At 44.1% G+C, this 72,089-nt stretch overlaps 1 protein-coding gene across 2 annotated transcripts; it reads left to right on the top strand.

Moving 5' to 3' along the window:
- The first annotated feature begins 45,158 nt into the window (after nt 1-45,158).
- On the top strand, nt 45,159-52,380 carry LOC123072016 (dynamin-related protein 3B). Of its 2 annotated transcripts, none has more exons than XM_044495583.1 (20): nt 45,159-45,736; nt 46,470-46,752; nt 46,844-46,872; nt 46,979-47,080; nt 47,513-47,581; nt 47,650-47,709; nt 47,810-47,923; nt 48,096-48,144; nt 48,220-48,329; nt 48,422-48,514; nt 48,621-48,713; nt 48,845-48,982; nt 49,253-49,363; nt 50,023-50,130; nt 50,230-50,272; nt 50,411-50,559; nt 50,649-50,795; nt 51,411-51,463; nt 51,582-51,681; nt 51,780-52,380. In XM_044495583.1, exons 1-20 carry the CDS (start codon nt 45,341-45,343, stop codon nt 51,972-51,974), a joined length of 2,442 nt encoding a protein of 813 aa, XP_044351518.1. In that variant the 5' UTR covers nt 45,159-45,340; the 3' UTR covers nt 51,975-52,380. The 2 variants fall into 2 exon arrangements, with proteins under 2 accessions (XP_044351518.1, XP_044351517.1); XM_044495582.1 differs by having other exon boundaries at nt 50,227-50,272.
- The last annotated feature ends 19,709 nt before the right edge of the window (nt 52,381-72,089 follow it).

The raw sequence follows: 72,089 nt of genomic DNA, 5'->3' as shown, positions 1-72,089 counted from the left end.
CCTCGTTCAGTGCGGCATGCTTTACAGCTTAGAACCGGGGCTCCAAAAGCGTTTTGAGCAACACGGAGCATATGAGATGTTCGAGGAGCTGAAACTAGTTTTCCAAGCTCATGCCCGGGTCGAGAGATATGAAGTCTCCGACAAGTTCTATAGTTGTAAGATGGAGGAAAATAGTTCTGTCAGTGAGCATATACTCAAAATGTCTGGGTTGCACAACCGCCTGTCCCAGCTGGACATTAACCTCCCGGATGAGGCGGTCATTGACAGAATCCTTCAGTCGCTCCCACCAAGCTACAAGAGCTTTGTGATGAACTACAATATGCAGGGGATGGTGAAAACCATTCCTGAAGTATTTTCAATGCTGAAGTCAGCAGAGGTTGAAATCAAGAAAGAACATCAAGTGTTGATGGTCAATAAGACCACTAAGTTCAAGAAGGGCAAGGGTAAGAAGAACTTCAAGAAGGACGGCAAAGATGTTGCCGCGCCCGGTAAGCCAGTTGCCGGGAAGAAGTCAAAGAATGGACCCAAGCCTGAAACTGAGTGCTTTTATTGCAAGGGGAAGGGTCACTGGAAGCGGAACTGCCCCAAATACTTAGCGGACAAGAAGGCCGGCAACACTAAAGGTATATTTGATATACATGTAATTGATGTGTACCTTACCAGTACTCGTAGTAACTCCTGGGTATTTGATACCGGTGCCGTTGCTCACATTTGTAACTCACAGCAGGAGCTGCGGAATAAGCGGAGACTGGCGAAGGACGAGGTGACGATGCGCGTCGGGAATGGTTCCAAGGTCGATGTGATCGCCGTCGGCACGCTACCTCTACATTTACCTACGGGATTAGTTTTAAACCTCAATAATTGTTATTTAGTGCCAAGTTTGAGCATGAACATTGTATCTGGATCTCGTTTAATACGAGATGGCTACTCATTTAAATCCGAGAATAATGGTTGTTCTATTTATATGAGAGATATGTTTTATGGTCATGCCCCGATGGTCAATGGTTTATTCTTAATGAATCTCGAACGTAATGTTACACATATTCATAGCGTGAATACCAAAAGATGTAAAGTTGATAACGATAGTCCCACATACTTGTGGCACTGCCGCCTTGGTCACATTGGTGTCAAGCGCATGAAGAAGCTCCATGCTGATGGACTTTTAGAGTCTCTCGATTATGAATCATTTGACACATGCGAACCATGCCTCATGGGCAAAATGACCAAGACCCCGTTCTCCGGAACAATGGAGCGAGCAACCAACTTGTTGGAAATCATACATACCGATGTGTGCGGTCCAATGAGCGTTGAGGCTCGCGGAGGGTATCGTTATGTTCTCACTCTCACTGATGACTTGAGTAGATATGGGTATGTCTACTTGATGAAACACAAGTCTGAGACCTTTGAAAAGTTCAAGGAATTTCAGAATGAAGTAGAGAATCAACGTGACCGAAAGATAAAATTCTTACGATCGGATCGTGGAGGAGAATATTTAAGTCACGAATTTGGTACACACTTAAGAAAATGTGGAATCGTTTCACAACTCACGCCGCCTGGAACACCTCAGCGTAACGGTGTGTCCGAACGTCGTAATCGCACTCTATTGGATATGGTGCGATCTATGATGTCTCTTACCGATTTACCGCTATCATTTTGGGGATACGCTCTAGAGACAGCTACATTCACTTTAAATAGGGCACCGTCTAAATCCGTTGAGACGACACCGTATGAATTATGGTTTGGGAAGAAACCTAAGCTGTCGTTTCTAAAAGTTTGGGGATGCGATGCTTATGTCAAGAAACTTCAACCTGAAAAGCTCGAACCCAAGTCGGAAAAATGCGTCTTCATAGGATACCCTAAAGAAACCATTGGGTATACCTTCTACTTAAGATCCGAGGGCAAGATCTTTGTTGCCAAGAACGGATCCTTTCTGGAAAAAGAGTTTCTCTCGAAAGAAGTAAGTGGGAGGAAAGTAGAACTCGATGAAGTACTACCTCTTGAACGGGATAGTAGTGCAGCTCAGGAAAATGTTCCTGTGATGCCTACACCAACTGAAGAGGAAAATAATGATGATGATCAAGGTACTTCGGATCAAGTTGCTACTGAACTTCGTAGGTCCACAAGGACACGTTCCGCACCAGAGTGGTACGGCAACCCTGTCCTGGAAATCATGTTGTTGGACAACGGTGAACCTTCGAACTATGAAGAAGCAATGGCGGGCCCAGATTCCAACAAATGGCTTGAAGCCATGAAATCCGAGATAGAATCCATGTATGAAAACAAAGTATGGACTTTGACAGACTTGCCCGATGAACGGCGAGCGATAGAAAACAAATGGATCTTTAAGAAGAAGACGGACGCGGATGGTAATATTACCGTCTATAAAGCTCGACTTGTCGCTAAGGGTTATCGGCAAGTTCAAGGGATTGACTACGATGAGACTTTCTCTCCCGTAGCGAAGCTTAAGTCCGTCCGAATCATGTTAGCAATTGCCGCATACTATGATTATGAGATATGGCAGATGGACGTCAAAACGGCATTCCTTAACGGGCATCTTAAGGAAGAACTGTATATGATGCAGCCGGAGGGTTTTGTCGATCCTAAGAATGCTAACAAAGTGTGCAAGCTCCAGCGATCCATTTATGGGCTGGTGCAAGCATCTCGGAGTTGGAACATTCGCTTTGATGAGATGATCAAAGCGTTTGGGTTTATGCAGACTTATGGAGAAGCCTGCGTTTACAAGAAAGTGAGTGGGAGCTCTGTAGCATTTCTCATATTATATGTAGATGACATACTTTTGATGGGAAATGATATAGAATTCTTGGATAGCATTAAGGCCTACTTGAATAAGTGTTTTTCAATGAAGGACCTTGGAGAAGCTGCTTACATATTAGGCATCAAGATCTATAGGGATAGATCGAGACGCCTCATAGGTCTTTCACAAAGCACATACCTTGATAAGATTTTGAAGAAGTTCAAAATGGATCAGTCCAAGAAAGGGTTCTTGCCTGTACTGCAAGGTGTGAGATTGAGCTCGGCTCAATGCCCGACCACGGCAAAAGATAAGGAAGAGATGAGCGTCATCCCCTATGCCTCAGCCATAGGATCTATTATGTATGCCATGCTGTGTACCAGACCTGATGTAAACCTTGCCGTAAGTTTGGTAGGAAGGTACCAAAGTAATCCCGGCAAGGAACACTGGACAGCGGTCAAGAATATCCTGAAGTACCTGAAAAGGACAAAGGACATGTTTCTCGTTTATGGAGGTGACGAAGAGCTCGTCGTAAAGGGTTACGTCGACGCTAGCTTCGACACAGATCTGGATGACTCTAAGTCACAAACCGGATACGTGTATATGTTGAATGGTGGAGCAGTAAGCTGGTGCAGCTGCAAGCAGAGCGTCGTGGCGGGATCTACATGTGAAGCGGAGTACATGGCAGCCTCGGAGGCAGCGCATGAAGCAATTTGGGTGAAGGAGTTCATCACCGACCTAGGAGTCATACCCAATGCGTCGGGGCCGATCAAACTCTTCTGTGACAACACTGGAGCTATTGCCCTTGCCAAGGAGCCCAGGTTTCACAAGAAGACCAGGCACATCAAGCGTCGCTTCAACTCCATCCGTGAAAATGTTCAAGATGGAGACATAGATATTTGCAAAGTACATACGGATCTGAATGTCGCAGATCCGTTGACTAAACCTCTCTCGCGAGCAAAACATGATCAACACCAGAACTCTATGGGTGTTCGATTCATCACAATGTAACTAGATTATTGACTCTAGTGCAAGTGGGAGACTGTTGGAAATATGCCCTAGAGGCAATAATAAAAGGATTATTATTATATTTCCTTGTTCATGATAATTGTCTTTTATTCATGCTATAATTGTATTATCCGGAAATCGTAATACACGTGTGAATACATAGACCACAATACGTCCCTAGTAAGCCTCTAGTTGACTAGCTCGTTGGTCAACAGATAGTCATGGTTTCCTGACTATGGACATTGGATGTCATTGACAACGGGATCACATCATTAGGAGAATGATGTGATGGACAAGACCCAATCCTAAGCATAGCACAAGATCGTGTAGTTCGTTTTGCTAGAGCTTTTCCAATGTCAAGTATCTCTTCCTTAGACCATGAGATCGTGTAACTCCCGGATACCGTAGAAGTGCTTTGGGTGTACCAAACGTCACAACGTAACTGGGTGACTATAAAGGTGCACTACAGGTATCTCCGAAAGTGTCTGTTGTGTTGACACGGATCGAGACTGGGATTTGTCACTCCGGATTACGGAGAGGTATCACTGGGCCCACTCGGTAGTGCATCATCATAATGAGCTCAAAGTGACCAAGTGTCTGGTCACGGGATCATGCATTACGGTACGAGTAAAGTGACTTGCCGGTAACGAGACTGAACGAGGTATTGGGATACCGACGATCGAGTCTCGGGCAAGTAACATACCGTCTGACAAAGGGAATTGCATACGGGGTTGATTGAATCCTCGACATCGTGGTTCATCCGATGACATCATCGAGGAGCATGTGGGAGCCAACATGGGTATCCAGATCCCGCTGTTGGTTATTGACCGGAGAGCCGTCTCGGTCATGTCTGCGTGTCTCCCGAACCCGTAGGGTCTACACACTTAAGGTTCGGTGATGCTAGGGTTATTAGGAAGACTTGTATGTGATTACCGAATGTTGTTCGGAGTCCCGGATGAGATCCCGGACGTCACGAGGAGTTCCGGAATGGTCCGGAGGTAAAGATTTATATATGGGAAGCTGTCATGCGGACACCGGAAAGTTTCGGGGGCATATCGGTATTGTACCGGGGCCACCGGAGGGGTTCCGGGGGTCCACCGGGAGGGGCCACCCCTCTTGGTGGGCCACATGGGCCGCGTGGGGCAGGGAACCAGCCCCTAGAGGGCTGGGCGCCCCCCCCCCCCTTGGGCCCATGCGCCTAGGGTTGGGGGGGAACCCTAAAGGGGGCGCACCCCCTTTGCTTGGGGGGCAAGCCCCCTCCCTGGCCGCCCCCCCCCCATCTAGATCTCATCTAGAGGGGGCCGGCCCCCTTCCCCCTTCCCCTATAAATAGAGGGGCGAGGGGAGGGCTGAACACCTGATCCAAGGCGCAGCCCCTCCCCTCCCCAACACCTCTCCTCCTCCGTTGTGCGCTTGGCGAAGCCCTGTCGGAGTACTGCCTCTCCACCATCATCACGCTGTTGTGCTGCTGGTGGAGCCTTCTTCCTCAACCTCTCATTTCCCCTTGCTGGATCAAGAAGGAGGAGACGTCGTCCATACCATACGTGTGTCGAACGTGGAGGTGTTGTCCGTTCAGCACTTGGTCATCGGTGATCTGAATCACGGCGACTACGACTCCATCGTCACCGTTCCCTCAAACGCTTCCGCACGCAATCTACAAGTGGTATGTAGATGCAATCTCTCTCCCATGACTCGTTACTTAGATGAACTTATAGATGGATCTTGGTGAAACCGTAGGAAAATTTTTAATTTTCTGCAACGTTCCCCTACATGAAGAACTTGAAAGATGATCGAACTACTATTTTGCCCTCAACTACGAGGGGAGGTAAGGAACTGCCATCTAGCCTTGCACTAGATTCTCCTTCTGTTATGAGTAAGCTAGCGACACCTAAACCTACTACTGCTATGAATTCTGATATGTCGCATGTTATCGATGATGCCACTTCCGCTATGCATGATACTTATGATGAAACTACTTCTATGCTTCATACTACTGTGCCCCTAGGTGAATTTCTTGATGAGCAAATTGTTAGGTCTAGAGAAAGAGAAATTATTGAACCTGAATACGATGATGTTAGTGATGATGAAAATATGCCTGCTATTCCTGAGGGTTATCTTTTTGATGCGGAATCTTCTGCAGCTATTCTTGCTTGCCAGGATAGATATGAACTTAAGAGGTTGCTAGTTAAATGGAGTAAAGAATCTTTTAGAGATAGGATGAGACCCGACCCTGCTTTTGCTACTTCACCTATTTGTGTTCCTGATAAGGATTATTATGATTTTTCTGTTGATCCAGATATAATTACTTTGGTTGAATCTGATCCTTTTTATGGCTATGAATCTGAAACTGTTGTGGCACATCTTACTAAGTTAAATGATATAGCTGCCCTGTTTACTAATAATGAGAGATCGCGCTACCTTTATTTACTCAAAATATTTCCGTTCTCATTAAAGGGTGATGCTAAGATATGGTTTAATTCTCTTGATCCTGGTTGTGTGCAAAGTCCCCAGGATATGATTTATTACTTCTCTGCTAAATATTTCCCTGCTCATAAGAAACAAGCTGCTTTGAGGGAAATATACAACTTCGTGCAAATTGAAGAAGAGAGTCTCCCACAAGCTTGGGGGAGGCTTCTCAAGTTACTTAATGCTTTGCCTGATCATCCTCTTAAGAAACCTGAAATATTTGATATCTTTTATAATGGACTAACTGATGCTTCCAGAGATTACCTGGATAGTTGTGTTGGTTCTCTTTTCAGGGAAAGAACACCGGATGAAGCTGAAATTCTATTGAATAATATGTTGGCAAATGAAAATAATTGGGCACCTCCCGAGCCACCTCCTGAGCAAATTCCTGAGCCAATTACTGAGCCTATTCCTAAACCAACTCCGAAGAAGAGAGGTGTTCTATTTCTCAGTCCCGAAGATATGCAAGAAGCAAAGAAATCTATGAAAGAAAAAGGTATTAAAGTTGAAGATGTTAAGAATTTACCTCCTATTGAAGAAATACATGGTCTTAATTTACCACCTGTTGAAGAAGTATATGATCTCAATTACTTATTTACTGAAGAACCTCCCGATATCCCGACACGGGTAGTAAAGGTAAATTCTCTCTATAGATATGATAAAGCTGAAGTCCCTCCTACTAAAATTGCTACTCGGTGCTTGGATGAGTTTGATGACTATATGTTTAAGCAAGATGACTTTAATGCTTATTTTGGTAGACAATTAAAACAGAATACCTTTATGATTAAATGCTTGCGTGATTATATGGCTGATATTAGAGGTGAACTTAAACTTGTTAGCAAACATGCTTCTATGGTTACCACTCAAGTAGAACAAGTACTTAAAGCTCAGAAAGAAGTGCTTGATGAAATGAATAGTAAGAAAAATGATTATGTTGTTAGAGTGGCTACTAGAACTGGTAGAATGACTCAGGAACCTTTGTATCCTGAAGGCCACCCTAAGAGAATCGAGCAAGATTCTCAGAGAAATAATATTGATATACCTTCTAAGAGGAAGAAAAAGAAAAATGATAGGACTTTGCAAACTTCTAGTGAACCTATTGCTGAACCACCTGAGAATCCAAATGATACCTCTATTTCTGATACTGAAACACAATAAGGTGATGAACATGAACCTAGTGATAATGTTAATGATAATGTTCATGTTGATGCTCAACCTAGTAATGATAATGATGTAGAAGTTGAACCTGCTGTTGATCTTGATAACCCACAATCAAGGAATCAACGTTATGATAAAAGAGACTTTGTTGCTAGGAAACATGGTAAAGAAAGGGAACCATGGGTTCAGAAACCCATGCCTTTTCCTCCGAAACCATCCAAGAAAAAGGATGATGAGGATTTCGAGCGCTTTGCTAAAATGATTAGACCCATCTTTTTGCGTATGCGATTAACTGATGTGCTCAAAATAAATCCTTATGCTAAGTATATGAAGGATATCATTACTAATAAAAGAAAAATACCTGAAGCTGAAATTTCCACCATGCTTGCTAATTATACTTTTAAGGGTGGAATACCGAAGAAACTTGGAGATCCAGGAGTACCTACTATACCATGCTCCATTAAAAGAAATTATGTTAAAACTGCTTTATGTGATCTTGGAGCCGGTGTCAGTGTTATGCCTCTCTCTTTATATCGTAGACTTGATTTGAATAAGTTGACACCTACTGAAATATCTTTGCAAATGGCTGATAAATCAACTGCTATACCTGTCGGTATTTGTGAGGATGTGCCTGTTGTGGTTGCAAACATTACTATTTTAACGGACTTTGTTATTCTTGATATTCCCGAGGATGATAGTATGTCTATTATTCTTGCAAGACCTTTCCTTAATACTGCAGGGGCTGTTATTGATTGCACCAAAGGCAATGTCACTTTTCATGTTAATGGCAATGAGCACACGGTGCATTTTCCGAGGAAACAACCTCAAGTTTATAGTATCAACTCTATTGGAAAAATTCCATCGATTATATTTGGAGGTTTTGAATTTCCTCTCCCTACTGTCAAGAAAAAGTATGATATTCTTATTGTTGGGGATTTTCATATCCCCGTTGAGGTAACTTAGTGTTATTTGAAATTTCTCCGGTTCCGTGATTATTCGGAATGAGTTTGTTAACAAGACTTGATCAACCTTGTTAGTGGGTTCATTTTGATGATCATGAGATGGATGAAACTAGAAGCACAACCTTCTATACCCTCTTTATATTTTTTGTTATTTAGTAGAAATAAAGTAAAATAGTATTTTTCTGTCTGTCTCCCGACTTATCCGTGCAATATAAAAATATCCTGAAAATAAAAGTCCTCGGAATGCCATGCCAATTTAATATGATTTTTTCAGGAATATTTGAGGATTTACTGTGCAAAAATTACCACGGGGGGAGCTGCCACCTGGCCACGAGGGTGGAGGGCGCGCCCTACCCCCCTAGGCGCGCCCCCCTGCCTCGTGGGCCCACGGTGGCCCTCCTCCACTTATTCCCGCACCCATCTTCTTCCTCTGCCTCACACAAACACGAAAAACCAACTCAAGCACGAGTTCCAGCCCCCGTTGTTGTGATTTTCGATCTCCTTGCTCAAAGCACCTCTCGCAAAACTGCTTGGGGAGATTGTTCCTTGGTATGTGACTCCTCCATTGGTCCAATTAGTTTTTATTCTAGTGCTTTATTCATTGCAAATTTATGCTGCATAGGTGACCATGTTCTTGAGCTTGCATGTCAAATTTATATGGTTTCAAGTAGTTCTAATGCTTGATATAGGCCCTAGGCACTTGTGGGAGTTGTTGCTATCAATTTTATTGAAGTTGGTTCACTTTTATTTGAAGTTACTAAAAATTTCAGATTGTTTCAGAAAATAATGAAGAAATTTTTGAGGGGCTCGTCGAGCCGAAGCTCTAAGGAAAAACAAAAGGAAGAAGAGCAGAAGCCCAAATTTAATTTTCCTCGCACCGTGGAGGTCCGGCCGTGTGAACGGCCTTCCGATGACTTCTTGAGGAGAGCCGGGATTTATGAGGATTTCTATTTATTGATTGAAAATGCTGGCCTCACCAACTTCCTCCACGGCCAACGTCATCAGTATCTCTTACTCACAAATACTTTTGGCGCAATACTTCTACTTTTTCCCTAAGAAATCACCTCCGACAGTAGAGTTTCATTTATATGACGTTGTTAAAGAGATGACATTAGCTGAATTCTGCGAGGTTTGCAGAATACCCTTTGAGGGCACCTTAGATGAACCCCACCGTAATGAAGTAGAAGCTTTTATTAACACTATCACCGTGGGAGAAACCAGGAAGGTTTCTGATGCAAGGATCACTAGCATACATTTTCCTGTTTTATGCTACTTTGCCTTATTTGCTAGTCGTTGCTTGATTGAACGCGGGAACTGTGGGAACCTTAGTATTCCTGATATTGTTATTTTGTTCCATGGTTTATACCGCAATAACTCTGTTAGTATGGGTGGAATTGTTGCTAGACGGTTAAGTCTGAACCGTACTAAGGGCCCCATCTTTGGAGGCATTTATGCTTCATGCCTAGCTAAACATTTTGAAATACCTATTAGGCATGAAGAGAAAGAAGAAACAGCGCTGCCCCGTGCTTATTTAGATTATAGGAGTATGATAGCGCATGACTTTCTTGTTAAGAGTCGCGAAGGGGAGCTCAAATATAAACTATACTTTGATAAACATCACCCTGAGACTATTACTTTGCCTGATCCCTCTTTGTTTAACTTGTGTGCAGGACCTCACATCATTCCGTGGTCGGCTGTTCAAGCCTATCGAAATCCTGCACCAGCCCTGGAACCGGAGCCACACGATGAGCCTCCACGACTATCTGTTTATTCTTGGGATCCAGAGGAGGTTGCCAGCCAGTGGCAGCCGGAGCCTTCTTCGTCGCAGTATGACCCCAGCTTCACCTACGGGTATCCGCCAGGCTATCCCTGGCAATAGACCAACTTAGGCCAAAAGCCTAAGCTTGGGGGAGTACGTATTTCCCACCGACATTACATTTCTATTCACACACACTCATTGCTATCTGTCGGTGCTCATACTCTTTCACTGTAATATCCATGTTAGTTTAACTTTTTTTTTCCTGCTTTCTTCTTGTGTGTTTAATAAACTTTAAGAAAAAACAAAAAAAATAGTAGTAGTTTACTTCTTTGCTTGTAGTAGAAATTAAAAAGAAAAAAAAGAAAAAAATCCCGTTCTTCTTTTACTTGTTGGGAGCTTTCCCGTGTAAATAGTTTTTATTTCTTTTCTTTTCTTTGGGGGTCGAGAAGACCATATTGAAAATGCTTAGTGGCTCCTATATGCATGATTGTTTATTTAACTTAGAGCCCATATTACTTGTCTTCTCTTTTGAGTTGAATGCTTGCAGATTCCAACTTAGTCCAATGCACATGCACTCTTATTATTATACACACCGTTCGGTCATGCAAGTGAAAGGCAATAATGACGATATATGATGGACTTATTGGGATAAGAAAAGCTGGTATGAACTCGACCTCTCTTGTTTTTGTAAATATGATGATTCAGCATTCCTGAGTTAGCTATTGTGAAGTAAACATATTTGCAATGACATTTAGAGATTATAGTTGCTTGTGCCATGCTTGATTAGCTATGAGTTATAATGGTTTACCTTGCGTGCCAACATGCTACTAGAATGATTATGATGTGGTATGATGGGATGGTATCCTCCTTTAAATGAATTGAGTGACTAGACTTGGCACATGTTCACGCATGTAGTTGAATCAAATCAACATAGCCTTCATGATATTTATGTTCATGGTGGATCATATCCTACTCATGCTTGTATTTGGTGTAAATTAATTGTAATGCATGTTTACGACTGTTGTCGCTCTCTCAGTTGGTCGCTTCCCAGTCTTTTGCTAGCATTCACCTGTACTAAGCGGGAATACTGCTTGTGCATCCAAACTCCTTAAACCCCAAAGTTATTCCATATGAGTCCACTATACCTACCTATATGCGGTATTTACCTGCCGTTCCAAGTAAATTTGTATGTGCCAAACTCTAAACCTTCAAATAAACATTTTGTTTTGCATGCTCGATTAGCTCATATGTCAACTAGAGCTGCCCTTATCTTCCGTGTTAGGCGGGTTATTCTCAAGAGGAGTGGACTCCGCTCCTCATTCACGATAAAATGGCTGGTAACCGGGATGCCCAGTCCCGTGCATTATGCAAACTAAATCAAAATAATTGCAAACAAAACTCCCCCTGGGACCCGTTGAATGTTGGAGGCACTCATTGTTTCGAGCAAGCCATGGATTGATGCTTGTGGAGGAGGGGGAGTATAAACTTTACCATTCTGTTTGGGAACCGCCTATAATTTGTTTAGCATGGAAGATATCGTCGTCTTTTAGTTGTTATGTTGACAATGAAAGTATGCCGCCCAAAATATAATTTATCTCTATTTCAAAACCGAGCTCTCGCACCTCTACAAATCCCTGCTTCCCTCTGCGAAGGGCCTATCTATTTACTTTTATGTTGAGTCATCACCCTTCTTATTAAAAAGCACCCGCTGGAGAGCACACTGTCGTTTGCATTCATTATAATTGGTTTATATTGGGTATGACTTGACTGGATCTCTTTTACCATGAATTACAATGTTTAGTCAGTCCTTGATCTTTAAAGGTGCTCTGCATTTATGTTTTGCAGTCTCAGAAAGGGCTAGCAAGATAACATTTTGTTATATCATGTTATGATTATTTTGAGAAAGTGTTGTCATCCGAGTTTTATTATTATGGCTCGCTAGCTGATTATGCTATTGATATGAGTAATTATGAGACCTACGTGTTATTGTGAGTATGGTTAGTTCATAATAATTGCTGAAACTTGAATGCTGGCTTTTCATGTTTACAACAACAAGAGCAAACAGAGTTTGTAAAAGTTTTTCTTTTTTCTCTTTCAGTTTGTCAACTGAATTGCTTGAGGACAAGCAAGGGTTTAAGCTTGGGGGAGTTGATACGTCTCTGTCGTATCTACTTTTCCAAACACTTTTGCCCTTGTTTTGGACTCTAACTTGTATGATTTGAATGGACCTAACCCGGACTGACGCTGTTTTCAACAGAATTGCCATGGTGTTGTTTTATGTGCAGAAAATAAAAGTTCTCGGAATGACCTGAAACTCCACAGAACACCTTAGAAAAAACAATAAAAAATCCTCGCCAAAGATGAAGACGAGGGGTCCCACACCCTGTCCACGAGGGTGGGGGGCGCGCCCCCCCTGGACGCACCCCACTACCTCGTGGGCCCCCTAGTGGCCCTCCGACGCCAACTCCAACTCCATATGTTGGCTTTCGGGGAGAAAAAATCACAGAGAAGAAATCATCGCGTTTTACGATGCGGAGCCGCCGCCAAGCCCTAATCTCTCTCGGGAGGGCTGATCTGGAGTCCGTTCGGGGCTCCGGAGAGGGGGATTCGTCGCCGTCGCCATCATCAACCATCCTCCATCACCAATTTCATGATGCTCACCGCCATGCGTGAGTAATTCCATCGTAGGCTTGCTGGACGGTGATGGGTTGGATGAGATTTACCATGTAATCGAGTTAGTTTTGTTAGGGTTTGATCCCTAGTATCCATTATGTTCTGAGATTGATGTTGCTATGACTTTGCTATGCTTAATGCTTGTCACTGGGGCCCGAGTGCCATGATTTCAGATCTGAACCTATTATGTTTTCATGAATATATGTGTGTTCTTGATCCTATCTCACAAGTCTATATTCACCTACTATGTGTTATGATCCGGCAACCCCGAAGTGACAATAATCGGGAACACTCCCGGTGATGACCATAGTTTGAGGAGTTCATGTATTCACTATGTGCTAATGCTTTGTTTCCGGTTCTCTATTAAAAGGAGGCCTTAATATCCCTTAGTTTCCAATAGGACCCCGCTGCCACGGGAGGGTAGGACAAAAGATGTCATGCAAGTTCTTTTCCATAAGCACGTATGACTATATACGGAATACATGCCTACATTACATTGATGAATTGGAGCTAGTTCTATGTCACCCTATGTAATGACTGTTACATGACGAACCGCATCCGGCATAATTATCCATCGCTAATCCGGTGCCTACGAGTTTTCCATATACTGGTTCTCTCTTATTTACTTTTCCGTTGCTACTGTTACAATCAATACAAAATACCAAAAATATTACTTTTGTTGTCTTTACATTTGTTACCGTTACCACTACCATCATATTACTTTGCTACTAAACACTTTGCTGCATATACTAAGTTTCCAGGTGTGGTGAATTGACAACTCAGCTGCTAATACTTGACAATATTCTTTGACTCCCCTTATGTCGAATCAACAATTTTGGGTTGAATACTCTACCCTCGAAAACTGTTGCGATCCCCTATACTTGTGGGTTATCAGTGAACCGTTATGTGATGAAGTTGAAGCATGATTTATTTATTGATCGTCTTCCTTATGAGTGGAGCATGCGCGTAGTACTTTGTTTTGATGACTTGTAGATTTTTGCAATAAGTATGTGAGTTCTTTATGACTAATGTTGAGCCATGGATTATACGCATTCTCAACCTTCCACCATTGCTAGCCTCTCTTGTACCGCGCAACTTTCGCGGGTACCATAGAACCCACCATTACCTTCCTCAAAACATCCACCATACCTACCTATTATGGCATTTCCATAGCCATTCTGAGATAATATTGCCATGCAACTTTCCACCGTTCCGTTTATTATGACACGTTTCGTCATTGTCACATTGCTTTGCATGATCATGTAGTTGACATCATATTTGCGGCAAAGCCACCGTTCACAATTTTTTCATACATGTCACTCTTGAATCATTGCACATCCCGGTACACCGCCGGAGGCATTCACATAGAGTCATATTTTGTTCTAAAGCATTGAATTGTAATTTTCGAGTTGTAAGTAAATAAAAGGGTGATGATCTTCATTGTTAGAGCATTGTCCCATGTGAGGAAATAAAAAAAAGAGGCCATAAAAAAAGAGAAAGGCCCCAAAAAAATGTGAGATAAAAAGAGAGAAGGGGCGATGTTACTATCCTTTTTCCACACTTGTTCTTCAAAGTAGCACCATGATCTTCATCATAGAGAGTCTCTTATTTTGTCACTTTCATATACTAGTGGGAATTTTTATTTATAGAACTAGGCTTGTATATTCCAACGATGAGCTTCCTGAAATGCCGTAGGTCTTCATGAGCAAGCAAGTTGGATGCACACTGATACGTCCATTTTGCATCATGCTTTTATATCGATATTTATTGCATTATGGACTGTTATTACATGTTATGTCATAATACTTATGGCTATTCTCTCTTACTTTACAAGGTTTACATGAAGAGGGAGAATGCCGGCAGCTGGGATTCTGGGCTGGAAAATGAGCAAATATTAGAGACCTATTCTGCACAACTCCAAAAGTCCTGAAACTCCACGAAAGTCATTTTTGGATTTAATAAAAAATACCGAGCGGAAGAAATACCAGAGGGGGGCCACCCACCGTCCATGAGGGTGGGGGCGCGCCCTACCCCCCAGGGCGCGCCCCCTGCCTTGTGGGCCCCCTGGCAGCCCTCCGGTGACCATCTTCTGCTATATGAAGTCCTTTACCCTGGAAAAAATCATAATCAAGCTTTCGGTACGAAACTCCGCCGCCACAAGGCGGAACCTTGGCGGAACCAATCTAGGGCTTCGGCGGAGCTGTTCTGCCAGGGAAACTTCCCTCCGAGAGGGGGAAATCATCACCATTGATCCTCTCATCAGGAGAGGGTCAATCTCCATCAACATCTTCATCGGCACCATCTCCTCTCAAACCCTAGTTCATCTCTTGTATCCAATCTTTGTACCAAAACCACGGATTGGTACCTGTGGGTTGCTATTAGTGTTGATTACTCCTTGTAGTTGATGCTAGTTGGTTTATTCGTTGGAAGATCACTTGTTCAGATCCTTAATGCATATTAATATATACCCCTCTGATTATGAACATGAATATGCTTTGTGAGTAGTTACGTTTGCTCTTGAGGACATGGGAGAAGTCTTGCTATTAGTAGTCATGTGAATTTGGTATTCGTTCGATATTTTGATGAGATGTATGTTGTCTCTCCTCTAGTGGTGTTATGTGAACGTCGACTACATGACACTTCACCATTGTTTGGGCCTAGAGGAAGGCATTGGGAAGTAATAAGTAGATGATGGGTTGCTAGAGTGACAGAAGCTTAAACCCTAGTTTATGTGTTGCTTCGTAAGGGCTGATTTGGATCCATATGTTTCATGCTATGGTTAGGTTTACCTTAATACTTCCTTTGTAGTTGCGGATGCTTGCAATAGAGGTTAATCATAAGTGGGATGCTTGTCAAGAAAGGGCAGTACCCAAGCACCGGTCCACCCACATATCAAATTATCAAAGTAACGAACGCGAATCATATGAGCCTGATGAAAACTTGCTTGACGATAATTCCAATGTGTCCTCGGGAGCTCTTTTCTCTATATAAGAACTTGTCTAGGCTTGTCATTTGCTACGAAAAGGATTGGGCCATCTTCCTGCACCTTATTTACTTTCATTGCTTGTTACCCGTTACAAATTACCTTATCACAAAACTATCTGTTACCGATAATTTCAGTGCTTGCAGAGAATACCTTACTGAAAACCGCTTGTCATTTCCTTCTGCTCCTCATTGGGTTCGACACCCTTACTTATTTAAAGGACTACGATAGATCCCCTATACTTGTGGGTCGTCAAGACTCTTTTCTGGCGCCGTTGACGGGGAGTGAAGCGCCTTTGGTAAGTGGAACTTGGTAAGGAAAATTTATATAGTATGCTGAAATTTACTGTCACTTGTTACTATGGAACATAATCCTTTGAGGGGCTTGTTCGGGGTATCTTCACCCCGACCAGAAGAGCAAACAGTTGCTCCTCAACCTACTGAATCTACTGAAAATGTTTACTTTGAAATTCCTTCGGGTATGATAGGGAAACTGCTAGCTAATCCATTTACAGGAGATGGAACATTGCATCCCGATTTACACCTAATCTATGTGGATGAAGTTTGTGAATTATTTAAGCTTGCAGGTATGCCCGATGATGTTATCAATAAGAAGGTCTTCCCTTTATCTTTGAAGGGAGAGGCATTGACATGGTATAGGCTATGTGATGATATGGGATCATGGAACTACAAACGATTGAAATTGGAATTTCACCAGAAGTTTTATCCTATGCATCTTGTTCATCGTGATCATAATTATATATATAATTTTTGTCCTCATGAAGGAGAAAGCATCGCTCAAGCTTGGGGGAGGCTTAATGTAACGCCCCGAAACCGATGCGCCACTTGTCTTCCATTTATTCGCCGTAGTTGCCATGTCATTTGCTTGCTTGTTGCATTTTGCCATGTCATCATCTGCATTTCATCTGCATGTTTTTCAAAACTTGCATCCATTCGGGTTCCCCCGGTTCTCTCCATTGTCCGTTCTAAGCACAGCCACACTCGCACACGGCTGTCGCCCTCTCAGACCTTGTTTCGTGAGCGGGAGAAAAACATTCTCGGAATGGGCCGAGATTGGCCGAGTGGCCTTGGTATATCACCGGTAGACCGCCCGTCAAATTTCGTTCCATTTGGAGGTCGTTTGATGCCCCAACGGTTAACCGAGTTAACCGAAACCCCCCTTTTCTCTTGCAGCCTAGCACCCCTCCAAACAGCCCACCTAGACCATCTAAACCCCCTCCATGTTCTCCATCGTTTGATCACGATCGTGTGGGCGAAAACCGCTCCCCATTTGGACTCTCCTAGCTCCCTCTACCTATAAATATGTGCAACCCCTCCGAAATTCGCGCAGGTGAAACCCTAGCATCTTCCTCCTCGCACCGCCGGACACGTCCGTCCGCGCCGGACATGTCCACCGGACATGTTGCTCCGGCAACCACAAGCCGCCACGTCACCCCGCCGCCGCTCCCCTCCACTCGCGTTGCGCCACGTCTCCGCCGCCAGCGCCCCACTTCGCCGCGCCACCTGGGGCCCAGATCCGGCCCGCCCCGGGCCACGCCGGGCCCATGCCCCCCGCGCGCTCCTCCGCCGCCCCATGCCAAGCATTGGCCACCTCGCCGCCCGGCGTCGGCGACCTCGCCTCCGCAGCCCGCTCGCCCAACCGCGCCCTGCCGCCGCCGCCGCCGACCGCGGGAGCCCCGCACCGGGGTCCCGCAGCTCCTCTTGTCCCCACCGCCGAGTTGCCATCGCCGCCGCGCCCTTTGCCTGTCACCGCCGGCCACTGCACCGCCCTCACCGGCCTCATTGCCGGAGCGCGCCATCGGACGTCGGGATCCGGTGCCCCTTGGCGTCTCGCGCCCGGATCTGGCAGCCGCAGTCCCAGATCCGTCTTTCCCGGCCTCCCCGGCCTCTTCCTCGACTCCGGTCGCCGTCCCCATCATCTCCTGCGAGATTCCGGCGAGATCCGCCGCCGTTGACTTTTTTCCCCTCGAGGTCGATTTCATCTATCCTGAAATTCTCATTTCATGTGCACCTCTTTGACATGTCATAACTTCTAGCATGTAGCTCCGTTTTGTGCGTGTAATATATAAAAATGTTCATTGTGAGATGCTCTTCATTTCATTCCACTGTTCCATGGTTGTTTGAGTTCATCTTGATGCCCTAATCATCGTTGCAAGAGTGCTATATGATGTTAACTGCTGTCTGTTAACAGAAATTGGTGATTTGTCTTTTTCATTGCATTTTGTGTGGGCACCTTATGAGCATGATGTCTACATGTTTTAGGAGAATTTTTATGCCATATTTACAGTGGTGCAATCCATGTATTTTTGTGAGCCTTGTAGTGAGTGCATCAAGCTCGTGAAGTAGGTTACTTGTTGTTACTGTTTTGCTAGGCTGAAACTGCTATATCATGTTACTATGTTTGGTTGATGCTACCATCCATTATACGCATAATCTGGATATGTTCACTATGTATGTTTTGTATTCTTTGTCATTCTCTATCCATCCATTCCCTTTTTTGCATTTATAGCCTATTGTATCTTGTTGTTATCATGCTCCAAAGTTGCTAAATAATGTTGCTGTCAGCCTGTTAACATGAAGTTCAGTATTGTCATGTGTTTTGCTAGTGATCCATGCACCCTATGAACTTGATCTTGCCATGTGGAGCTTCATAATTATGTCATCTTACTGTTGGTTTACTTCACATGCCATGAAATGCTCTATGGAAAGTGGTACAAGCTCACCAACATGCCTACTTATCATTGTTCTTGCCATGTGTTGTTATTTTCACTGCCTGAATCTGTCATATCACTTGCCATGTTTGCATGGATCCTATCATCTTTTCTGTTGATCTTTGGAATTAGTTCACTAAGGGAGTTTTGTTTTTTGTCTTTAGTGTTAGCATGTCGTGCTCTATTTTGCCATGATAGCTTGTTGTAACATGTTGTTTGATAGCTCTAAACATTGCAACCTGATGTTATTTCTGTCATGCTCAGTGATTTTCTGCTAAGTCTATGAACTGTTATTATTTGCAATCTTGCCATGTCTTTTTGAGCATGTTATAGTGTTTTCTGGAGATAGCTCAGTGTTCATGTTCTGTTATGCTTCATCTGTACATCACGGCCATGCTATTTGTATTCATGTTGAAGTGCTCTAGCATATTGTTTTGATGTTTGTAAGATGTCTAGTTGCTGTTTTGGACAGCTTGTCCTTTAAACTTGTTTCATGTGTATGTGTTGCACCGTTGCTACGTTTTGATCATGCTCTATATGAAACTTGCTTGATATTGCATGTAGTTTCATCATGCCATGTTGCATCCATGTTTTGAGTGTGTTTGATTAATGTTTGAATGTGTTTTGCATCAATGTCATGTTTAACTTGTTTTGCTCATATCTCCTAGGCCGTAGCTCCGAACTAAATGAACTTTATATGTAACTTGACTAGAATTTCGTGTAGATCATCTTGGTGCATCTTAACTTGCTGTTTAACAACTTGAACATAAGGTTTTTTCAGATCTGAACCAATTTCGAAATTTGCATATGAGGACTTACCGGATTTGTTATATGTTGTTTCCGGCCTCATTTAAACTTGCTTTGATATGTTGCTCTTGTATGCATCATCTCTTGCCATGAGTAGCATCATATATCCTTTGTCATGCCTCATACTTGGTTGAGCATCATGCCATGTCTATGTGTTGTGTGTTTACCTTGTTGTTTGCATCTTTCCGGATGTGCCCCTTCTCGTTAGTTCCTATTTCGTTGCGATCGTGAGGATTCGTTCGTCTACGCTTGGTTCGGCTTCATCCGTTCGTCTTCTTCATGGACTCGTTGTTCTTCCTTGCGGGATTTCAGGCAAGATGACCGTTACTCTGGATCTCACTACTATCATTGCTATGCTAGTTGCTTCGTTCTATCGCTATGCTATGCTACCTATCACTTGATCTTCAAGCCTCCCAAATTGCCATGTCAGCCTCTAACCTTTTCACCCTTCCTAGCAAACCATTGCTTGGCTATGTTACCTCTTTGCTCAGCCCCTCTTATAGCGTTGTTAGTTGCAGGTGAAGTTGAAGATTGCTCCATGTTGGATCCGGATTATGTTGGAAATCACAATATATCCTATTTAATTAATCCATCTATATACTTGGTAAAGGGTGGAAGGCTCGGCCTTATGCCTGGTGTTCTGTTCCACTCTTGCCGCCCTAGTTTCCGTCATACCGGTGTTATGTTCCTTGATTTTGCATTCCTTACGCGGTTGGCTGATTTATGAGACCCCCTTGACAGTTCGCCTTGAATAAAACTCCTCCAGAAAGGCCCAACCTTGGTTTTAACATTTGCCACCTAAGCCTTTTTCCCTTGAGAGTCGCACTCCCGAGGGTCATCTTATTTTTACCCCCCCCCCCCCTCGGGCCAGTGCTCGTCGTGAGTGTTGGTCCAACCTGTCAGCCGCCGGTGGCCACCAGGGGCAACTCTGGGCTGAGAACGAGATATGTGCAGCTCCTATCGGGATTTGTCAGCACATTCGGGCGGCTTTGCTGGTCTTGTTTTACCATTGTCGAGATGTCTTGTAACCGGGATTTCGAGTCTGATCGGGTCTTCCTGGGAGATGGAATATCCTTCGTTGACCGTGAGAGCTTGTGATGGGCTAAGTTGGGACACCCCTGCAGGGTATAAACTTTCGAGAGACGTGTCCGCGGTTATGTGGCAGATGGGATTTTGTTAATGTCTGGTTGTAGAGAACTTGACACTGAACTTAATCTAAAACGCATCAACCGCGTGTGTAGCCATGATGGTCTCTTATCGCCGGAGTCCGGGAAGTGAACACGGTTTGTGTTATGTATGAACGTATGTAGTTTCAGGATCACTTCTTGATGACTTCTAGCATCTCGATCGTTCCTTTGCTTCTCTTCTCGCTCTTATTTGCGTATGTTAGCCACCATATATTCTTAGTCGTTGCTGCAACCTCACCACTTATCCTTTCCATACCCATTAAGCTTTGCTAGTCTTGATACCCATGGTAACGGGATTGCTGAGTCCTCGTGGCTCACAGATTACTACAACAACAGTTGCAGGTACAGGTTATGCGATGATCATGATGCGAGAGCGATGTTTGCTTGTTTTGGAGTTCTTCTTCTGCTTCTTCTTCGATCAGGGGATAGGTTCCAGGTCGGCAGCCTGGGCTAGTCGGGTGGATGTCGTTTGAGTTTCTGTTTGTGTTTCATCCGTAGTCAGATGTTGCTCTTATGTATGATGATGTTGTATTCGTGTGGCATTCTATGCCTCTTGTATGTATCCCCAACTATTATGTAATGGTATGATGTAATGACATCCACCTTGCAAAAGCGTCTCCAATATGCGCTTCTATCCTTAGTGGGACCTTCGAGTTCCTTTAGGATAGGATTGCATATTGGGGCATGACAAGTTGGTATCAGAGCCTCGGCCGACTCTAGGAGCCCCCTTGATTGATTGTGTAGTTTGGCCGTTGTTGAGTCTAGAAGAAAACTGTTTTCGGAGTCTAGTTATATCGGAGAGTAGGAATTCTTGTTACTCCTCAGCCCCCTTCGTCGCTCTGGTGAGAAATCTTGGCGTAGGTGTTTTGAATTGCTCCTCTTCCCCTTCAAATTTTCTTTAGGATCACGCAGTTGGTTTTCCAAGCGTCGGTTCCTCATCTCTTTGCATCCGGTGCATTTCTCGTCAAGTCGATTCGACCTCTTTGTTTTCGCTAGATCAATCCTCAGTTCTTTCTCAGCGACGAGGTTTTCCCTGTCCTTAGTTGCTTTTCTTTTTCCCACCCACCCGCCCTTTTCTTCTAGGAGCCAAAGTCCGTAATCGAGTATCCATCCTACTCGTGCGAAGCATTTGCATTTTTTCAACCAATAATTCCTCTTGAAGTTATTCATCGGTTTTTCCCCTTCCAAGTTGCCTTTGTTTTCCCGCCCTCCCACCCTCTTCTTCCCGGAGCCTGAGTCTCTTTCGAGCATCAATTTTCATTCGTACGGAGCCTCTTTAGTCTTCCCTCAATCATTCCAACCGGTGAATTCTCGTCTCGGTGGACATTCTTCATCTCTTTTTCTTCTTCGGTGGATTCAATTCCAATTTTTGGTAGTGAATATATTTTTTCCCTAGGCTCAAGTGTTTTCCCTCCTCATTCGCCTCTCGCCAGTTTATCCTTCCGGAGTGTTCAAGACATCTCAGGAGATTCGCCTGTGTTCGAATTAATTCGAGGTTATCACCTCATTCAAATATTTCAGTTGTTCCAGTGTATCATCTATCTCTTCAACAATCTTTTCCAACCGTATTTTTCTCTTCAGTGGGCCCTAACCCATAGGTCTTTTCCCAGGATCTTACCTGACTCTTCTAATTTCCCGAAGCTATTCTCAAATCCTTTTCAAAGTTTGACATAAGTATGAATTTCATCAGTCAGATCTTTTCCAAGATCAATTTCAAATCATTTTCATTGTTGCCTCAACCTCTTCGCTTTTCGTTCTCCCGGAGTGCCTTAACAATTTTGGTGGTGTTTCTCGTCATCATTTGAAGATCGAAGAAGAGTTCCTCTTAAATCTTGTCCGTTCTCTCGAAGTTTTGTGGTTCTAGCTTCATGTTATCCTCTCGAATTATTCCATTTGTCAGATATTCCTTTTTTCTCACCTATCCGGAGTATTTCAGGAGTTGATTTCTATTTCGCTTCACCGGAGGCCATCATTCCAGAAGAATTATTTGTCCTCACATTTCAGCTACCGTTATCCAATTATCCCGGCGCTTCGTTAAAGTGCTCTTTAATCAGTTCGAGTTCTTCCCGTTCTTTTCCATCTATATCCCCTCAAGCATATTTGTTCTTCTAATTCTTCCCGGTGATTCATTCTCTTTCATCAGTCATTTTTGAATTCTTATGGTGGTTTGTTCAAGATTCTTTTTCCTTGATTATCATATCAATTCATTCGTTCTTTCCAAATCCTACCGGTGGTTCATGAAGACTTTCTCAAGTTTTGCAGCATATTCCCCTTAATCCTTTTCAACAAGAATAAGTTGCATGCCAAATCCGCTTGTCATCAGTTAAATTGGATGAGGATAAGCATAACGTAATTCTTATTCTTACTTCATCGTTGTCAAGTAATCCCTTCCTTCAGAGTTTGTTCTTGAGGAATAAATTCTAGTTTCAGGTGTTTTCATCTTTTCTTTTCCGGAGTTCAAATTTCCTCGGCCATTTTGTCGGAACCTCCCTCTAAATCATTGCAATCTTTAATCCTATTCTTTCATCCTTCATTCTATCTCATCATCCTTTTGTCACCGGAGTTCTTCACGGTGGTTCTTCACGATTTAATTCATTCTTCAAGTGTTCATCAAGATTCTTGTTGGAGGAGTTCAAGTATCTTTTCTTCTCGTGTCTCGAAGTGCAAATAATTCTTCCTTTTCTTCTGAAGTGGAGTTTTGCATTTCTTCATTCTTCTCAGCTATTCAGACTTTTGGTTGTGGTATAATTTCACCTCAAGTTTTGAGTTGTTTTGATAAGTCCACAACAAGCTTATTCTTTCGTTGTCGATTTTCTCAACAACTCCGTTCAACCCTTTCTTCTAAGTTCGTTTCATTCCATTCTTTCAATTCTCCCAGAGGCATTGCGTTGTTCATCTCATCAAGTGCCATCCCATCTTGTGAAGTTCATGTTCTATTCCTTCCATTTTCAGCCGGAGTGCTGCCTAAATTCTTCCATTCTTATTCCTTTCCTATCTTGTTCTAACAGGAGTGATTTCAGAATCTATCTTTTTCTTGAGCTTTTCATTCTCTTCATATTCGTTGTTCATCTTTTCTACCCTGGTGCTCTCGACTGTGTTCATCTTTTCTCGTGTGTTCTTACTTCACCTCATCCTCTTTCTCTTCCGTCTCATTCCTAAGATCTCGGGACGAGATCTCTTGTTAGTGGAGGAGAGTTGTAACGCCCCGAAACCGATGCGCCACTTGTCTTCCATTTATTCGCCGTAGTTGCCATGTCATTTGCTTGCGTGTTGCATTTTGCCATGTCATCATCCGCATTTAATCTGCATGTTTTTTAAAACTTGCATCCGTTCGGGTTCCCCCGGTTCTCTCTGTTGTCCGTTCTGAGCACAGCCACACTCGCACGCGCCCGTCGCCCCTCTCAGACCTTGTCTCATGAGCGGGAGAAAAACGTTCTCGGAATGGGCCGAGATTGGCCGAGTGGCCTTGGTATATCACCGGTAGACCGCTCGTCAAATTTCCTTCCATTTGGAGGTCGTTTGATGCCCCAATTGTTAACCAAGTTAACCGAAACCCCACTTTTCTCTTGCAGCCCAACACCCCTCCAAATAGCCCACCTAGCCCATCTAAACCCCCTCCATGTTCTCCGCCGTTCGATCATGATCGTGTGGCGAAAACTGCTCCCCATTTAGACTCTCCTAACTCCCTCTACCTATAAATATGTGCAACCCCTCCGAAATTCACACAGGTGAAACCCTAGCGTCTTCCTCCTCGCGCCGCCGGACATGTCCGCCGTACACGTTGCTCCGGCCAACCACAAGCCGCCATGTCACCCCGCCGCTGCTCCCCTCCACTCGCGTCGCGCCCCACTTCGCCGCGCCACCCGGGGCCTAGATCCGGCCCGCCCCGGGCCGAACCGGGCCACGCCGGGCCTGCGTCGCCCGCGCGCTCCTCCGTCGCCCCACGCCAAGCTCCGGCCACCTCGCCACCTGGCGCCAGCGACCTCGCCTCCGCCGCCCGCTCACCCGACCGCGCCCTGCCGCCGCCGCCGCCGACTGCAGGAACCCCGCGCCCGAGCCCCCGTGGCTCCTCCTGTCCCCGTCGCCGAGTCGCCATCGCCGCCACGCCCTTTGCCCATCATCGCCGGCCACCGTGCAGCCCTCACCGTCCTCGTTGCCGGAGCGCGCCACCGGACGCCGGGATCCGGTGCCCCTTGGCATCTCGCGCCCGGATCCGGCAGCCGCAGCCCCCAGATCCATCCTTCCCCGGCCTCCCTGACCTCTCCCTCGACTCCGGCCGCCGTCCCCTTCATCTCCGGCGAGATTCCGGCGAGATCCGCCGCCATTGACTTTTTCCCCCTCGATGTCGATTTCATCCAAGTCCTGAAATTCTCATTTTATGTGCACCTCTTTGACATGTCATAACTTCTTGCATGTAGCTCCGTTTTGTGCTTGTAATATAACAAAATGTCCACTTTGAGATGCTCTTCATTTCATTCCACTGTTCCATGGTTGTTTGAGTTCATCTTAATGCTCCAATCATCGTTGCAAGAGTGCTATATGATGTTAACTGCTGTCTGTTAACAGAACTTGGTGATTTGTCTTTTTCATTGCATTTTGTGTGTGCATCTTATGAGCATGATGTCTACATGTTTTAGGAGAATTTTTATGCCATCTTTATAGTGGTGTAATCCATGTATTTTTGTGAGTCTTGTAGTGAGTGCATCAAGCTCGTGAAGTAGGCTACTAGTTGTTACTGTTTTGCTAGGCTGAAACTGCTATATCATGTTACTATGTTTGGTTGGTGCTACCATCAATTATATGCATAATCTGGAGATGTTAACTAAGTATGTTTTGTAGTCTATGTTATGTTCTATCGATCCACGCCCTTGTTTGAATTTATAGACTGTTGTATCTTGTCGTTATCATGCTCCAAAGTTGCTAAATAATGTTGTTGTCAGCCTGTTAACATGATGTTCAGTATTGCCATGTGTTTTGCTAGTGATCCATGCACCCTATGAACTTGCTATTGCCATGTGTAGCTTCATAATTATGTCATCTTACTGTTGGTTTACTTCACATGCCATGAAATGCTCTGTGGAGAGTGGTACAAGCTCACCAACATGCCTAATTATTGTTGTTCCTGCCACATGCTGTTATTTTCACTGCCTGAATCTGTCACATCACTTGCCATGTTTGCATGGATCCTACCATCTTTTCTGTTGATCTTTGGAATTAGATCAGTAAGGGAGTTTTGTTTTTTGTCTTTAGTATTAGCATGTTATGCTCTGTTTTCCCATGATAGCTTGTTGTAACATATTGTTTGATAGCTCTAAACATTGCAGCCTGGTGTTATTTCTGTCATGCTTAGTGATTTTCTGCTAAGTCTGTGAACTGTTATTATTTGCAATCTTGCCATGTCCTTTTGAGCATGTTATAGTGTTTTCTGGAGATAGCTCAGTGTTCATGTTCTGTTATGCTTCATCTGTACATCACGGCCATGCCATCTATACATCACGGCATTGCGTTGTTCATCTCATCAAGTGCCATCCCATCTTGTGAAGTTCATGTTCTATTCCTTCCATTTTCAGCCGGAGTGCTGCCTAAATTCTTCCATTCTTATTCCTTTCCTATCTTGTTCTAACTGGAGTGGTTTCAGAATCTATCTTTTTCTTGAGCTTTTCATTCTCCTCATATTCGTCGTTCATCTTTTCTACCAGAGTGCTCTCAACTTTGTTAATCTTTTCTCGTGCGTTCTTACTTCACCTCATCCTCTTTCTCTTCCGTCTCATTCCTAAGATCTCGGGACGAGATCTCTTGTTAGTGGAGGAGAGTTGTAACGCCCCGAAACCGATGCGCCACTTGTCTTCCATTTATTTGCCGTAGTTGCCATGTCATTTGCTTGCGTGTTGCATTTTGCCATGTCATCATCCGCATTTGATCTGCATGTTTTTCAAAACTTGCATCCGTTCGGGTTCCCCCGGTTCTCTCCGTTGTCCGTTCTGAGCACAGCCACACTCGCACGCGCCTGTCGCCCCTCTCAGACCTTGTCTCGTGAGCGGGAGAAAAACGTTCTCGGAATGGGCCGAGATTGGCTGAGTGGCCTTGGTATATCACCGGTAGACCGCCCGTCAAATTTCGTTCCATTTGGAGGTTGTTTGATGCCCCAACTGTTAACCGAGTTAACCGAAACCCCCCTTTTCTCTTGCAGCCCAGCACCCCTCCAAACAGCCCACCTAGCCCATCTAAACCCCCTCCATGTTCTCCGCCGTTCGATCTCGATCGTGTGGCGAAAACCGCTCCCCATTTAGACTCTCCTAACTCCCTCTACCTATAAATATGTGCAACCCCTCCGAAATTCGTGCAGGTGAAACCCTAGCGTCTTCCTCCTCGCGTCGTCGGACACATCCGTCCGCGCCGGACATGTCCGCCGGACACGTCGCTCCGGCCAACCACAAGCCGCTATGTCACCCCGCTGCCGCTCCCCTCCACTCGCGTCGCGCCACGTCTCCGCCGCCAGCGCCCCACTTCGCCGCGCCACCCGGGGCCTAGATCCGGCCCGCCCCGGGCCGAACCGGGCCACGCCAGGCCCGTGTCACCCGCGTGCTCCTCCATCGCCCCGCGCCAAGCTCCGGCCACCTCGCCGCCCGAGGCCAGCGACCTCACCTCCGCCGCCCGCTCACCCGACCGCGCCCTGCTGCCGCCGTCGCCGACCATGGGAACCCCGCGCCCGAGCCCCCGTGGCTCCTCATGTCCCCGTCGCCGAGTCGCCATTGTCGCCGCACCCTTTGCCCATCGTCACCAGCCACCGTGCAGCCCTCACCGTCCTCGTTGCCGGAGCGCGCCACCGGACGCCGGGATCCGGTGCCCCTCGGCGTCTCGCGCCCGGATCCGGCAGCCGCAGCCCCCAGATCCATCCTTCCCCGGCCTCCCCGACCTCTCCCTCGACTCCAGCCGCCGTCCCCTTCATCTCCGGCGAGATTCCGGTGAGATCCGCCGCCGTTGACTTTTTCCCCCTCGAGGTCGATTTCATCCAAGTCCTGAAATTCTCATTTTATGTGCACCTCTTTGACATGTCATAACTTCTTGCATGTAGCTCCGTTTTGTGCGTGTAATATAACAAAATGTCCACTTTGAGATGCTCTTCATTTCATTCCACTGTGCCATGGTTGTTTGAGTTCATCTTAATGCTCCAGTCATCGTTGCAAGAGTGCTATATGATGTTAATTGTTGTCTATTAACAGAACTTGGTGATTTGTCTTTTTCATTGCATTTTGTGTGTGCATCTTATGAGCATGATGTCTACATGTTTTAGGAGAATTTTTATGCCATCTTTACAGTGGTGCAATCCATGTATTTTTGTGAGTCTTGTAGTGAGTGCATCAAGCTCGTGAAGTAGGCTACTTGTTGTTACTGTTTTGCTAGGCTGAAACTGCTATATCATGTTACTATGTTCGGTTGGTGCTACCATCAATTATATGCATAATCTGGAGATGTTAACTAAGTATGTTTTGTAGTCTATGTTATGTTCTGTAGATCCACGCCCTTGTTTGAATTTATAGACTGCTGTATCTTGTCGTTATCATGCTCCAAAGTTGCTAAATAATGTTGTTGTCAGCCTATTAACATGATGTTCAGTATTGCCATGTGTTTTGCTAGTGATCCATGCACCCTATGAACTTGCTCTTGCCATGTGTAGCTTCATAATTATGCCATCTTACTGTTAGTTTACTTCACATGCCATGAAATGCTCTGTGGAGAGTGGTACAAGCTCACCAACATACCTAATTATTGTTGTTCCTGCCACGTGCTGTTATTTTCACTGCCCGAATCTATCACATCACTTGCCATGTTTGCATGGATCCTACCATCTTTCTGTTGATCTTTGGAATTAGTTCACTAAGGGAGTTTTGTTTTTTGTCTTTAGTATTAGCATGTTGTGCTCTATTTTGCCATGATAGCTTGTTGTAACATGTTGTTTGATAGCTCTAAACATTGCAACCTGATGTTATTTCTGTCATGCTCAGTGATTTTCTGCTAAGTCTGTGAACTGTTATTATTTGCAATCTTGCCATGTACTTTTGAGCATGTTATAGTGTTTTCTAGAGATAGCTCAGTGTTCATGTTCTGTTATGCTTCATCTATATATCACGGCCATGCCATTTGTATTCATGTTGAGGTGCTGTAGCATATTGTTTTGATGTTTGTAAGATGCCTAGTTGCTGTTTTGGATAGTTTGTCCTTTAAACTTGTTTCATGTGTATGTGTTGCACCGTTGCTCTGTTTTGAGCATGCTCTATATGAAACTTCCTTGATATTGCATGTAGTTTCATCATGCCATGTTGCATCCATGTTTTGAGTGTGTTTGATTAATGTTTGAATGTGTTTTGCATCAATGCCATGTTTAACTTGTTTTGCTCATATCTTCTAGGCCATAGCTCCGAACTAAATGAACTTTATATGTAACTTGACTAGAATTTCGTGTAGATCATCTTGGTGCATCTTAACTTGCTGTTTATCAACTTGAACATAAGGTTTATTCAGATCTGGACCAATTTCGAAATTTGCATATGAGGACTTACCGGATTTGTTATATGTTGTTTCCGGTCTCATTTAAACTTGCTTTGATATGTTGCTCTTGTATGCATCATCTCTTGCCATGAGTAGCATCATATAGCCATTGTCATGCCTCATACTTGGTTGAGCATCATGCCATGTATATGTGTTGTGTGTTTACCTTGTTGTTTGCTTCTTTCCGGTTGTGCCCCTTCTTGTTAGTTCCTGTTTCGCTGTGATATTGAGGATTCATTCGTCTACGCTTGGTTCGGCTTCATCCGTTTGTCTTCTTCATGGACTCGTTCTTCTTCCTTGCGGGATTTCAGGCAAGATGATCGTTACTATGGATCTCACTACTATCATTGATATGCTAGTTGCTTCGTTCTATCGCTATGCTGCGCTACCTATCACTTGCTCTTCAAGCCTCCCAAATTGCCATGTCAGCCTCTAATATTTTCACCCTTCCTAGCAAACCATTGCTTGGCTATGTTACCGCTTTGCTCAACACCTCTTATAGCGTTGTTAGTTGTAGGTGAAGTTGAAGATTGCTCCATGTTGGATCCGGATTATGTTGGGATATCACAATATCTCTTATTTAGTTAATGCATCTATATACTTGGTAAAGGGTGGAAGGCTCGGCCTTATGCCTGGTTTTTTGTTCCACTCTTGTCGCCCTAGTTTCCGTCATACCGGTGTTATGTTCCTTGATTTTGCGTTCCTTACGCGGTTGGGTGATTTATGGGACCCCCTTGACAGTTCGCCTTGAATAAAACTCCTCTAGCAAGGCCCAACCTTGGTTTTAACATTTGCCACCTAAGCCTTTTTCCCTTGAGAGTCGCACTCCTGAGGGTTATCTTATTTTTACCCCCCCCCCCCCCCGGGCCAGTGCTCATCGTGAGTGTTGGTCCAACCTGTCAGCCGCCGCTGGCCACCAGGGGCAACTCTGGGATGGCCTACCGGAAGTTTGGACAATCCGGTGTGCCCTGAGAACGAGATATGTGCAGCTCCTATCGGGATTTGTTGGTACATTCGGGCAGCTTTTCTGGTCTTGTTTTACCATTGTCGAAATGTCTTGTAACCGAGATTCTGAGTCTGATTGGGTCTTCCTGGGAGAAGGAATATCCTTCGTTGACCGTGAGAGCTTGTGATGGGCTAAGTTGGGACACCCCTGCAGGGTATAAACTTTCGGGAGCCGTGCCCGCGGTTATGTGGCAGATGGGAATTTGTTAATGTCCGGTTGTAGAGAACTTGACACTGAACTTAATCTAAAACGCATCAACCACATGTGTAGCCGTGATGGTCTCTTCTCGGCGGAGTCCGGGAAGTGAACATGGTTTGTGTTATGTATGAACGTAAGTAGTTTCAGGATCACTTCTTGATCACTTCTAGCTTCTCGATCGTTCCTTTGCTTCTCTTCTCGCTCTTATTTGCGTATGTTAGCCACCATATATGCTTAGTCGCTACTGCAACCTCACCACTTATCCTTTCCATACCCATTAAGCTTTGCTAGTCTTGATACCCATGGTAATGGGATTGCTGAGTCCTCGTGGCTCACTGTTTACTACAACAACAGTTGCGGGTACAGGTTATGCGATGATCATGACGCGAGAGCGATGTTTGCTTGTTTTGGAGTTCTTCTTCTGCTTCTTCTTCGATTAGGGGATAGGTTCCAGGTCGGCAGCCTGGGCTAGCAGGGTGGATGTCATTTGAGTTTCTGTTTGTGTTTCATCCGTAATCGGATGTTGCTCTTATGTATGATGATGTTGTATTCGTGTGGCATTCTATGCCTCTTGTATGTATCCCCAACTATTATGTAATGGTACGATGTAATGACATCCACCTTGAAAAAGTGTCTCCAATATGCGCTTCTATCCTTAGTGGGACCTTCGAGTTCCTTTAGGATAGGGTCGCATATTGGGCGTGACACTTAAGTCAATGTTATATTCATGCCCCAATTATGAGCTCTCAAGAGAAATGATTATTCAAAAAATTTATGCTCGGCTTTCCCTCAACAATCGCTCCATGCTCGATACTTCTTGTACTGGTTCCTTTATGATGAAGACTATTGAATTTAGATGGGATTTATTGGAAAGAACTAAACACAACTCTGAATATTGGGATATCGACGAAGGTAAGGAGTCAGGTATGACACCCAAGTTTGATTGTGTTAAATCTTTTATGGATACCATTGTTTTCCGTGAATTTAGCACTAAATATGGACTTGACTCTGAGATGGTAGCTTCTTTCTGTGAATCATTTGCTACTCATGTTGACCTCCCTAAGGAGAAGTGGTTTAAATATAATCCTCCCACTGAAGTAAAAGTAGTTGCACCTATTAAAGTTGAAGAAAAGACTATCACTTATAATGATCCTATTGTTCCTGCTACTTATATTGAGAAACCACCTTTCCCTGTTAGGATAAAGGATCATGCTAAAGCTTCAACTGTGGTTCGTAAGAGTAATACTAGAACACATACACCATCTGAGCAAATTAAAGTTGAACCTAGTATTGCTATGGTTAAAGATCTCTTGGCTGATAATATTGATGGGCATGTTATTTATTTTTGTGATGCAGCTGCTAGAATTGCTAGACCTGATGCTAAGAAACATAGACCTGTTGTAGGCATGCCTATTATTTCTGTTAAAATAGGAGATCATTGTTATCATGGCTTATGTGATATGGGTGCTAGTGCCAGTGCAATACCTCATTCCTTATACAAAGAAATTATGCATGATATTGCGCCTGCTGAGATAGAAGAAATTGATGTTACAATAAAGCTTGCCAATAGAGATACAATTTCACCAATTGGGATTGTTAGAGATGTTGAAGTCTTGTGTGGGAAAGTTAAATATCCTGCTGATTTTCTTGTTCTTGGTTCCCCACAAGATGACTTTTGTCCCATTATATTTGGTAGACCCTTCTTGAACATTGTTAATGCTAAGATAGATTGCGAAAAGGATGTTGTTACTATTGGTTTGGGGGATATGTCTCATGAGTTTAATTTTGCTAAATTTCGTAGACAACCCCATGATAAAGAATTGCCTAATAAGGATGAAATTATTTGTCTTGCTTCTATTGTCGTGCCTCCTAATGATCCTTTAGAACAATATTTGCTAGACCATGAAAATGATATGTTTATGAATGAAAGAAGGGAGATAGATGAAGTATTCTTTAAACAGGGACCTATTTTGAAACATAACTTGCCTGTTGAAATCCTAGGGGATCCTCCACCACCCAAGGGTGATCCCGTGTTTGAGCTTAAACCATTACCTGATACTCTTAAATATGCTTATCTTGATGAAAAGAAGATATATCCTGTTATTATTAGTGCTAACCTTTCAGAGCAGGAAGAGGAGAGATTATTGAAAACTCTGAAGAAGCACCGTGATGCTATTGAATATACTCTTGATGATCTTAAGGGCATTAGTCCCACTTTATGTCAACACAAGATAAATTTGGAGAAAGACGCCAAACCAGTTATTGATCATCAACGATGGTTAAATCCTAAGATGAAAGAAGTGGTAAGAAAGGAAATACTAAAGCTCTTGGAGGCAGGTATAATTTATCCCGTTGCTGATAGTCAGTGGGTAAGCGCTGTCCATTGTGTCCCTAAGAAGGGAGGTATTATTGTTGTTCCTAATGATAAAGATGAGTTGATCCCGCAAAGAATTATTACAGGTTATAGGATGGTAATTGATTTTCGTAAGTTAAATAAAGCTACTAAAAAGGATCATTACCCTCTACCTTTTATTGATTAAATGCTAGAAAGATTATCTAAACGTACACATTTTTTCTTTCTAGATGGTTACTCTGGTTTCTCTCAAATACCTACGTCAGCAGAGGACCAAGAAAAGACCACTTTTACTTGCTCTTTTGGTACTTTTGCTTATAGACATATGCCTTTTGGTTTATGTAATGCACCTGCTACCTTTCAAAGATGCATGATGGCTATATTCTCTGACTTTTGTGAAAAGATTTGTGAGGTTTTCATGGATGATTTCTCCGTTTATGGGTCTTCTTTTGATGATTGCTTGAGCAACCTTGATCAAGTTTTGCAGAGATGTAAAGATACTAGTCTTGTCTTGAATTGGGAGAAGTGCCACTTTATGGTTAATGAAGGTATTGTCTTGGGGCATAAAATTTCTAAAAGAGGCATTGAAGTTGATAAAACTAAGGTTGATGCTATTGAAAAGATGTCGTGTCCCAAGGACATCAAAGGTATGAGAAGTTTCCTTGGTCATGCCGGTTTTTATAGGAGGTTCATTAAGGACTTTTCTAAAATTTCCAGGCCTCTAACTAATCTCTTACAAAAAGATATTCCTTTTGTCTTCGATGATGATTGTGTAGAAGCATTTGAAATACTTAAGAAAGCTTTGATTTCTGCACCTATTGTTCAGCCACCTGATTAGAATTTACCCTTTGAAATTATGTGTGATGCTAGTGATTATGCTGTAGGTGTTGTTCTAGGACAAAGAAGAAATTAAGTGTTATTCAATATGCTAGTAAGACTCTAGACAGTGCACAGAGAAATTATGCTACTACTGAAAAAGAATTCTTAGCAGTTGTATTTGCTTGTGATAAGTTTAGACCTTATATAGTTGATTCTAAAGTAACTATTCACATTGATCATGCTGCTATTAAATATCTTATGGAAAAGAAAGATGCTAAAGCTAGACTTATTCGATGGGTTCTCTTGCTACAAGAATTTGATTTGCATATTATTGATAGAAAGGGAGATGAGAACCCCGTTGCAGACAACTTGTCTAGATTAGAGAATGTTCTTGATGACCCACTACCTATTGATGATAGCTTTCCTGATGAACAATTAGCTGTCATAAATGCTTCTCGTACTGCTCCATGGTATGGTGATTATGCTAATTACATTGTTGCTAAATTCATACCACCTAGTTTCACATACCAGCAAAAGAAAAAGGTTTTCTATGATTTAAGACATTACTTCTGGGATGACCCACACCTTTATAAAGAAGGAGTAGATGGTGTTATTAGACGTTGTGTACCTGAGCATGAACAGGAACAGATCCTACGCAAGTGTCACTCCGAGGCATATGGAGGACACCACGCTGGAGATAGAACTGCACATAAGGTACTGCAATCCGGTTTTTATTGGCCTACTCTCTTCAAAGATGCTCGTAAGTTTGTCTTGTCTTGTGATGAATGTCAAAGAATTGGTAATATTAGTAGACATCAAGAAATGCCTATGAATTATTCTCTTCTTATTGAACGATTTGATGTTTGGGGCGTTGATTATATGGGACTGTTTCCTTGCTCTAATGGGTATACACATATATTAGTTGTTGTTGATTACGTTACTAAGTGGGTAGAAGCTATTCCAACTAGTAGTGCTGATCATAACACCTCTATTAAGATGCTTAAAGAAGTTATTTTTCCGAGGTTTGGAGTCCCTAGATACTTAATGACTGATGGTGGTTCACATTTTATTCATGGTGCTTTCCGTAAAATGCTTGCTAAGTATGATGTTAATCATAGAATTGCATCTCCATATCACCCACAGTCTAGTGGCCAAGTAGAATTGAGTAATAGAGAGCTCAAATTAATTCTGCAAAAGACCGTTAATAGATCTAGAAAGAATTGGTCCAAGAAACTTGATGATGCATTATGGGCTTATAGAACTGCATATAAAAATCCTATGGGTATGTCTCCATATAAAATGGTTTATGGAAAAGCATGTCACTTACCTCTCGAACTAGAACATAAGGCATATTGGGCCATTAAAGAGCTCAATTATGATTTCAAACTTGCCGGTGAGAAGAGGTTATTTGACATTCGCTCACTTGATGAATGGAGAACCCAAGCCTATGAGAATGCCAAACTGTTTAAAGAAAGAGTTAAAAGATGGCATGACAAAAGGATACAAAAGCGTGAGATTAATGTAGGTGATTATGTGTTGCTTTTCAACTCTCGTTTAAGATTTTTTGCAGGAAAACTTCTCTCTAAATGGGAAGGCCCTTACGTTATCGAGGAGGTCTATCGTTCCGGTGCCATAAAAATCAACAACTTCAAAGGCACAAATCCAAAGGTGGTGAATGGTCAAAGAATCAAACATTATATCTCAGGTAATCCAATAAATGTTGAAACTAATGTTATTGAAACCGTAACCCCGGAGGAATACATAAGGGACACTTTCCAGAACGTCTCAGACTCCAAAAAGGAATAGGTATGTGGTACGGTAGGTAAACCGACTCCAAAATAGTTCTAATAGCAATTTTTCTCTGTTTTGGAATATTTAAGAAAATAGGAAAATAAGAAGTAGTCTGGGAAGGACACGAGACATCCACAAGGGTGGAGGGCGCGCCCTACCCCCTGGGCGTGCCCCCTGCCTCGTGGGCACCTTGTGTGCTGTCCGGACTCCGTTTTCTTGCATGATACTTCTTTTTGTCAGTAAAAAATCATTATATAATCTCCCGAAGGTTTTGACCACCGTTTTGCGCAAATATCCTCTGCCTTTGTTTCGAGCCGTTTTTCTAACTGATCTAGATCACCATGACGTCTTCAAGCGCCCCCAAGGACAAGTTTTTCGAGAAGGTTATCAACCCATACCTCGTGGAGGTGCTACATCACCCTAAAACCATTGAGATGCGAGAGGTGGTGCTGCACATCCGCGATGTCGAGGGACCAAGGAGGGCCGGGAGCGTGGAGACAAGACTCGAAGCAATGGAACAACAAGTTTTCAAGTGTCAAGGGATGGTGGAACGCGGACTCAACGCCAACCAGATGATGATCGCGGAGTTCACCAACAACCACAAGCTGGACGCCAAGAACATTGGGGAGACCATCTTCAAGCTTCATGATAAAATCGAGCACCTCCAAGCCCAAATCTATGACCTGCAAAACCAAAACTGTGAGTATGAATATAGATTCAAGAGGATGAGTTTGGCTACAGATTTGAGGATCCCGGAGACTCGATCATCCTTCTATGATGGTGAGCCTATGCCTTGGAAGACGGACGACAAGCCTACATCATCAACAACTCCATCATCACCACCTCCGAGGAACTAATCACGTGGGTATGGACACTCCCCTTGGCAACTGCCACGCCTGGGGGAGGTGCCCCGGTATCATATCACCATCACACTCCTATCTTTACCATTTTACTTAGTTCGATCCTTTTAGTAATATCTTGATCTAGTATAATAAAGTTTTAGTATGATCTAGTTTTGAGTTTTGCTTTATGATCCCTCTATGTAATCGAGTCTGTGAGCTATATATAATAAAGATTAGTGTTGAGTCAAGGGCTTTGCTATCTTGCTATGATCTTAAGGGAATAAAAGAGTAAAAAGAATTAAAAGAGATCATATTGATCTTATGGAGAGTAATGACTTCACATATAAAGAGTATGATGATTAAAAGTTGTTGAGAGTAGGCAAACATAGTTTTGGTCATCATTGCAATTAATAGGAAGTGATAAAGAAAGAGAGGTTTTCACATATAAATATACTATCTTGGACATCTTTTATGATTGTGGGCACTCATTAAAGTATGGCATGCTAAAGAGTTGATGTTGGACAAGGAAGACAACATAATGGGTTATGTTTTCTCATATCTGAATTAAAGTATATTGTCATGGATCATCCAACATGTTGAGCTTGCCTTTCCCCCTCATGCTAGCCAAATTCCTTGCACTTGCACCAAGTAGAGATACTACTTGTGCTTCCAAATATCCTTAAACCCAGTTTTGCCATGAGAGTCCACTATATCTACCTATGGATTGAGTAAGATCCTTCAAGTAAGTTGTCATGTTGCATGCAATAAAAATTGCTCTCTAAATATGTATGACTTATTAGTGTGGAGAAAATAAGCTTTATATGATCTTGTGATATGGAAGCAATAAAAGTGACGGACTGCATAATAAAGGTCGGTATCACAAGTGGCAATATAAAGTGACGTTCTTTTGCATTAAGATTTCGTGCATCCAACCAAAAAGCACATGACGACATCTACTTCCCTCTACGAAGGGCCTATCTTTTACTTCTTGTCTTACATTAAGAGTCATGGTGATCTTCACCTTTCCTTTTTACATTTTATCCTTTGGCAAGCACCTCGTGTTGGAAAGATCCTGATATATATATATATATATATATATATATATATATATATATATATATATATATATATATATATCCAATTGGATGTAAGTTAGCATGAACTATTATTTTTGACAGTAACCTTGAGGTAAAAGGTTGGGAGGCAACACTATAAGCCCCTATCTTTCTCTGTGCCCGATTAAAACTCCATACCCATAAGTATTGCATGACTGTTAGCAATTGTGAAAGACTAAATGATAGTTGAGTATGTGGACTTGCTGAAACGCTCTTATATTGACTCTTTCCGGTGTTATGATGAATTGCAATTGCTTCAATGACCAAGATCATAGTTTGTTGGTTCTCAATGAAGTTTCTGATTCATACTTGACATTGTGGATAGATTATTACTTGAGCATAAGAAATCATATGACAAAATATATTTATGTTGATGTTATAAGAATGATCATGATGCTCTCATGTCCGTATTTTATTTTATCGACACCTTTATCTCTAAACATGTGGACATGTTTTTCGATATCGGCTTCCGCTTGAGGACAAGCAAGGTCAAAGCTTGGGGACTTGATACGTCCATTTTGCATCATGCTTTTATATCGATATTTATTGCATTATGGACTATTATTACACGTTATGTCACAATACTTATGGCTATTCTCTCTTATTTTACAAGGTTTACATGAAGAGGGAGAATGCCGGCAGCTGGGATTCTAGGCTGGAAAAGGAGCAAATATTAGAGACCTATTCTACACAACTCCAAAAGTCCTGAAACTCCACAAAAGTCATTTTTGGATTTAATAAAAAATACTGAGCGGAAGAAATACCAGAGGGGGGCCACCCACCGCCCACGAGGGTGGGGGCGCGCCCTACCCCCTAGGCGCGCCCCCTGCCTCGTGGGCCCCCTGGCAGCCCTTCGGTGACCATCTTCTGCTATATGAAGTCTTTTAACCTGGAAAAAAAATCATAAGCAAGCTTTCGGGACGAAACTCCGCCGCCACGAGGCGGAACCTTGGCGGAACCAATCTAGGGCTCCGGCGGAGCTGTTCTGTTGGGGAAACTTCCCTCCGGGAGGGGGGAATCATCACCATCGATCCTCTCATCGGGAGGGGGTCAATCTCCATCAACATCTTCACCAGCACCATCTCCTCTCAAACCCTAGTTCATCTCTTGTATCCAATCTTTGTACCAAAACCTCAAATTGGTACCTATGGGTTGCTAGTAGTGTTGATTACTCCTTGTAGTTGATGCTAGTTGGTTTATTCGATGGAAGATCATTTGTTCAGATCTTTAATGCATATTAATACCCCTCTGATTATGAACATGAATATGCTTTGTGAGTAGTTACGTTTGCTCCTGAGGACATGGGAGAAGTCTTGCTATTAGTAGTCATGTGAATTTGGTATTCGTTCGATATTTTGATGAGATGTATGTTGTCTCTCCTCTAGTGGTGTTATGTGAACGTCGACTACATGACATTTCACCATTGTTTGGGCCTAGAGGGAGGCATTGGGAAGTAATAAGTAGATAATGGGTTGCTAGAGTGACAGAAGCTTAAACCCTAGTTTATGCGTTGCTTCGTAAGGGGCTGATTTGGATCCATATGTTTCATGCTATGGTTAGGTTTACCTTAATACTTCCTTTGTAGTTGCGGATGCTTGCAATAGGGGTTAATCATAAGTGGGATGCTTGTCCAATAAAGGGCAGTATCCAAGCACCGGTCCACCCACATATCAAATTATCAAAGTAACGAATGCGAATCATATGAGCGTGATGAAAACTAGCTTGATGATAATTCCCATGTGTCCTCGGGAGCGCTTTTCTGTATATAAGGACTTGTCCAGGCTTGTCCTTTGCTACAAAAAGGATTGGGCCATCTTGCTGCACCTTATTTACTTTCATTACTTGTTACCCGTTACAAATTACCTTATCATAAAACTATCTGTTACCGATAATTTCAGTGCTTGCAGAGAATACCTTACTGAAAACCGCTTGTCATTTCCTTCTGCTCCTCGTTGGGTTCGACACTCTTACTTATCAAAAGGACTACGATAGATCCCCTATACTTGTGGGTCATCACACACCCACTTAGTTTCTTTTTGATCTTTCATACACTTATAGCTCTAGTGCATCCGTTGCATGGCAATCCCTACTCACTCACGTTGATATCTATTGATGGACATCTCCATAGCCCATTGATACGCCTAGTTTATGTGAGACTATCTCCCTCTTTTTGTCTTCTCCACAACCACCATAGTGCTATATCCATGGCTCACGCTCATGTATTGCGTGAAAGTTGAAAAAGTTTGAGAATACTAAAGTATGAAACAATTGCTTGGCTAAAACTGTGCATGATTTGAGTATTTTGTGTGATGAAGATGGAGCATATCTAGACTATATGAATTTGTAGGGATAAGCTTTCTTTGGCCATGTTATTTTGAGAAGACATAATTTCCTTGTTAGTATGCTTGAAGTATTATTGTTTTTATGTCAATATTAAATTTGTTTTGATTCTTACGGATCTGAACATTCATGCCACAATAAAGAAAATTACATGGATAAATATGTTATGTAGCATTCCACATCAAAAATTCTGTTTTTATCATTTACCTACTTGAGGACGAGCAGGAATTAAGCTTGGGAATGGCTGATACGTCTTCAATCTATCCATAATTTTTTATTGTTCCATGCTATTATATTATCTGTTCTGGATGTTTTATATGCATTAATATGCTATTTTATATTACTTTTGGGACTAACCTATTAATCTAAAGCCTAGTGCCAGTTTTTGTTTTTTGCCTGCTTTAGAGTTTCGCAGAAAAGGAATACCAAACGGAGTCCAAACGGAATAAAACTTTCGCGATGATCTTTTTTGGACCAAAAGCAAACCAGGAGACTTGGAGATGAAGTCGGAGAAGCAACAAGGCGGCCACGAGGGTGGAGGGCGAGCCCAGGGGGTAGGGCGCACCCCCTACCTTGTGGGCCCCTCGGAGATCTCCTGACCTAATTCTTTCGCCCATATATACTCTTATACCCCAAAACCATCAGGGGGAGCCACGAAAACACTTTTCCACTGCTGCAACCTTCTGTACACGTGAGATCCCATCTAGGGGCCTTTTCCGGCGTCCTGTCAGAGGGGGATTTGATCACGGAGGGCTTCTACATTGACACCATTGCCCTTCTGATGAAGCCTGGGTAGTTTACCATAGACCTACGGGTCCATAGCTACTAGCTAGATGGCTTCTTCTCTCTCTTTGATTCTCAATACCATGTTCTCCTCGATGTTCTTGGAGATCTACTCGATGTAATATTCTTTTGCAGTGTGTTTGCCGAGATCCGATGAATTGTAGATTTATGATCAGATTATCTATGAATATTATTTGAGTCTTCTCTGAAATCTTATATGCATGATTTGATATCTTTGCAAGTCTCTTCGAATATTGGTTTAGTTTGACCTACTAGATTGGTTTTTCTTAGAATGGAGAAGTGCTTAGCTTTGGGTTCATTCTTGCGATGTCTTCCCAGTGATAGTAGGGGCAGCAAGGCACGTATTGTATTGTTGCCATCGAGGATAAAAAATGGGGTTTTCATCATATTGCTTGAGTTAATTCCTCTACATCATATCATCTTACTTAATGTGTTACTCTATTCTTTATGAACTTAATACTCTAGATGCAAGCAGGAGTCGGTCGATGTGTGGAGTAATAGTAGTAGATGCAGAATTGTTTCGGTCTACTTGAGACGGACGTGACGCCTATGTTCATGATCATTGCCTTAGATATCGTCATAACTATGTGCTCTTCTATCAATTGCTCGGCAGTAATTTGTTCACCCACCGTATTATTTGCTATAATGAAAAAGAGACCCAGGGGCCATAGGTTTCACTAGTGGCTTCTCTTTTTCATTATCAGGGAAGGGCAGTGCCATGATGAACGTAGTGAAATGGCGCACCATGGCTATTTAAACACCTCTCGTCTTCCTCTTCATCTCCACTCAATCTGACATCCATCTGCGCCCCTTCTTCTTCACCAAAAGCTAAACCAAAAGCCGATTTCGCCCAAGACAAGATGAAGTTCAATGGTCCAACCCGTCGTGTGTTGGCCACCGTACCGGAGAGATAGGGCATGTTTGGTTGCAGCCGCGGGTAAAATTTGCCTGGTCGGGAACCTGCTTGGGATCTATTTGGTTTGTATCCTCAATGATTTGACCCTAGCCTGGCCCAGGGAATCTCAGAATGTCATTACCCTGGTTCAAAAATCTTAGCAGGTCATTAGTCTGGCCCAGGTGACCGGAATTGGATGCCTGGACTGCTGCCTGGCATGCAAATGGCTGGTTCCATCCAAATAGAAAGAGGTAAACATGATGTGACATATTTTAATACTCTGACCAGGCATGGTACAAACTAAACAACACTAGCCTGGCCAGGCAAAAAGTAGCACTTTCCTAGGCAGGGTCCAGGCACTCAGTTTTCTCAGGCACGTTGTGGAGGATACAAACCAAACACGCTCGTAGTACGTCGCTAGGGTCTTCATGGAGAACACCATCGGGGTGTGGGCGATCTCAAGGTGGAGGGGGTCAAAGGGAGTTGGCAAACTTCTTCGTTGGGGCCGTCTACCTCCACCTCCCACAAGCTCTCCAGTGATGTTCCGCGTTAAAGAGGTTCGTGGCAACGGATCCCTTGTGATTGGGCTCCTTGCTCACTTCACCAACCCCTTTGGTGCCTTCTTCCTCCTTAGCTAAGTCTTTTGATGTGGGTGCGAGTTCATCGCCTTCACCACCTATAACATGTTCTCTAATTTCGAGAACATCTTCCCCACCGCCAACGGCATGAACACCCCCCCTACAATCATCGAGGATGAGGAGTGAACGGGTGCCCCGAGTGAACTTGGTGGTGTAGGGCCACGTCGTGTTTGGTGTTGTGTGTTGGTCCCGTTGTGTGTTAGGGTTGATCTATGTTGTGTTGTGTCTATTGTGCACTTGATCTATTTCTTGCTATGTTGTGCTAAGTTCTAATTGTGCTACTGATATCTACGTCATGTGCGTGTTGCCCAATATATTAATGTTTTATTCGTGTAAAAAAATTGCATTTTATTTGTCCCAATACTTTATTTGCACAAATTTGCATTTATATTAATGTTGTTGTCTATTGCTTGCAAATTCTCATCCAATGCTCAGTTAGTGACATACCGGCCATATTGCATAAAAAAGCAAAAAAAAAGCTTTTTGCAATGTTGAATTTGTGATAAACCTAAGCGCCGCCATGGCAACATAGAGGGACTCTTCATCGAAGTCGAGCAAGAAAGATGAGATCGATCTAGAAGCGATGTTGAAGAACATGGAGTTGCTCGATGAGGAGTTACACGACGTTGTCATCAGGAAGGCCGAGGCACAAAAAATTGAGGCGAAAGCCAGGTGGCTGGCTTCTAGATCGCATACTTTTTGAAGATCTACCCTGAGTGAAACTAGTCATTCATGGGCATAAGTCATGGTGGGATAGGCAAGACTGCTGCGTTGTGGACCCTTCGTGGGTGTGAGCTCTTCGTGGACTCAATTACTCCGTGAAATCTCGCAACCATAATCTTTTAAGATCGAAGCCTCCATCAACATGGACGTATGATCACGCCACCTATCAGAACCACGGTCCAAAATCTTCTGTGTCAGCATTATGCTGGTGTATCTATAAACTCTACTCTTCACATTACTATCACTTGGAATGTCTCTATTTCCCGCTGCCTATATTCTAGAATTGCATGTGTAGTGTGTGTGTTATTTGATTTGCTAGCTAAAGCTAAAACCTGCCAAGAATTTTAAATGGGAAAAAAGTCCTTTAAATTTGGCAAATAGTCTATTCACTCATCTCGACACACTTCCTACAGTATCTCGACTCGCCTACAAGGAGCTAGTAGTGGGTCAGACCAGTAGCCATGTGGGTTTGTCAAGCTGTCATCACACACGTGTTTTTTTTCCTTTTTTCTGTACTTTTGTTTATGTTTTGAAGGAAAATACTAAATACTCATATTACGCAAAATTAGTTTACTTAAGTTTTTAAAAGTGTTCACCCACACATTTTAAAAAATGGTCATGCAGTGGAAAAAATGTGGCTCAATTTTTAGAAATTGTTTGTACAATTCAAAAAAAGTATGTGACATTTTAAAAATGTTCTTGTGTTTCAAAAGACTGTACGTGACATTTTTGGGAAATATAGTATAATTTCAAAAAAAATATACCATTAAAAAACTGTACGTTACATTTTAAAATGTTTAGGTATTTGTGACATTTAAAAAAATTACACAATGTAAAAAATGTTTCAGTCTGTATTTGAATTTCTTTAACATGTATTCGAATATCTCCCCTCAAAAAAATGTATTTATAAGAATCTTAATCTTGTATTTGAAATTTTTTAAATGTGTATATTTGTTTAATATATGTAAAAATATGTACAATATGCATGAAAAAGTAGACACCAAAACATCATCATGTGTTTCAAAAATTAATTTGTGTATAAAAAATGTTCCTAATGTATACGAAAAATACACAATGTGTATGAAAAAAAACTGAAGAAAACCAATGAAAATAAAAAAACAAAACCAAAAAACCTGAAGGAAAAACAATAAAGAAAGCCACGAGGAGGACAAGTCGTCAGGCACCTACAATAGTGCGTCGAGACCAAGCGGTCAGCTTCGTAAGCTAACTACAAAAATTTGCAATCAAAGCGTGTCGACGTAGTAGTGCCGCGCCCCAGGAGGGGAGACATAATTACGTCTTGCAGCAGGCGAGAAATAGATCCTCATAAGACAAGGGTGGTCTCAATCAGTCATGGGTTTGGATTGTACGTCCAACCCAGCACCGCGCTCGGAGCCCCAACAACTTCCAGCGGAGGACAAGCGGGGCGCGATCTGGGAATCGATCGTGCCAGCCAGCTGCAGCATCAACGTCCTCAATGATCACTTCTCTCGATTGTTCAATACACAATGCAACTGTAACCTCATCAAATCAAACAACGAAAGAAAAGAAGAGGGAAAATGGTGACTCGGCACTGGTGGGCGCCACGAAGAGGTCGCCATCAGCAGGGTCGTTCTGGTGGTGGGCCGTGCGCAGTCAATGGCCGCACGCCGCCGCACCATCGCCGTCACGTACTCCAGGTCTCCAGGAGCAGTAATAAGAAGGGCGCGCTGGACTCTCGTGGACCGTCCATCTAGCCGTCCCTTTTGCCTGGACGGCGGCGATGGCGCATGTAGCACCGTCCCTAGCTCGTGCGCGCGCCCATGAGGACGTTGCTGTCGCCGGCCAGGGTGCGGGTCGGCTTCAACGGCGAGACCGGCCGCGCAAAGAAATGTGACTCACCCTTCGCAGGTGGTCTGGCAGACTCCTCCTTTGATCCACGTAATTGGCCAACACTAGTAGACGGATGATGCTGATCTTTTACAACATGGTAACGACTTCATCCATGAGATCATGACCACACGTTCTATCAAACTTGTGTGCCAGACATGTAAAAAATTGTACTAGTACGCACAACAAACCCTTTTTTTCTTGAGATGGTAGATGACAACGACGAGCTACACATCGTTCTTGCATGTCAGGACATGTGAACAATTAAGTAATATGACTTGCACAAAGAGATATACTACATGTATATAATTATCCAGTTAATCAAATTATCTACTGCGAGTACAATAGATAACTTGTTGGCGATTAAAACTACTCCCTCCGTTCCAAATTACTTGTCTTAGATTTGTCTAGATACGGAGGTATCTAGCATTAAAATGAGTCTAGATACATCTGTATCTAGACAAGTCCAAGACAAGTAATTTGGAACGGAGGACTTATCCGAACCAAAACAGCTCCCGGTGTCTTCCTCTGCAAGCAAAAGTGCAGGACTGACGGCGAGGCAAACGGCAAGAGCACGACCACGACGGATGGATGACCCATCATTCCATCGGCTGGATCGGATGCCCGAAAACGAACCACGTTCTTCTTGCTCCCTAAGCCAAGAAGATGGGGGCTATAAAGGTCAATTCGCCCGCCCGCCTCCCCTCTCCTCTCCTTCCCCCGACCCGACCCCGACCGCCCCAATACGGGATACCCCCCTCGACACCTCCCGATTCGAATCCGCAGCCCCACACCACAGAAAATACAGAGACAGAGAGGGGAACCAAATCGGACGCCGCCGAGCTCCCCCTCCCCCTCTCGATCTAGGGATTCCCCTCCCCCCCTCCCGCCCCAAACCCTAGAGGCGGGCGCATGGCCGACGACCACTACAGCTCCGCCGCCTCCGCGCCGTCGCCGGCGGCGGCGGCGGCGGCCGAGGCCGCCGCGGTGGTGGGCTCCTCGGTGATCCCGATCGTCAACAAGCTGCAGGACATCTTCTCGCAGCTGGGGAGCAGCTCCACCATCGACCTGCCGCAGGTGGCCGTCGTCGGCAGCCAGAGCAGCGGCAAGTCGAGCGTCCTCGAGGCGCTCGTCGGCCGCGACTTCCTCCCGCGCGGCTCCGACATCTGCACGCGCCGCCCGCTCGTGCTCCAGCTCGTGCACCAGCCGCGCCGCCCCGCCGACGCCGAGAGGGACGAGTGGGGCGAGTTCCTGCACCACCCTGGCCGCCGCTTCTACGAGTTCCCCGACATCCGACGCGAGATCCAGGTCCGCGCCCCCTCCTTCCTGTTAATCTGTCCGTCCCCGCAGATGGAACGGGGACCCGATGGTAGCTAGGTTGATTGGGTCACGCGGTTGGCGTGCTCGCGGGCATGGTAGCTATAGTACTGCATTGCGGCCGATTAATTACCGGGGGTGCAGACGATTGTGTAGTTGCGGTGCTGGTGGTTGTTTGGACGAATCATACCCAAGCTGGTGGCGGTTTTTGATGAGTATATTATTATGCTATATAGCACAGCTGTTGCTGCCTTACCAGGATTTTTGGGTCGGGAGGTGATGCTTTTTGGTAGGCATTGTGGTAATTCCAGTTATTTAGCACCGTATCATGATTTGGTTGTGCTGATGTTAGGTCCATGCTGCTTTCTGGGGCGATTTTAGTTTGAGTGATTGTGGCCTCTGGTTTGCCCTCTTTTGGATTTACGTAGTGCCTTTTATGTATTGCTGCATTCTGGGGTATATTGTTGGTTTGAACATTGAACGTCTTAACGGTATCCTCGAATGATAGTATTGTTTGGAAATTTTATTATTGCTGTGTATATTCAGTGACGTTGATCCAACGGCTGATACCATCCAATTACTCTAGTGTTTGTTTGAAAGAAGTGCTGGAAAGTTAGTTTGGCGATGAATTATAATCTGGGGCAGAGAATTGTGTAGTGCACTGACTTGGTTTTAACTAGAATAGTGGTAAGACCTGTTAATGATAAACTCAACATCGATGCAGGCAGAAACGGACAGGGAGGCTGGCGGTAACAAGGGCGTCTCAGATAGACAGATACGTCTGAAGATCTATTCGCCAAATGTTCTCAACATCACTTTGGTCGATCTGCCTGGAATTACTAAGGTGCCTGTTGGAGACCAACCAACTGACATTGAGGCCAGAATAAGGACAATGATATTGTCATATATCAAGCACAAGACATGCATCATATTGGCTGTTTCTCCAGCAAATGCAGATTTAGCGAACTCTGATGCTCTTCAAATGGCTCGGCAAGCTGATCCTGATGGTATGTATGCCTCTCGAAGTCATTTGTTTAGTTCGATAGACCATTTCTATTAAGACGCAAACCTTACTTGGCGGATTCTTTGTTTGTGTAGGTTCTCGAACAATTGGTGTTATCACGAAGGTTTGCCCCTGAACCTTAAAATATACTGTCATTGTATAAAAAGAAAGTAACATCCTTTAAATGTCACCCCACTTCTGATGTGTACTGCTCTTCTGTTTCCTTCCAGTTGGACATAATGGACAGGGGCACTGATGCCCGTAATTTTTTGCTGGGGAATGTCATCCCATTACGACTTGGTTATGTTGGCGTCGTAAACCGCAGCCAGCAGGTACTTTAGTTTGCAGCATGTTTGCTTAGTTTAAGGATTATGCACCAATAACTTAATATCCTCATGACATCGCTTTCTTTTGCAAGTTTGGTAGTGGCCTAACTTTGTGGTCGCTGTTCTCTTTCTGTATAATAACAAAGAATTTCAGATGAAGTAATTTACTAATTTTGTGTCATTGCGGACTGTTGCCTGTTCGATAAATAGTTGTTAACAACCCTAACTAACTTTAGGTGAACTTAACACCTGATGTAGAAAAAATTGGCGAACTTAACACATATTTATATATGTATCAAAGATCATTTTTCAGAATGCTGTGCTAGTAAGTATTAATCATAGGAATGTCTTGAACATATAATGTTATTGCACATCACCGTCTTTGGTGATACAAAAAGTTATTTAGCTTTCTAATGTATATTGTGCTAAATGATGTAGGATATCAATTCAGATGTCAGTGTCAAGCAGGCTCTGGCCCGAGAAGAAAGTTTCTTCCGTACTCATCCGGTATGCTGCAGTGTAGTTCATTGTTTCTTCAGTTTTCTGTTATCGTTCTGAAATGTAACTCCTTGCAGGCATACAATGGTCTTGCTAAGCACTGTGGGATACCACAGTTAGCAAAGAAGCTAAACCAGGTATTTTGTTGAAGCGGATGTGATGTCTGTTGTAGCCCATGTTATATGACTTTCAGATTTATGCTGTGATTTAACTAAAAATGCATCTATATGGTTTCAGATCTTGGTCCAACATATAAGAACTATTCTGCCTGGACTGAAGGCACGCATAAGTTCTCAATTGACAGCTATTGCTAAGGAGCATGCCTTTTATGGTGACCCAGTCGAGTCCAAGGTCTGGTGAATTAAATTTATTTGGTCAAAGTGATAAGAAACATACACCTTTTGTTAACATTTGTACGAGTAGATTTGGTTAGCAGCTAGTAAAATCTGGCGGCTTAATCTTGCTTCTGTTAATTCTTTTGGTCTTTGCCTTGATGATAAATCCCTGTGTTTCGTCATTGCAGGCTGGGCAAGGTGCTAAGCTTTTGAACATTCTAGCTAAATACTGTGATGGTAATAACTGAACCATGACCTTCCTGGTTCTCTATGTCATTATTTGTAAATGTAAATAACGTGTGTGTGCTGCAGCTTTCTCGTCTATGGTAGAAGGAAAAAACGAAGATATATCAACAATCGAGCTTTCTGGTGGAGCAAGAATTCACTATATTTTTCAATCTATCTTTGTCAAAAGCTTAGAGGTTTGTAATTTTGTTGCTGAATCTTCCATTATGCTACATCATAGCATTCATCATATCCATTATCATTAAGATCTAAGATATGTCTTTTATAGGGTGTTGACCCTTGCGAGGATGTCACTGATGAAGATATCCGCATGGCTATACAAAATGCAACTGGTCCTAGGAGTGCTTTGTTTGTACCTGAGGTATGATGCACTTGTGCCCTTCGTGTAAGAATTGTGTTATTATGTAGATGGTTTGGATACTGGTCAATCCAGCTGATAATAATTCCTTGTGCTAAAAATTTATCAGGTGCCATTTGAAGTCCTTGTACGCAGGCAAATCAGCAGATTGCTTGATCCAAGTCTTCAGTGTGCAGATTTCATATATGAGGAACTGGTTAAGGTATGTTTTTCGAGCTGTAAAATCTTGGAAACTGAAATTTAAGCATCTATTTGGTTAAATTTGCACATAAGGTTAAATAACTTTCAACTTTCGATATTTTACTTCTCTTGCTAACTTCTGTTCTGCTGTAGATGAGCCACCGTTGCCTTTGCAATGAGCTGCAGCAGTTTCCTATACTCAGAAGGAGCATGGATGAAGTAATTGGGAAGTTTCTACGGGATGGGCTTAAGCCAGCACAAGATATGATAGCGCACATCATTGAGATGGAGGTAAACACTGTCTAGCCCTATGAGGATTCCAATTATTATTTATCCTAACAAACACGTATGAGAATTGACCCTATTTGACTTGATCTTCCGTATATGGTGATGAAAACAATGCACAATTCTGTGTCTCTTATTAATAGCCCTAAAACTAATTATTTGTAAAGTTATTGCGAGTCTTTGCTCTGAATAATTTGTTCCCTTTGGTATTCTTTCTTTGCACTTTTATCTGGTCTGTTTTCATTATTTTTACTTGAGATGTTATTAACTGTGCAGGCCGATTACATAAACACATCTCACCCAAGTTTCATCGGTGGCAGCAAGGCTGTAGAACAAGCACAGCAACAAGTTAGAGCCGCTAGATTGCCTGCAACAGTGGTTAGAAGGGTATGTATATTTCTTAAATTATTAGATAAGTAATTTATGCAAATGATGCCTTGCAAATGAGTTTTTTTAACCGTTACCCACTGCTTCCATTTGTTAGTGACATGTACTGTTTGGAATTAGAAGAAGACTTAATTAGTGATGCCTTTGCAGAGTGTTACTTATATATGATGTTGAGATTCCTATCAATATATAGCTAAACTGGCAATTATTCAATAGTAGTTACTACTATGTTGATTTTTTTTATTGTAATGAGCTCAATGCAATTCATGATGACCCTGTTATGCTCCACGACGGTGGAAATCATCACATCAACATGTCAGTATCAAACCATTTATATTGTTGGGAGAAGGCGTGGATACCATGCCAACTCCAGCTGTACATGTTAGAATTTCTGGCGCTATATAAGGATGAAACCCATTTGGGCGAGAGTAGTACTAGGATGGGTGACCTCCTGGGAAGTCCTCGTGAAAGGGTTTCATATCTAGCCTACCCCAACTTGTTTGGGATAAAAGGCTTCGTAAGTAAGTAAGTATATTTTTTACACGCTTTAGCAAGTTGATTTACAGATGAATGTTCGTCACTCACAACCTACATATGTAATTTGTGCCAGTCCACTTTTTTTGAGGTAGACACTAGTATGTAACAGTACTACATTGCAGGATGGAGTAGATGCAGATAGGCCACAGGCTTCTGAAAAAACCCAAAAAGCACGTGCATTATTGGGTAGAACTACTGGTGTAAATGGAGTTATCACCGACCAGATCCAGGTTTTTTGCCTTGCTATTTTTTAATCAGTAAGTATACTATTGTTTTGGTGGAGTGTTTCTGAGATTATGCTCCTTTGCTGTTGTGGTCATTATTAGCAGGGGGTACGATCTGCTGCTGAGGCAGAGAGACCAGGATCTTCAGGTAAGGAGTGTTACAAATGCTATGTATTTTTTTGATTATGTATATGCTATTATTTTTGAGTGCAGTAGGTCAGCTTAGTGTTTTTTTGGAAGAGTACAGTTTCACCTCAGCCCATTTTACTTAAACCGCTTATTCCAGGTAGTGGAAGCACTTCTTTTTGGGGCTCAATATTCACCTCAAGCGAAGACCGTGCACATTCTTCAGCAAGAGGTAGCTCAACGAACAAATCTTATGCTTCAGCTACCCCCAACCTGGAACATTCATTCTCTTCAATACAGTTAAAAGAGGTGAGCTATCTTATTCATGCTCTTTTAGTTTTTCTATATCAGTGTTATTTGAACGTGTTAAGTGATTGATGGAGACCATTGTGAAACAGCCACCGCTAGTCCTCAAGCCTTCAGAAAGTCATTCTGAGCAGGAGGACCTTGAAATAGCAATCACAAAATTGCTGCTGCAGTCATACTACAATATAGTCAGGAAAAATGTTGAGGATTTCGTACCCAAAGCAATTATGCATTTTCTGGTAAGATTCTTGTAACTCAATAGTTGAGTGCCTACTGCCGCCTTTTTTTGCGTGCACAACATATCTGTATAAATAAGTATGACAACTGTTTCTGTGTACGATCTTCTTGTGCTATTTTCTTAGTTGCATACTCCCTCCGTTCGGAATTACTTGTCTCGGAAATGAATGTATCTAGAACTAAAATATGTCTAATTGTCTAGATACATCCATTTCTGACAAGTAATTCCGAACGGAGGGAGTAGTAAGCATTAGATGAGAGACAGTACATAAATATTAAACCCAGCAATGTTCTGGCCTCAGTTACTGCCAAGCAAGGTTCAACACCGTAGGAGGCATTATCAAAACACTGTTGGGCGTGTTTATTATGCTTTGCACATGATCAAATTTTCCTCCCACGTTAAGCATTTGTTTTACTAGTGAGCTTGATTGCATTAGGCAGATTGCTCTAAAACACATTCTTGTTTAGACAGATGTGGATTTGATCGGATCTCTTCCATTCTTTCTTTTCCTTACTCGTGACTCGGTCCATTGTGGCTGGAAGCTGCACAGAACACCCAGTACCAAGTATTTTGTGTTTGTCAGTTCAGTTCTTTAAGGGATTGATTTGTCTTGCAGGTTAATCACACGAAAAGGGAGCTGCATAATTTCCTTATAACTACCCTTTATAGGTGAGGAAGACACTTTGTACTCTTGAAATTTTGAATGATGTCTGGTGAACAGAGCAAAATTAGTTGCTGTTGCTGCTGTACATTATAGTTATTAATACTTACGTATATACCAATGCAGAGAAGAGCTCTTTGGGGACATTCTTAGAGAACCTGACGAAATAACTACAAAGAGGAGGCAGATACGCGATACTCTTAAGGTCCTTCAGCAAGCCTACAAAGTATGTTCCGCAACTGCTTGGATCTTCATCTGATCATGTCATGCACTATACTTGATCTGACGTATTTTGCACCTTGTGTTTCTTTGACAATGATGCAGACTTTGGACGAGATACCGCTTGAAGCGGAGACGGTCGAGAGGGGCTATTCCCTGGATTCTGATGCGACGGGTCTACCACGGGTCCATGGGGTTTACGATGGAAGCTCACCATATTCGACTCCGAAGCAAACGAGGCCTAGGAAATCAAGCCACTCCGGGGAGCAGCAACAACCTTTCAGTGGCAATGGGTTTTGATATTGCCTTTCACGATCATCCCCTGGATTAGTAGTGATTTGAGCCAGCGGATGTGCTGGTAGCAACACATCATTCCGCCTTGGGTTTGTCAGTTCGGTACCCAATAGATATATGTTTTTTCTCTAGCCATTGCTATTTTTTTTAGTGTGTTGCGCCCAACGAAAGCATTGGCGTGGTGCCAAATTTTTGCCATGTGCCCTCTTGTACAGTATATCACTGCCCAATCATTTCTACTTAAAATGAAACCGGTGATGGGTATAGATTTTTTTTTTGTTAAAAACCCATGGAAGAGGCTATGAGAACCTTTAGTTTTAGTGCCGAGTACTTGTATCTGAACACGGCTGGTTTTGCCGTGATAAGTCTCACATGGTTCGTGTTAAGATGCGAAGAGGTTGTGCTACATGAATATGTTTTTTTGTGCATCGGATATGATATTTTCGTTACCCCATTATTACGTTGATGGATTTGTTATCCTGATGATTGTCGCAGGTTAGCATGTGTTCTCCATGATTGCCCTTTCTTTGGACAGTTTTCTGATGAGAACGTGCGTTCCTTTTTTCTTTTTACACTGGGCTCACCGATGTTGCTTGCAACCTCTCAATAGCAGTGAGACGAATCCGTCCCCTCTCCTTTTGATTTCTGGGGACCAAATAGATCGGTGCATGCAAAAAATTGCGCCCCCTCTTCCACTCAGAAGTTGGAGCATGTCCAATAGCTGCCCTATGATAGGGCTTAACTACTTTTTAGAGCATTTGTAAAAAAGAAATTGGCAGCCCAAAAAATGTTTCAAGTGATGCAGATATACGGCACTTTCGTGGTTGCCATAACACCCCCCTCCCTCCCTAGAATAAATTATTCCTGGGTCGATGCCCGAGTGGTTAATGGGGACAGACTGTAAATTCGTTGACCCCCCCCCCCCCCCCCCCCCCCCGCATGACTTGTTCCCCACCTCCCTTGCTGGTTGGCCATCGTGCACCGCCGTGGCCAACCCATCCGACATCATGTCCGACCTCGCAACGATTGCCGCCGCCGCCAGATTCACGGTTCCCCAACCGGCCACCATGCCAGAATGGAGGCGCCTCCGCTGTCGCCGAAGAAGGCCGCCGCCAGCAAGCCTCGAGGAGGTGGCTCGAAGAGGCTGCCGTGCGACCCGACCTTGGTTAAGCCACGGGCCAAGAAGATGAAGGTGACGAAGAAGATGCTGCTACGACGCCTCCCCCCCCCTCCTCCGCCGGATGAAGTGGACGCACCATCGACACCCGCGGTCACCATCGTCGGCGCGCATGACGATACTTTCTTGCAAAGGATGATTTTGTCTCTCAAGATATCCCATCACAAGAGTCTGACTCACAATATGATGAGGATGGTCTTGACGAGGATGATGAGGGTTTCTTTGATGCTACACCTAGGAGAAGACTCGGTAACTATACAACGAGGAAGACATATGGCTATGCTCGGCTTGGAAGGTGATATATCTCTTGATGCGACCATCGGAACCGATCAACCAACACTGATACAACAAGGTGCTATACAAACGGTTTTTAGCCCCTTTCCGCGATGGCATTTGAAATCGTCGCCAAGTGAGTGTGGGCGATAAGGGGGTCCTTCCCACACGACCCAGAAACCGCCAGGGATATGCCCTCCTGGCACACACGCTCGGCAAAATGAGGTCGTGCACGACCGGTGAGCGAGCAAATATGGTTATACGTACAGTAGTGCTAAAAAATACAATTATACATGCGAAATCATTTCCGGTCGTAAGTACATCCCACACAGTCAGTCCCCGCTAAACGTTTCTGTTCATATATACATTTCACATGGTCGCTCCAAGGAAAACGTCTCCGTTCGCAGGTACACCACACACAATTTTCCCCGTTAAATCATTTGTGATAGTGTTGCCATCGCACACAATATTAACAATTTTATCGTTTGCGTTATTGAATGCATCACACACAGTGCGTAAAAGAAACTGTGCGGCAAAGGCTGTCCATCACACACAGTTTTTATGTGGTAAACATTTGCGCAAGGTGGCCTAACGCAAACAATTTTGAAGAGAATGTCGTGTGTGATTGTTCATAGATCCAACACGGTTTATTTCTAGAAACTGTGTGCGTTGCCTTAGGTCATCGCTCACGGTATTTTCTCAATAACCGTTTGCAATATCAAAAACCAATTAGCAGGCTAATTCTTCATTAGCAGGCTAATTGCCCTATTATTAATAATCCATTTATTAATCTAATTGACATTCATATTAAACACATAATATATTTCATTCTCATATTAAGGAAGCAGGATTTCATAATTGAAATACATCAGACTACAACATGATATAGCTTCAGCACTCAGCTACCCCATTACACAACTGCGCCAGCACCAAGTTTCACATGCAACATCTAGAACCTTTCGAAATTAGCATCATAGACGATACATAGATAGATGCATCTCATCAAGAAAACTGCTGAAGCGGAAGGCGAATATAGAGTCTTCATTGATGTTGAAGGTCTTTGCAACTTTAGGCCAGTGCCTATGGATGATTGACCGTCCATCCTTCGTCCTTTTCAGGAACACTTCAATATTGAACCGTGGGTGTTGTATGAAAATCTTCCTCGCCTCCTGACCATTGAGAGGTAATCATCAATGAACTGCTTTGGAAAGGCGTGAAAACAAGGATGTGCATAAATATCTTCTCTATATTGGAAACGGGGCAAAGGAATAAAAAAGGCAAGGTATAATAGTTAGTATCATCTTGTAGTGACTGATGTCTTCTTCATTGTGCAGACAAAGATCTTGTTGTTCTTTGTTGCTAATTTGTTTATCCTAACAATCTTTCTGAGTTTCTTGACTTGATTGATATTCATGGACAACTCATTTTCCCATATGCAAAAAGGGTCGAACAGTGGGTCAAAACCTTTGACAGCAGGACCTACATGTGCAAGACCAAATTGTTAAAAACCTAAATATTAGAATGGTTCCTGCAATTGCACAATAATGCGCTATTAGACAATGGACCGTGCATGTGCTAACCTCGATTGTAAACCTCAGTGCTTCCCATTGTTTCCTTGCAACACAAATAAGGTAGTTAGTCATCAAGTTAAGTAAGTGTTCGCATGCTATCAGTAAAATATGTTGATAAAAAATAAGCACATTGCGGATTCATCAGATTAATTCAAGCCACATGGAAAACCCATTTATCCAAACCAAGCATGATTAAGAATTAGAAAATATAGCACTTGTATATGTTTCTCATGTATTAAGTGCGGCCAAATTCGATTTGTTCCTCACATGCACAATAATAAAAAATTCTACCGATGACAATTGGACATCGCATTGCAGAATTGAACCAAGCAGTTAACTAAACACCACAACAAATCAACCAAACATTAACTAAGCACGACATTGCATAATATAACATACTCCTAATAGAAGATCAGACAGTTAAGCAAACCAAGCATGCTTAACAACTTGGAAATATAGCAATTGTATTTGTTTCTCATGTATTTAGTATAGCCAAATTCGATTTACTTCTCACATGGTATACAATAACAGAATGCACCCACAACTATTGAACATCACATTGCAGAATTGAACCAAACAGTTAACTAAACACCACAACACAAATGAACTAAACGTTAACTGAGAACCACATTGCACAATGTATAACCAAACTAAGCATGCTTGACAACTTGGAAATATAGCAATTGTATTCGTTTTTCATGTATTTTGTAAAGATAAATTCGATTTATTTCTCACATGGAAGACAATACAAAATTGCAGCATGAAGAATTGAACATCACATTTGCAGAACTGAACCAAACAGTTAACTGAAGACGATAACTAATTAACCAAACAGTTAATAAGTGAGCACCACACTACACGACATATAGAACATATACACATGAGCAACAGATTGCATGGTAAAATTAGATAGCACAATTCACTAGAATTTGTTAAGGAAAGGCAGGAGCAACACACGCAACGGGTAAACCAAACATGCTTAACCGGCGTAGCTAGCAAATGGCAAGGTGCTCCTCCAAGATCTGGGGGTCCGCACGAATGGTAGCCATCGCGACCTCATCCGCGCGTGCGGTTGCGATTTGCTTCTCTGCTGTCAAATGCTCCTTGAGCTCCTGGCTATACTGCGTGCACCATGGCTTATGGCGGCGCTTATTTGGTGGAGGGGTCGGTGATTTGGGTGTAAGGTGTCGCGCCGGCGGTCGGGGCATGTGGGATGTGGAAGGAGGAGGATGGGGGTCTGGTGTGGATTACCTGTCTGGATAGACGAGGCCGAGCAGCGTGAAGGAGGGTCACCGGCAAGGAGGGCGGCGCTGCAAGCAAGGAGTGAAGGTTTCAACTTGGAAAGGAAGGCGGGAAACAAGGAAATATGACTTTTGGTAAGGGGGAGGGGTGGGGAGGTAGATATTTCCGCGGAAGCCAAAATTTTTGAATCGGTTCAGCGAAAAAACTGGCGCGCAGTGTCATCAGACACGGTCCCTTATTCAGAACTGTGTACGATATGTGAACATCACAAACGATTCAGATAGCTTAATCCCGTGTGTGATGAGTTTAAACGTCTAAAATTTTGGTTCCAATTTTCCTGATTACAGTGGTCATCCACGTCAGTGCATAATTTGCGAACACAAAGGAGACTACAACACACCCATACTTCTTAATCGAGCAAGTTCAGCAATTAAACAGAGCTAGCTGGCCTAAACATTACTCTAACAAATTAAAGACCGACACTCTTAATTAAACAAAACAAAGAGTACTACTACGGCTGGTGCTCGTCGATCTCCGCCGCCTGCTCCATGTCCAGCTCGCGCCCGATGGTCTTGTGGGGAAGGGGCTCCATTGCATCCATCGCACCATACTCGACAAAGCATCTCGCCATCCGCGTCCGCCATCTCTTTGAAAAAGGCCGCCACGAGCTGGGCGTGGGCGGCCGCGATCTGGGCTTGGACGGGCTCCGTCGTCGCAAGGTATGCGGTGGAGGAACGGACGACTGCTCGAACGCTCTCGGCGATTGCCAACTCTTCGGCCGTGGGTTGCCGACCGTTGTCAAAGAAGCTTCATTCGATTTGTGCGGTGACCGCCACGAGCTGGACGTGGGCGGCCTCGACATGGTCGTGGTCGGCCTCCATCAGGGCTAAGGTCTCTGCTGTGGAATGGATAGCTGTTGTGCCACTCTCGCCAGTTGCTATCCCCGAGGCAGATGTTGCTGCCGCCACCTGAGAAGCAACATCGGCCATTTGGCCTGCCTTGGCCGCCCGGTCGCAGCTTGCGGCCGTGCTCATGCACCTTGTTAGCATGCACATGGTGGCTGCGGTCGCGCTCTCGCCGGAGTGGGCCGCCGAAGTTGCCCTCATGACGCGGGTCCACGTCCCCATCTTTCACCGACGATGATTGAACAGTGAAATGATATTTGGGGAGCGAGCTAGTGTGACAGCTGTGGACTGTAGCCGACTCACCTTCTCGCGTAAGTCATAGGCGTACTATACACCGACGGTGTTCTAGGATATTTTGTACTGCATCTCACACGGTTGGTGATAATAAATTGTGTGGGATCTACTTGATTTTTCATCTTGATTTGAATTACATAATGGGGTCACAATGGCAATGGACGGTGTTTTAGTTGCTAGACCTTTTATCTGCAGTGAACATGCAACTGTATGTGTGTCGTAAAAAAATTGGAATTATTCAGGGTTCGTTTGGAAATTTTATATATTAAATTGGTTTTCTAGCCATTTAAGGTGCACAATTCAAAATTAAAGCACATTCTCCAGTCCATAAAAACGGGTTGCAAAATCAAATGTTTGTCCTTGGTTGCAAGCTTAGGTCACATGCAAGAAATGAAAATGAATGTCAAACACCTTGACATTGTCACTCGGCCGCTAACATTGAGATACATGCTTTTAAAATTCTAAATCGAAAACTCGTCTGAAATTCATGAAACTTGACATGATGTCATGGAACGGCAGCGACATGCCGTGGTAAAAATATTGTTCCATTTGGGGCAGGTGTGTGTATAAACTTCTCGCAAACCAGAGCTTGTCTCACAACAAACCTGATGGTTTCGGTAGGGTACATGCCACCTTGGGGGACGAAACGATATATGTTGCCTCTTCTTATTTTCAAAATGTTTCTCGTGTCAACATAAAACAACATGAGTGTTGTGTCAATTTTTGGGATTTTTCAGGGTTCACTTGGACATTTTTATACATTAGCTGAGTTTTCTATGCATTCATGTGCATAATTCAAATTTAAACTACAGGCACATGCTTTAATGCATATAAATTAGTTCAAAATTCAAAGTTGTGTCCTTGGTTGCATGCTTAGGTCCGATGCAAGAAATGGGAATGAATGTCAAACACCCTGCCACCGTCACTCGACCGCAAACATTGAGATTCCTGGTTTTTTAAATTCTAGTAAATCCAAAACTCGTCTGACATTCATGAAACTTGGCATGCTATCATGGAGCGGCATCAACATGTCGTGATAAAGTTTTTGTCCCATTTGGGGTAGGTTTGGGGATATGCTTCTCACGAACCAGAGCTTCTCACAACAAGCCCGATGGTTTCAGTAGGGAACGTCCCACCTTTGGGGACAAAGCGATATCCGCTGCCTCTTATTGTTTTCAAAAAATTTCTAGTGTCAACATAGAACAACACGAGTGTTGTGTCAATTTTTGGGACTTTTCGGGGTTCGTTTGGACATTTTTATGCATTAACTGAGTTTTCTATGCATTCATGTGCATAATTCAAATTTGAACTACAAGCACATGCTCTAATGCATATAAATTGGTTGAAAATTCAAATATGTGTCCTTGGTTGCATGCTTAGGTCCCATGCAGAAAATGGGAACGAATGTCAAACACCTTGCCACCGTCACTCGGCCGCAGACATTGAGATTCCTGGTTTTTAAATTCTAATAAATCTAAGACTCGTCTGAAATTCATGAAACTTGGCATGCTATCATGGAGCGGCATCAACATGCCATGGTAAATTTTTTGTCCCATTTGGGGCATGTTTGGGGATAGCTTCTCACAAACCAGAGCTTTTCACAACAAGCCTGATGATTTCGGTAGGGAACGTCCCACCTTTGGGGACGAAATGATATCCACTGCCTCTTATTGCTTTCAAATTTTTTCTAATGTGTCAACAGAGAACAACAGGAGTGTTGTGTCAATTTTTGGGATTTTTTGGGGTTCATTTGGATATTTTTATGCATTAATTGAGTTTTCGATGCATTTATGTGCATAATTCAAATTTGAACTACATGCACATGCTCCAGTGCATATAATTTGGTTGGAAAATCAAATCTGTGTTCTTGGGTGCATGCTTAGGTCCCATGCAAGAAATGGGAATGAATTTCAAACACCAGGGCACCGTTGATTGCCGGCAAAATGTTGAGATACTTCGTTTTTAATTTCTAGTAAATCCAAAACTCATCTGAAATTCATGAAACTTGGCATATGCTATCATGGAATGGCACCCGACATGTTGTGGTATTTTTCGGTTCCATTTTGACAGAATGCGCACTGGAATAAGAACCAACAAAGGCATTTTGAAACAAATAGCTGCCACTTTAATATCTCAAACATTTGTATAATTCAAAATGTGTGCATTGTGTTAACCATTTATGTGACGCCACGTGTCTTGGTTTTAATGGCTATAGGAGGTGCCAGGCGGACAACTGCTTGACTGAACGGGAGGCGTGCGAGCGGAGTCCAGTGCGTAGGCTAATCGAGAGGCTCACCGGGAAGCGTGTGAGCTGTTCAACGCAGGATTTGTGCATCTCTTCAACGCAAACGGTTCAGATTGAATACGATATGCAAATTAAAGCCAAACTTTGGTGCTAAGCCAAGAGAAACTGCGATTTGTCAAAATATGCAGCTAAAAATCACTAGCACTATCTAATTTTTGCAACTAAAATCACTACCACTATCTAATTCATGCACGTGTTCGCTACGCACTCACCATACGCGGCGGGCTAGTAGCTGTGTGAAATGACAGTAGGCGTGCCAGCAGTCCGCTGCGCATGCTCACTGGGAGGCGAGCCAGCCCTTTGACCGCTGGCCACCTTGCTCCCACTCCTCCATATTAATGGAGTGTCTGCCTCGCTCCGTGAAATGATGGTATAGGAATGCAGAAGTCCGCCGCGCAGGCTCATTGGGAAGCAAGATAGCCTTTGACCGCCGCCCGCCTCGCTCCCGCTGGTCTGTATTAATGGTGCGCTCGAGAGGCCGCACCCCCATCCTCGCCACACACACAATCCTCTCTCTCCTCCCGCATCCTCGACGTGGCTCTCAGTCCTCAAAGTGCACTGGAGCACGGCGTGAATATGGAGACAGAGGTTTCCGTCGCCGCCGGCGAGGTGGAGAACAAGGCTGCCAACAAGCGGAGGCGGGTCGAGAAAGAACCGCAAGCGTCTCCAGCAGGCCTAGACTTCATCACCAACCTCCCCGATGATATGTTGAGAGTCATCATATCCCTCCTCCCAATCAAATATGGGGTGAGGACAACCGTCCTTTCCCGGCGGTGGCGCCCGCTATGGCTCCTCACCCCTGTCGACCTCGTCGATGCCCACGAGCTCTGCCATGACTATCGCAAAAAGCTTGGATGCGTTCTCCCAGATCCTCGTCAGTCACCATGGCCCAATCAGAGGTCTTATCATGGGCAAGTTCCGTTCCAATGGCAAGGACCGAGCTAAGCTTGACGAGTGGTTCCGATCCCCCGCCATAGATCAGCTCGAGAAGCTCAGTTTTAATGATGGGCATATGCGCTCGCTACCAACGTCTGCGCTCCGCTTCGCGCCCACGCTGCGCCTCGCCAAGTTCATGATCTGCCATCCCCCTTAATGATGCGCCCACTCTTTTTCTACCACGACTGAAGCACCTCGAGCTTGTCGCCTCCCGCATCCCAAAGGATGACATGAAGCGCCTGCTCCACAGCTGTACTGCACCCGAGTTCCTTCGTCTTTAGGCGATGAATTGGTTGAGTACCTTCCACATCACCTCTAGGACTCTCCGGACTATTTATGTGTGTTGCTGGTGATGCAATGAGAGATCACAAAAGGTAGACCACAATATGGTAATTGAGGACACACCTTCACTTGAGAGATTACTTGTAGTTGATCAACAAGGTCCAACAAGAATCAATGTCATTTCTGCGCCAAAATTGGCAGTGGTGGGCTACTCGTCTATCAAATACTACTACTTTCAGGTACAACATTCGCCTTATACCTCTCTTTCTTGATATCAACATTATTTCTAGTTTTGAAGATGTATGTTTGTCTGTCATCTAGCAAAGCTTCACCCATATTCTGGGCACAGTGAAGGTCTTGGCACTAGAGTCTGTCGGCCCCAACCTGGACCAAGTTGTCACTTGCCTGAGATGCTTTCCGTGCCTGAAGAAGTTGTATATCGAGGTGATGTTCCTTTCCTGTTAAATCTTAACCATAAGGGAGTTCAATGTTTCACACCTTTTCCCAAGTTTACAATGACAATGTACTACGATTTCTGAAGGAATTTTGAAGGATTTCAGGACATACACCCCCACCACATATTGGTTGCTTGATTCATATGGTTACAATCCATAATCATTTCTCCTTTGGATTCATTTGTACTAGTTTTCTTAGGGAATTTTTCATCCAATCCAACCTCTTGTGAAGAAGGCTACATGTTTCTAGATTGTAATCAAATGCCCATGTTAATCATGTCAGATCGAAGATGGCATGCTGGTGCATTTTACAGATCCTGCAAACCAAATAGGCGTGTGGTAGTGTTTAAAACTGCATGTAGGCACTAACATGTTCTCTTCTTTTGTAGATAATAATAGGCCTGGAGGTGGATAATGTTTATAACGACAATCACATCGAATGCCCGGATCTGCATCTCTCAAATATTACCTTGAACTCCTACGGAGGGACCTTACCGGAGATTACACTCGCCAGGTTCTTTCTTGCCAGAGCAAAGGTGCTGAGGGTACTGAGGTTTAACACACATTTAATTAGGAAAGATAAATGGTATGTTGATCTGAGCTGACAGGTACTGCAGAATGGAAGCACTACTGCAGGATGTTGCTAACGCGACACTACGATCAGAGAGCCTTCGAGAATTGTCTAAAATGTGCAAAATGTTTTACGATGACAGATGCATCAAACACAGTTCAGATTTTAGTTGCGTGTGCGATGCAGGGCATACGGTTCAGTTCAATTAACTGTTTGCGATAAGGAGGAACAAAAGAAACGGGCAGCCAGATGAGTTCACTCGGATGAACTGTTTGTGAGTAGGCAACACAAAAGAAACGGTCAGCCAGATCAAGGTGTTTGTGATTAGGCAACACAAAAAAGAACGGTCAGCCAGATCAAGGTGTGTGTGCGATATACAATATGCGTTTCACTCGGATGAACTATTGACGTTAAGACAAGAGAACAGAAACGGATCAATATAACAAGATGTGTGTCAGGCTGGCAGTCGGATTTGACCGGGTCAAGCACTACCAAACTCATGCTCAAATAGCAAATGGACACAAGAGCAGACCCACAACCCTACCCATGGGTCTTGAGTCAGACCCATGCCCAAACCTGACAGGCAACCCAACCCATTAGGGTACCCATTGGGTTTGAAATAAACATTTTTTTATATATAGATATATACTTTAAAATTTAGCGTACAACAAGTTTTCTGTTTATCTAACATACTAACTACTGGACGCAGAAGTCACTTCACGATGGAATAGCGGCTGTTCTGGAGTCTCTTATATAGGCAAACTGCAGCACCCACCAGTGCGGCTAGGCGAGGTGGTACTAAATTTATCAAGCTGTCAACTGGCGTCGTTGTCTCGTTGCCATCTGCTATCCTACATGCAAATCAGGATACAAGCTGGGCCCGATTTGGAGGTCCAGTTGATTGACATGTTACTGACTGTTGAGCCTTCTGATCGACAAGAAATAAAAGGCAGAGCGATAGCTGCTGAAAGGGGGAATCGAACTCAGCAACCCATTCATCGCAAGCCGTCTGCTCTTGCCACTACGCCACCGCTATAAGATCTGGTTACTTTCATCGTCTTCTCTTCTTATCTTACTTTTTCGTTTTTTGTTTTCTGTTTTTTTCGTTTTTCTTTTTCCTGTTTTTTTTAACTTTTCTTTTTTCCTGTTTTCGTTTTCTGCTTCCTGTTTTCGCTTTTTTTTTCTCCTTTTTTCTTTTATATTTTCCTATTCTTCCTGGTTTGGTGAACCTTTTTTCAAAATTGATGAACTTTTTTAAAATTAGACGACTTTCCTTTCATATTCGATGCTTTTTTCTCAAATCGGTGAACTTTTATTTCAAATTTGTGAACTTTTTTCAATATCAATGATTTTTTTTCAAATTTGATGGACTTTTTTCTAAATTAATTTATTTTTTGTTCAATTCAGATGAACTTTTTAAAAATTTGGATGAACATTTTTCAAATTGATGAACTTTTTCTCAAAATTGATGAACTTATTTTCAAAAATCAATGAACTTTTTTCAAAGTCAATGAACTCTTTTCCAAATTTGTGATTTCGTTTTTAAAATCTGTGATCTTTTTTTCAAATTTGTGAACTTTTTCTCGAGACAACGATTTTTTTTTGAAATTCGTGAACTTTTTTTAAAATTGATGAACTCTTTTCATTTCCACAAACTCTTTTGAATTTCTATGAACCTTTTTTTCAACTTTGTACCTGTTTTCAGTATATTTTAGAATTCTGTTTCGAATTTATACTTTCTTTTTAAAATACTTTACTGGATATATATAATATATGTTAACAAGAAGAAGGGTCAAATAGAGGTTTTTCCTATTGGTGGTCAACGGAATGAGCGAGACCTGGTGGTTATGGGCGACTGCTCTTGACCCTTGCGCTTCGAGTTCAGATCCCGGTATTCACGAATCTCTATAGGAATAAGCTTTTTTTTCCTGCTAGATTTTGGAGCAGATTGTTAGCAATGTTGTAACTGGGCCGCGGCCCACTGCTGGTCGCTGTAGGCGCCACTTGTCCAACGGGCGCCTACAACGCCGACTAGGAGCTCCCGAGCAAACCATACATGCATCGCTAGTTCCCTACTGGCAGCGTTGGGTTCTTCTACATAAATAAATTAGTTAGCAAGTATATTTACGAAAACATCCACACATATTACAAAAAATATATATAATTTAATCACTAATATGAATCGGGCGACCCATCGGGTGACCCATGGGTATAACATTAAACCCATGACTAATCGGGTTACCCATGGGGTTTACCCATGGGTGAATATGGTGACCCATACCCTACCCATTCGGGTCGGGTGCCCATGGGCGTGATCGCCCATGGGTCGAATTGCCAGGTTGATGTGTGTGATACGCGGCAAACAGGTTTGTAATCAGAAATGTGTGCGAAGACCGATAATAACACAGATGATTGCTTTTAATAAGACGTATGTGATATGCTCTATCTACACAACATGTATTGGCCATTGGGGGACGGGCGGTCATCCGGATACGCTGTAAGGATGCGAAGAGGCATCCTATATCAGCAAGGACTAGCTGTTTCACCAGTAGCTCATCTAAGAGAACTCTCAAGTTAAGTGTGCTCAGGCTGGAACAACCATCAGATGGGTGACTGGATGGGAAGTTGTGTTGATGTTAAATTAACTGATAGGATGGGTCATATCGGTCAAATGACCAAAATGACCCATTCTCCCAGCTAATTTAACCTCGAGGTCCTTGTTTTTTATTTTTATTTTATTTTTAACATATGTTAAAGAAGGTCCACCGCATTACTTTTTGACAATGTGTATACGTGGCATACAGTTGATCCGTCCGACCTGTTTGTGATGGAATAAGCGGTATGTGTTGTGGGCAAACGCTTGCTAGTGTACAACCGTTTGCGATTGATGAATTCATCACCGATGGGTTCCCTAGTGTGGTCCTTGTTCATCTCATCATCATCTACTTCTTGTGCTACCTCGATGTTCCTTTATATTGTAAGTTCCCATGATGGCGTTCTATGAACACGCCACCGTTTTCCGCCATTTCCTCACCTGTTTCCCGCGACCCAGCGATATTGCACATAAACCTAGGCGCGGCGGGCGCACGGAGGCAACAAGCGCAACCTGTAGCACATCCACCTTTTCCAAGCATGCCAACGCACCAAAGCGCCGCCTCTGCCATCAACCTCGTCGACGAGGAAAACTAGAAGGCGCCACGGCCCGTCGAGGCCGCGGCGCTCCCCGGCAACATGATGGACAACGCCGTGATGCGCATCATCGCCAGGGTTGAGCAGACCTTTGGCGCATGATGCTTCAACGCCGCGGATCAAGATAGGCATGTCAGCGCCGAGAGGCTCCAGCTCGCCACACAAAATGATTGATGGCGCACCGTAGAGCAAGCTAGGCGCGCCCGCGTCGATAGGCTGCGGCTCGCCGCACGGTGAGAGCATTGGAGCACCGCAGAGTGAGAGGCACAACGCGCCGCACAGCAAGAGCGGATCCATCGGCGCTTGCCTAGTGTCGACAGGGCGTCGCAACTGGGTACATGTCCCGTCAGTACCCCCCATTCTTCGCCGGGAGTGGGCACATACCCTCTACACCATACTTGCACCAGAGGTCGGCCGTGCCGTACTTGCACCGAACGCCCGCCGCGCTGTTCGCATGGGTCGCGCCGTTCGCCTTGTCCGCGCCCACTCGATGCCAACACGCTGGACGGTAGGCTCGACCGCCTCCTTGGCCCAGGTGTCCACCTGGGCGTAGTAGAGGAACATGGCCGTCGCATCCTCGAGGTGGTGATCTCCGATTAAATAACCAACTTGGAGCTCGAGATCACGCTCCAGATGTACCGCGAGCGTGTCGACCGCTTGGATGAATGCCTGCACGAGTTCAGGCAGAGCCAAGAGCTACCGTAGGCAAGGGCTGCTGGTCATGGTCTCATGGACGCGTTTTATTTTTTTGAGTCATTTCGACGTGGATAGCTATGTATTCACAACAATCATACTATTGCTATGTTTATTGCTCTGTTTCAATGTGTGTACTCTGTTTTCCGTTCTTATATGTTCTGTTTCAATGTGTGTTTATACGCTTTCCATTCTGTATATGTGGATGATAACAGATAGATTCAAATTAGTATACAAAAACAGATAGAAAATGGAATTCATAATATATATAATATTAATTGTTCATTAGTTCATCATAGAATATATATAATATCATCATATATACGTGATGATACTTAACTACTAGGTACAATGCATAAAATTGAAAACGAACAATACTAAAATTAATAATCCCACCTGGGGCCAATATTTCGGCAGCCCCTCGCTAGCATCTCTCCCTGCTGCGCGACGTCTTCCCAGAGCGGAGGCAGTACTCCGCCTCCTCCGCCTCGTAGCGCTTGACGTGTCGATCTGCCTCTTGCAGGCGGACGCGCGTGAACGATCTTGCCATTTTGTTGGGCGCCCACCGGAGCTCCTCGTCGGTGGCTGTCGGTGTAAAAACCGCCGGATCTCGGGTAGGGGGTCCCGAACTGTGCATCTAAGGCTAATGGTAACAGGAGGCAGGGGACACAATGTTTACCCAGGTTCGGGCCCTCTCTATGGAGGTAATACCCTACTTCCTACTTGATTGATCTTGATGAATATGAGTGTTACAAGAGTTGATCTACCACGAGATCATAATGACTAAACCCTAGAAGTATAGCCTATGAGGTTATGATTGTTGTGGTTAAATCCTAGAAGTCTAAACCCTCCGGTTTATATAGATACCGGGGGGACTAGGGTTGTACAAAGTCGGTTACAGAGAAAGGAATCTACATACCCGAATCGCCAAGCTTGCCTTCCATGCAAAGAAGAATCCCATTCGGACACAGGACAAAGTCTTCTATCTTGTATCTTCATAGTCCAACAGTCGGGCTAAAGTATATAGTCCGGCTGTACGAGGACCCCTTAGTCCAGGACTCCCTCAGTAGCCCCTGAACCAGGCTTCAATGACGATGAGTCCGGCATGCAGATTGTCTTCAGCATTGCAAGGCGGGTTCTTTCTTAGAATACTCCTACATAGTCTCCCAAACATAGAAAATGTGCCACAACCGTAGAGAGTATAATATTTCACGAGTCCAATCCGCTGACAACTTTTAGTAGCGTGACATCACATGACTGCCCGGCCATTATTCGAACCGTTTCTAAGCCTGCCGCTCCGTATTTCAAGGTGCGGTTTCATTGGCACGTTTTGTTGAAGCAGAGGTCGTGTCCCCTTATCACGAGATTCTCATCAATACGGGCATGGGTAATCCAACCGTGTCATCTGCAGGACGCTTGGGAAATAAGCGAGTTTTAGGGTGAGTGGGGAGGCACATGATTTTACTTCCTTTATAAAGGGATAAGGATTCCCCTCTTTCACTCACGCCTTCTCCTTCCTATGATCATCCATTCTCGAGCTCCAGCGCCCAAGCTTTCGCCTTCTCCGCCTAAAAAAGCATTCTGACATGTCCGGATCCGGAGCAGGAGGCAAGTGGCTGACCTCCTCCGTCAAGGAGAAGGACATCAAGAAGCTCCGGGAGGCCGGGTACTTGGCCAAGGAGGTCACCCATCGGCTTCCGGCCGAGGGACAAATCATCCCCACCCTAGAGCCCCAGGAAAGGGTAGTGTTTGTTTCTCACTCCGTCCGCGGGTTGGGATTTTCCCTCCACCCATTCATTCGCGGACTGATGTATTATTACGGGCTGGACTTCCATGATCTGGCCCCCAATTCCATCCTCAACATCTCGGCATTTATTGTCATGTGCAAGGCCTTCCTCCACATCCCACCTCACTTTGGGCTATGGCTGAAAACTTTCAATGTGAAGCCGAAGGTGGTGAGCGGCCAACAAGCAGAGTGCGGAGGCACCATGGTGGGCAAGATGCCCAATGTCACCTGGCCCAAAGGCTCCTTCGTGGAGACCGTCAAACGGTGACAGTCAGGGTGGTTCTACATCACTGAGCCGCGTGACACCAACTGGGTCGCGGCTCCTGCATTCTGGTCCGGAGTCCCGACGCAGCTCACCTCCTGGCAAGAGAAGGGCCTGACCTGGTCTTCCTTGTACGAGCTGACGACACCCCAGATGCGCGTCAAGAACATGATAAAAAAGAGAATTAAGCTCGTCAACATGGTCCAGGTGACGCTTGTTCACCGGATTCTTCCGTGCCAAATCCGGACTTGCAATTTGTGGGAGTTCGATCCAGCCGAGCACCAGACCCTACTAGAGTTCTTCGACACTATGCACAAAGCTATCTGGAAGGTGCTATTCAAGGCCAACGAGGTGCCGCCGGCCACGGACGAGGATCGTGAGCACGATTCGACCCACCCAGCTAGTCCGGTAAGTTTTCTCATGTTTTCAAGGTGTACCCTTTACTCGCACATTCGAGGAAAGTATCTGAGCCTCCCTATTAATTTTTTCAGGCTTGGACAGAGAAGGCGGAGCAGATCAAGTGTCCGGCTCCGTAGCCCAAAGACCCAGAAATCCCACTTCTAACGAAGATGCTGGTTCCGACGCCTTATCAGGTACCGGAGAAGAAGGCCCAGGGGACCAGAGATGGTCTCCGCTGCAAAGGCGCTTCAGACGCAATGTCCGAAGACATAGAGGATCGCTCCTTCATCATCGAAGACGATGAGGAAGAGGAGGAAGAAGAGATCCATTCCCCCCTGCAAGAGGGAGAAAGAAGAGGACAACCTCCACGCATCCGGAGGCCGAGGCGTCCAAGAAGGGGAAAGCTTCCCTTCCGAACAGCTCCACAGTGGCCACCGACAGCAGCTGGGAGTGGGAGCCCAGGGAGAAGCCCCTGGCCAAATCGTAAGTATTCGAACACATTTATATATCCGACTTTTCTGTTTTATTTTTTTGTCATGTTTGAATCATGTATTTGCAGTCCGGCTCAGTCCCATCTCGAGCGGACCTTATCTTTAGAGGACTCACTCGACCCGGCCGCGATGGACAGCGGGACCATTCCCTCGGCTTCCTCTCCCAAGGACACGGGTGATACTGAGGCGTCGTCCCGAAGGATCCCCGGTCCGGGAGAGAACCCGGAGGCTGTCAGGGAGGCGCCGGAGGGTGAGGCATCAGCTGTCGAACACATGGGGGAGCGAGCCCCCATGGAGACTGATGATGGGGGCCATATCCAATTCGGCCCCCAACCGAATATTATTCCGGAGGCCCACATGGCTTCGGAATCAGGCGAACAACCCTTCTCAAAGAAAGGGGGCGTGCCTATTCGACCTCTGTCCATCCAGAGGCGCCAGATATTTTGTTAGAAGCGCTGCAAGGCGCTTCTATTGTGGAAGGACACCGTACCCTTATGGGTACGATTATTGAGAGGATCCAGTCCATGAAGAACGGACTGACCGAAGCGTGCACGAGCTTTCTAATAGGCTTTGAGGTAAGCAACACAACTTTAAAAAGAATGTCATAGTATAGACAATAGCCCCTGATACTCTGTCCGGTGTTCAGAAAGAAAAGCCGAACAGAGGATCAAATAAATTTCATAGGAGACTAATTAAAAGTGTCTATGTGAACAAGCAGGCATCGCTGCTGGCTGCATCCACTCATATTGCAGAAGTCTCTGGACTGAAGCAGAATCTGGAGCAGGCCGAGGAAGAGCTCGGCCACGTGAAGGAGCAGCTGGAAGAAAGCAAAGGTATGCATTGAACCTTATCTAATTTTAGATATTTTGAACGATTTGTTATGACTGATGTGTCATATATATTTATTTAAGGGTGCCGAGCGAAGTAGTGGCCCTCAAGAAGGCGCTGGCCGAGGCTGAGGACAAGGCGTCCAAGGAGCGGGCCACATGCGAAAAGCATGAGGCCCGGGTCAGTGAAGTCCAGCAAGAGCTCCAGGACGCAGTTAAGAGATGCGAGTCCTTGGAGCGTGATTTTAAGGAGCAAGAGTTCGAACTTGCCAAGGCTCGCCAGAGTGCACAAGATGCCCGAGCCGAAGCCCAGGGCGCTCTTCAGGAAATCCAGGCGGCCAAGAAGATCGCGACGGGTAAGGCTTTTATAAAGCAAAGAAAATATGTGAAGGAAAGATTCCTTTTACTTACATGGATTTGGAGCTCTCCAGGGGCATTTGCGGATCTGCCGTGTAGCGTGTCAGATGCTGCGGAATTCTATCGAGTCGAAGAGGGGAGCTCTACGGAGAAGATGTTCTGGTCGCAATACCTTGCGCCAGGACTTTCGGTGCCCTTTAGCGACCAGCTGAAGCAACTGGTCGAGCTGCATAAGGCGGCCGAACTAGCCGTGAAGGATTTGATAATCCGGCTGTGGCCTGCCGAAGCCATTCCTAGCAGCTACTTCGGACTCGTGAAGTGGCTGGTCAGTGCCTGCCCTCGGCTTAATGCCATCAAGCGGCCAGTCTGCATTGAAGGTGCGCGGATGGCTTTCGCCCGCGCCAAGATGCACTGGGCGAAGATGGATGCCACGAAGTTGATGACCGAAGGACCGCCCGTGGGCAAGGAGCACCGCAAGCCCGAGATGTACTATGATAGTGTCATGGAGGGATCCCGCCTTGTGGCAGAGCAATGTGCCAAGGATATCATTTTCCCATGAAAGCATTTATTTTATCCTGTCCTGTAATATGAAACAAGATCTTTATGTAATATAATGCTTGTTTATTTAAAATTTTACCTCCCGTGCGCCCGTTTACGAAATCTGAGAGTTGGCCAGTCGTCGGCTTCTGCCCCCATGTAGATAGTATGGGGGTGTTCGGGATAAATCTAAACACTCTTTACTCCAAATTTTGGTCCTTAAAGGAGGTGTTTAGCGCAACAAACAAGGCAATCCGACTATACAGCTTTATTACCCTCACTTATCCATAGGAGTTCAATAATTTTAAAAATGGGCGTAGCCCCTAGTGTTCGGAAGTTCGGACTTGGGGCGCTATACACGCCTGATCGGATAGAAATCGATCCTTCGCATATTGCGGAAAAAATCTCTAAGGATTTGAAACCTCTCGAACAGCAACCAGCTCTCACCGCATCATGACCATCAGTTTTCGGCTTTCTCTACTGAGGTGTTCGTCCGGTAGATCCGAGACACAATCGCAGTAGGTCTCCCTTTACTACCCTAGCCGATATAGCGGAACGTAAGGTAGTAATCACAAGAGCCGAGCAACCCAACTATTTACCAAAGACATGATTCGGAGCCGATGCATATAATGCTATAAGTTCGGGGTGCCGAACTGTACTATAGAAGTGTTCGAACTTCATTGCCGTGTTATGGGGTACGATGAAGCCCCTGGCGAATTAAGGCTTACCAGAGTGTATGGGTGCAATTGATAAAAAATACAAAGACAAGGAAAAAAAATCAAGTAATGAGCTGATGTCGCGAATACTGAGCCGCAAACTATTTTCCATTGTAATTTTATTAATACGTCAAGGCGTATTTGTACAAGTAATGCAATAAGCAAATAAGGCTATTTTCTATGCCATGACCAAGGGCGAGCTGCGTGTGGGTATTTAGAATAGGTATAACGATCATTAGCAGAGACCACCTGGGTATTCCCTTGTACGTCGAAGCCCCTTGCCTTCTTGGTGTATCCGTCCCGTGACAAGTCCGATGACCAGGTTATCCGAAAAACCTCTGGAAGAGAAGAACCTGCAATGAAAAAGGAGAAGTGAAGGTATGCGGATCCAGGGGCGGTTGAGCCGCATTGTGGACCACGATCTAGCTGTGCCCCCGTCCATGCCCATGGTATTTTGAGTGCGTAATTATGCACGCGCGACACAAATGTCACCACTTGATTGGGACTGGGACGGAGGCCGAATTGCTAGTCGAGCTCTGGACGAATTGGACAGTCCTGCTGCAGAGTAGTTCACACTCGCTTGACGGTGTCTGGGGGCTTTACTGCCGAATTGAGGCTCTGCCTAAAAAGGCTACTCTGTACTTCTGCTGCAAGGGCCACGGTGTGCTCCTCAGTACGGAGGGAGCATTCCGTATTTCCGTTGACTGTTATAACACCGCGTGGTCTGGGCATCTTGAGCTTGAGATAGGCGTAGTGTGGCACCGCATTGAATCGAGCAAATGCGGTTCATACGAGCAGTGCATGATAGCCGCTGGCGGAAGGGGACGATATCGAAGATTAACTCTTCACTGTG

Source organism: Triticum aestivum, chromosome 3B (assembly GCF_018294505.1).
Source record: "Triticum aestivum cultivar Chinese Spring chromosome 3B, IWGSC CS RefSeq v2.1, whole genome shotgun sequence".
NCBI lineage: Eukaryota > Viridiplantae > Streptophyta > Magnoliopsida > Poales > Poaceae > Triticum > Triticum aestivum.
The sequence above is the reverse complement of the archived record's forward strand: the minus strand, read 5'-3'. Positions and strand labels throughout refer to the sequence as shown.

What these genes read in the sequence shown, in the direction of transcription:
- LOC123072016 (XM_044495582.1), top strand. Translation starts at nt 45,341, where the DNA reads ATGGCCGACGACCACTACAGCTCCGCCGCCTCCGCGCCGTCGCCGGCG. An exon ending in TCTTTGTCAAAAGCTTAGAG is followed by an intron (nt 48,330 to 48,421) that starts GTTTGTAATTTT and finishes TGTCTTTTATAG; the next exon opens with GGTGTTGACCCTTGCGAGGA. An exon ending in CGCACATCATTGAGATGGAG is followed by an intron (nt 48,983 to 49,252) that starts GTAAACACTGTC and finishes TTAACTGTGCAG; the next exon opens with GCCGATTACATAAACACATC.